The sequence below is a fragment of the Jaculus jaculus genome, chromosome 5 (genome assembly GCF_020740685.1).
Source record: "Jaculus jaculus isolate mJacJac1 chromosome 5, mJacJac1.mat.Y.cur, whole genome shotgun sequence".
NCBI classification, from domain to species: Eukaryota; Metazoa; Chordata; class Mammalia; order Rodentia; family Dipodidae; genus Jaculus; species Jaculus jaculus.
In genome coordinates, this window is record NC_059106.1 from 31,416,962 (window position 1) to 31,489,050 (window position 72,089).

The 72,089-nt window shown below is 40.7% G+C and overlaps 2 protein-coding genes across 7 annotated transcripts; one reads left to right on the forward strand and one right to left on the reverse strand.

Moving 5' to 3' along the window:
• Window positions 1-2,849: 2,849 nt before the first annotated feature.
• Enkur (enkurin, TRPC channel interacting protein) lies at window positions 2,850-32,283 on the reverse strand. Its single transcript, XM_004659671.2, has 5 exons — window positions 32,007-32,283; window positions 22,589-22,734; window positions 18,844-19,067; window positions 17,456-17,602; window positions 2,850-3,489 (listed from the first exon to the last, which is right to left on the reverse strand). Exons 1-5 carry the CDS (start codon window positions 32,081-32,083, stop codon window positions 3,313-3,315), a joined length of 771 nt encoding a protein of 256 aa, XP_004659728.2. The 5' UTR covers window positions 32,084-32,283; the 3' UTR covers window positions 2,850-3,312.
• A 486-nt stretch (window positions 32,284-32,769) lies between these two features.
• Window positions 32,770-44,617, forward strand: Thnsl1 (threonine synthase like 1). Of its 6 annotated transcripts, none has more exons than XM_045151293.1 (5): window positions 32,770-32,814; window positions 35,131-35,210; window positions 38,045-38,092; window positions 39,768-39,925; window positions 41,463-44,617. In XM_045151293.1, the coding sequence occupies exons 4-5, from the start codon at window positions 39,866-39,868 to the stop codon at window positions 43,734-43,736; spliced, it is 2,334 nt and encodes a 777-aa protein (XP_045007228.1). In that variant the 5' UTR covers window positions 32,770-32,814; window positions 35,131-35,210; window positions 38,045-38,092; window positions 39,768-39,865; the 3' UTR covers window positions 43,737-44,617. The 6 variants fall into 6 exon arrangements, with proteins under 6 accessions (XP_045007228.1, XP_045007227.1, XP_045007232.1 ...); XM_045151292.1 differs by having other exon boundaries at window positions 32,779-32,878; XM_045151296.1 differs by lacking the exon at window positions 32,770-32,814 and adding an exon at window positions 32,901-33,307.
• Window positions 44,618-72,089: the final 27,472 nt, after the last annotated feature.

The window sequence follows — 72,089 nt, forward strand, 5'->3', positions numbered from 1 at the left end:
AACTATTTGTTGTGTTATCAACTGGTTTGCTTAGTAGCAAAAATATTCTCTATACCCTATGTCTGCTCTATGTCTTTGGAATAATGCCAATGGATTAGTAAAACACACATTGGCATATTGTTCATGAGTTTATTCAATGAACATACATCAGCTATCTTTAGATTCTAAGGAATGTAGCTGGTTACAAAGAAGGTTCCCTAGAAGATTGAAATTTCATGAGAAATAGGCAAATATACAGGTATGCACAAAGCAGTGCACATACGAACTCAGATTCTAAGGAATCATACTGTGATGTGCATTCACTCTTGAAGACCAAGGATTTGCTGAGTTGACTCACAGGAGGAAAGGGTAGTTTTCTGCACAAAGAAGATCCTTTCTGCAAATCTGAGCAGAATCCTGCCAGTAATAGTGTCAGGGAGTAGGACAGCTTTTAAAAGAACCCAAGCTGAAGCCATATGCAAAGAGTCAGAGACCAGATCAAATCTTTATTCTTCCCCTGAGCATTCTTTGGAGAGCATATCAGTCACAACAATGAAGTTAGTTTTTAATTGTATTTATTTATTTGAGAAAGAGAGAGAGGAAGATGTATGGAGAGAGAGAGAATGGGCATGCCAGGGCCTCTAGCCACTGCAAACAAACTCCAGACACATTTTCCACCTTGTGCATCTATCTTATATGGGTTCTGAGGAATTGAATCTGGGTCCTTAGGCTTTGCAGGCAAGTGCCTTAACCACTAAGCCATCTCTCCAGCCCTGAAGTCAGTTTTAAGGCTCAGGTATCAAACTTCAAGTGACTATAGTTTCTGTGTCTCTTAGTTCATAATCTCAAGAGGGAGAATCTGATCAATCACTGGCCAAGTGACTGATGTTGATGTCTGTCCCTCCTCTGATAGGATGTCCCAGATGTGTGTGTGTGTGTGTGTGTGTGTGGAGAGAGATATATAGAGAGAGATATTTCACTATTCCAAGATGGGCTCCAATGGTAGGGGTCCCTCTCAGGAACTCAGAAACAATGGGTGGGGGAGTTTCTTAAGGAAAGCTGCATAAGACAATGAAACAAAATCCACCTGAGGTAATACTGTGGGTCATGGAGAAAAGCTTGTTTTTTTTTTATTTATTTTTTATTTTTTTTATTTTTTATTGAGCACTCACAGAAAGCAAAAAAAAAAAAAAATCTCCATTTGTTAAAACCACAAAGTTATCATTTTAACATTTAAGACTATTTCCACTCATGACTACAGTATGACATTTGTTAGGCTAAAAGAATGCTTTTGCATTGCTGTTGATTAATTATAGCAACATGAACACTCACATTAAGCAATCCACAAATAAAATACTAACCTAAACATTTTACCCGTAACTCTAGTAGAAAGACTGGTGATAAGAGCAGTGCTGTTTACAAAAGGGGGGACGGTATGGAATAGAATACCCCACCTCCCGCCCCCATTCATATCAGACAGTGATGTACATCATGGGAGAAACCATTTTTTTAAAATCAAACAACTAAGATGTGGAGCTATTTTGTCAGCAACTACAGTTGCTTGCCTCGACAGTGCGAGTGGGAATGAGATGTAACATCTCTAGGCCTGACTGGTACCTGGCCTTTCTCAGCTCTACATAGGACAGAATCTATTCACTCCATAATTCTGACTCCCTGAGTACAACAAAAGGTTCCTGTTATGTGTTTCTAGCACAGTATAACTATAGGATCAAGGACTGAGATTTTTATTTCAGTCATTTGGTAACAGTATTGGATTTGTTGCTACACCTGTTAACTTCACTAGACAACAGACAGCCACATGGGCCAGTGAGAAATTTTCCTATAATACCCTTTGTCCTTATCATATACTAGCCTTTATTTTATAGCTGCCCTTGGCTAGTAAAGGAACAAAGAAGAATATTCACAAATAGATGTCAAGGGGTATTGTATATAAAAATATTTTCTCTAATTAAAGTAAGTTTTTCAATGAACTATCCAATTCTGTGCTGGTAAAAATGCTTGAAAATGATTGCCATATTTTTCCTGTGTTGTTCACAGGTTAAAGATTAAAGTATAAGTCCAAGAAATTATTGTAATTCAGATATTTTGTAGTTTCATATGTTTGGATGAATTTTCTAATTTTAATTTTTTTTTAAGATTTTTATTTATTTATTTGATTATTTGAGAGTGACAGAGAGAGAAAGAGGCAGATAGAGAGTGAGAGAGAGAATGGGTGCGCCAGGGCTTCCAGCCACTGCAAACGAACTCCAGATGCGAGTGCCCCCTTGTGCATCTGGCTAATGTGGGACCTGGGGAACCGAGCCTCGAACCGGGGTCCATAGGCTTCACAGGCAAGCGCTTAACCACTATGCTATCTCTCCAGCCCTCTAATTTTAAAATTTTATGAATTCTTTTCCTTCTTAGATGAGTGTAAACGTTTTTTCTTATTTTGGATTGAAGACATATCAATTCACATAAGTCTATTGCCTACTAGGAATGTAACCTTACAAAATGCAACTTTAAAACTCACAGAACAGTTATATAGAAAGGATCAAAAAGAAAAACCTCAGTTCTTGGTGATATAAGCTCAGAGAATTATGGAATGAAGCAGAGTATCAAAGTTCTTCAAGTCAGTGGACCAGGCCTTTGGGTTTTCTTGCTTGGTTTCTTCTTCACCCTCCCTTTTATGGTGCTGAGACTCAAAGCCAGGCCTTGTGGCATGAAGTGACATCTTCTGCTACTGAGCCTTAAAACTGTTAGGAAACTATCAACCTTGTTGACACCTTTTATACCTTGTTAATTTTCCTTCTTTCAAATAGAAAGCTTTCATCACATAAGATACTATAGATACTGAACTAAGGTGCCTAAGAGTATGTATTTTAAATTTTGGAAATAATCTATAGGAAATACTTCAGGGTAGCAAGAAATCATACCCTTGTATTTAAATACAGAATTATTGATTTTTATTGAGCCATGCTCTTTGTATTATGCATTGCAGTGAAAAAGTAATGAAGTTGTAAATGCTGGATTTATCTTTCAGGGGCCAGAAATTAATGTCTATGTGAAACAATTACCCAATAATAATGATGCACATTAAAGAATATAGACCTGGGACACAGTCTCACACTTCAATGGTTTATATGTGGAAAATGTGACATTGGTTTAGAAAAAAAGGTTTCTCTTGTACAAGTGAGAAATTCAGTTCTTTTAACACTGTGTGTTTTGATGAAAATTAATTTTTATTTTCTTCATAGGATTTTTCCTCTTTGAAAAATTTTATTTTTATATTTTCTACTTTTTTCTAAATTAAATTCATATACTTTTAAAAATCCATTATTTCTTATTGGCAATGTAGATAATTTTGTGCTTTTCTAGGACACTGATGTCATATTCCAGCTGCTTCATTTCTTCTTCCAGCTTCTGCTTGCGAATCTTCTTCGGTATGGAGTCTATGAAGACGGAGAGGGACTGGAACTCCTTGTGCACCTCCTCCCAGTTCTTCTTTAGCCCCTGCAAATGTAAGGAAGCTGGTGAGACCAAGCACCCTTCACAAGTCAGGTGGATGGTAAGGAAACACACTGTTAAATCAGTACAAAGGTAAAGAACACCATTGGAAGCCTTAAAAAGGACAGTATACTTGTCAAGGGTTCGCCACAGCCACAGAAAATATTGTCCAGAAGCCAAATCCTCTCCTCAGTCGTGTGCCCCTTTCCACTGGGACACTGGTTTGCTCCATGCCCAGCATTACCATCAGTACGCATGTGCAGAGTTATGAGCACTATGGAACTAAGCTCTAGGCAAAAGGTTTGGCAAAAATCAGTAACTTGAGAATTGACATCCCCAAGTAAAAAACATTTCTGAATTATTTCTCATAAAATTATTCCTTGTAAAAGGTTGATTTTTTTTTTTTTAGAATTTTCTTTCTCATCCTCATTCTTCAACACAAAAATCACATCAGGATCCTCAATTTGGACTTCCATGGTCATATTTTATTTGTCAAAGTGGGATTATAAAAATGCCAAAATTCAATTTTATAGACCATCATATTTTATAAATCTTTTCAATGTGTTACAAGGAATAAATAAACTATATAGACAAAGGACTTATGCTTCCTATTAATGTATTCTGGAAATCATTGGGAGTGCCATTAAAGGTGGCACACATAATTCAATAATGTAGTTAATGCTTTATGATCTCAGAAATCAACAAATTCAAAATTAAATAGCTCTTATGAACTATAAATGCTATTTCCATCTCTGCTTAGTTACGTTTCTTATCATAATGTGCCAGGGGGCTACCTTGGCAAAACTGTCTTAAATTACTAATTGAGTTCATTTAATAAAATTTCATGTTAGCATTTTTTCTTTGTTTTGGGTCCCCAAGTTATTTTCTCTATGCAAAAGAAAAAATCAAGTAGGAAGTTAAGTTGAAAATATTGCCTGGAAAACATGGCTCTTGAAAAGCAATAACAATGGAGCCAGGCATGGTGGCTCAGGCCTTTAATCCCACCCAGCACTCAGGACGCAGAGGTAGTACAGGTCAGCCTGCACTAGAGTGAGACCCTACCTCAAAAAACAAAACTAAACAAATAAACAGTCAAACAGTCAAGCGAAAAAGCAATAGCAATATCTTTAGGTTTAAAAGTACTATCTGACCCAGCTATATCATTCCTGGGTATGTACCCAAGGAATAAGTCCTCTTATTGCACACCCCATGTTTATCAGTGAGCTATTCACAGTAGCCAAGTTATGGAATCAGCCAAGGTGTCCCTCAACAGATGCATGAATAAATGAATGTGGTATATATGGACAATGAAGTTTAGACATACCCAACACTAATAAATTATATGATTGGCAGGACATTGGATGAAACTGGAGATCATATGATAAATGAAATAATCCAGACTCAGAAATAAAAATATTTATATTTACTCTCATATGCATAATCTATATTTAAGTAGTATATACAAGATATGAAAATAGCTTGAGCTTCTTAGGGAATATGGCAGGCTAGAAACTAGCCCTGTGTAACCAGGTGAAGTAGAGAGTAAGAATAAGAAAATATAAACTATAGTCCAAAGAGAGAAAGAAAAGAAGAGCTTTGGAAACCCAAGAAAGAAATGAAAGGATACCTGAAAAGTGCAGAGAAAAAGACAGGTAGGTGATGTACCTTTAAGAAGTGAGCTAAACACAGCCTCAGCTATATGCTCCCTGACTGGCAGAGAGTAAGAAGATTCCACTTGTGAAAGGTAAGCCAGTACTGAGACAGCTAGTCGTACCTTCAGCAAAAAGCCCACAGACCTCACAGGCCTCAAACCCACTTGTGAATTTTGGTCAGACAGTTTGATTACTCTGGTAGATAGGTCAGTGGTGCAGAGAAATGCCATTGTACCACTATATATGACTTTTGAGGCCAGCAGCCAGGCATCATCTTGGGAGAGAACTTATGATTTAAAACTGAGCTGCTCAGGGGATCTGAGAATAGGGAACCACAGGTCAGGGAACCTCATCTTCCATAGCCCCATGCTGTGCGGAGAACCAGAGGAAGTTGTAGAGAGCTGCTGGGATGGATGCTGACAAGCCGACTTGTGCAGCTGGTAGGACCCTTGCCGTGGGCATTGGGTGCGTATAGAAGCGTGTCCAGAAACATCTCATCAGCTGAGAGGATCCCTTGAGCTTGATAGCTCTTAACCTCAGCTCAGTGACAGATCAACATTTGAAGGCACCTATCAGTCATTTGTTGCCACAGAGCCTGAGAATGCTGAAGTATCACACGTACTTGACACCTACTGCTACATCCCTTCAGCACGGTGATTAGTACTCACAATCCTTGAAAGCTGGAAGTTTCTTTCACCTGTACAGCTATCAGTGCTGCAGTTGCTTCCCACGTACTTTCCACACACTTAGGAGACACACCCCAGCTAAAACAACCACCTAGGGAGATAAACTCCAGGAACTATCCTGAGGGTGAGAGAACCTGCCCAGCCTATAGACAGAAAGCTAAGTCTGGCCAGCAGAGGCCCATGGTCTGCAAAGAAAGGAATGCTACTAAGTCGAAGACAATGAGGGATCCATATCTCTCACTTTGCACAAAATTAGTTCAAAATGGATCAAAGACTTTAATGTAAGACTGTAAACTTCAAAACTGTTAGAAGCAAACAATCAAAACACTTGAAAATATCGACATAGGCAAGGACTTTTTGAAAAAGACTTAATAGCCCAATAAATAATCCCCAAGAGTGACAAATGAAATTAAAAAGCTAAATATAGGTAGGTTTCCAGAACTGGAAGTGCGATGCGCTCTGCACGTGGTCTGGCCACAGATGCCAGTAGGTCTCCAGTGAACCAAAAGCACCCAGTGGCCAGGACCCCGCCTCCCAGTGAGCTCACTCTCAGCACCACCATTTCCCCCATCGAGACAAGGACAGACTTACCAGGAAACCTGGGGGAGCAGGCTCAGTGAGCTTTTGGTCTAGACCTGTGTCTCTTATGAAAGCAGTGCTGATCCCAGCACACTCTGTGCTCTCCTGTGAGGCACTATTGCAACACTCTCAACAAGACAAAAGGATTATCTCCAGATAGGCAAACCGCAATGCAAAAACATGTATTCCAGAGGCAATGCATGTGGGACAGGTGGTAGAGAAAACGGAGGAAAGTCAAGATCCATCAATAAGACAAGAAGATAGCTGACTGCCCACCATGAGACTTGCCACTTTTACCACATCTCCCACAGCCCAGGAGAAATGGCAGAGAAGGAAACAATATGAACACTACTGTTACTGCTAGTCTGAGAGTCAGCTCCAGGATGATGGTGACAGACATGGTAATCAATCAAAACCTATCAAAGCAGAAATCCACAGGCTACAGAGAACTCAACACTAAATCAAATGACCAACAGGCCTGCCTTGACTCAGGGAAGAGGGGGTAGAAAGATTGTAAGAGCCACAGAATAGATAGGAAAATCCTGAGACATGATCCTCCTGCTCTCCTACAGTGACTGACTGAGGCCTTCATGCCCCATAGTGAATATCATAACAACACTAAGGAGGGACCCTAAGTTTATGGGAGCCAAGGCAAGGGTACATAAGAGTATAACCTCTTGTATTACATATAAAATACATTTTAAAAAAATGATTCACAAGAAACCAAGGAAAGATATCCACACCAAGAATGCCTACTCCCATAGTTGAAGCCTCCAATGAGAACTACTTAGAGGAAACTCCAGACACAGAATTCTAAAACATGATCATGATAAATACATACAGCAAACTTAAAGAGGACATAAAAAAAAAAAACCAATGCCTGAATGAAATGAAAGAGAATTGACTAGAATAACTCAACAGACAATAAAATGAATTCAAAGAGGACAGGAATGAACACCTGAATGAATTCTAGGAGAACCAACTAAATAAAATGAGAAAGCCAAAAAAAGAATAATAGAGATACTAAAGAAAAAAAACAAATGTAAATCAAAAATAACTTAAGGGCTGGAGAGATGGTTTAGTGGTTGAGTGCTTGCCTGTGAAGCATAAGGACCCCTGTTCGAGGCTCGATTCCCCAGGACCCATGTTAGCCAGGTGCACAAGGGGGTGCACGCGTCTGGAGTTCATTTGCAGTGGCTGGAGGCCCTGTCACACCCATTTTCTCTCTTTATCTGCCTCTTTCTCTCTATGCCTGTTGCTCTCAAATAAAGAAATGAAAATAAACAAAAAAGATTACAAATAAAACTTAAAGATGTTCCCAGGAAAGCAAGACCAATAGAATAGATTGTGCAGAAGACAAAATACTGGGGCTTGATGAAATAAATAGATTGGGAGGTCAAAATCAATGGCTACTTACTGAAATATCTCTATCACACCTTCCAAGGCTCAGGGCTTCTTGCAGACAAGGTGGCAGAAAGAATGTAAGAGCCAAAGGAAAGGTAGGACTCCATACAATGTGCTCCCCCCAGACACAAAATGACCTGGATATCCATTTCCTCACAGTGCCTGACACTACCTACACAAGACAATCATACTAGGAGAAAAAGATGATGACATCAAAATAAAAGAAAGACTGATTGGGAGGGGAAGGGGATATGATGGAAAGTGGACTTTCCAAGGAGAAAGTGGGGAGAGGAAGGGAATTACCATGGGATATTGTTTATAATTATAGAAATTGTCAATAAAAAATAAAATAAAATAAATTATGTTAAATACAAAAAAGGTAGAAGCAGAACATGAGACAAACGTGGGACCAAATGTCAGGCTACAGAGATGGTTTAGCTATTAAGGTGCTAGCCTGCAAAGCCAAAGGACCTAGGTTCAATTCCTCAGAGCCACATGAGCCAGATACACAAGGTGGCACATGTGTCTGGAGTTCATTTGCAGTGGCTAAAGGCCCTGGCATGCCTATTTTTTTTCTCTCTCTCTTTCTCTGTCTCTCTCATAAAATAAATTTTAAAAATTATAAAAAGAAAGAGACCAAATGTCCAAATCACAGTCATACAAGAAGCATGTTACAGTCAGCTTTATGTTTCTGGCAGAAAACTCCTGACCAGATGCAGCTGGTGGGAGCAAAGGGTTTATTTTGGCTTACAGGCTTGAGAAGAAGCTCCATGAGGGTAGGGAAAAATGATGGCATGAGTAGAGGAAGTCACCTCCTGACCAATACCAGTGGACATCAACAGCAGGACAGTGTGCCAAACACCGGCAAGGGGAAGCTGGCTATAACACCCATAAGCTTCCCCCCAACAATACACTGCCTCCAGGAGGCTCCAATTCCCAAATTGCCACCAGCTGGATACCTAGCATTCAGAACACATATGTTTATGAGGTACACCTCAATCAAACCACTACAAAGGAGCTCACGTCAAGGGCATAAAAAATATTTTCAATAAAATTACAGATACAATAAAAATTTCCAAATCTGGGCTGGAGAGATGGCTTAGTGGTTAAGGTGCTTGCCTGTGAAGCCTAAGCACCCATGTTCAACTCTCCAGATCCCATGTTAGCCAGATGCACAAAGGTAAGGCAAATGCAAGGTAGCACAAGCCCACTAGGTGGTGCAAGCATCTGGAGTTTGATTTCAGTGGCTGAGGCCCTGGAGTGCCAATCCTGTTTCTGTGCATCTGTTTCTCTCTCTCTCTAAAAGAAAAAAAACAAAAAACAAATCTTATGAAAGAGAGGACCATCCAATCCAGGTACCAGAGGCATAATGCCAAATAGATAGGACCAGTAAACAGATTTCTCAGCTGGGTGTAGCGGCACACGCCTTTAATCCCAGCACTTGGCAGGCAGAGGTAGGAGGATCACCATGAGTTCAAGGCCACCCTGAGACTCCATAGTGAATTCCAGGTCAGCCTGGTCTAGAGCAAGACCCTACCTTGTAAAGCCACATAAATAAATAAATAAATAAATAAATAAATAAATAAAAGATAAATTCTCATTTTGCATTATATTTAGAACATTAGACACAGAAAATTAAGAAAGAGGAATAAAGGTTGTAAGAGAGAAGCATCACTTACAAAGGTAAGCATCAGAATATTATCCAATTTTTCAGTGGAAATGCTAGAAGCCATAGATGCCAACCCACATTACTATACTCAGCAAAATTATCCCTAATAACAGGAGAAAGAAAAACTTTCCACCACAAAGTTAGCTAACTGAGTATATGAGCACTAAGTCAGGCCTACAGAGAACACAACACACTGAAAAAACAGTAATATGAAGTAGAAAAGTTGTGAAAGCAAATATAGACAAAAACAAACAGACAAAACAAACCCCAAATCCACCAAACTCTACAAAATTACCAACATGACAGGGATTAACTCACACCTTTAAATGGTATTTCTAAATGTCATTGGATTCAACTCCCCAGCCAAAAGACAGATTAGCATGCTGGATCAGAAAACAGTCTTCAACACAGTATCTGTGAAGGTCAGATTCCATGTTAAAATGAAAGGATAGAAAAAGATATTCTAAGCAAATTAAACTAAGGATAAAGGGGTGTGGTTATGCTAATACCTGAGAAAACAGAGTAACTCACAAATAAAAGAGATAAGGAAGGCTACATCATATTGATTAAAAGAACAATTCACCAAGAAGATATTACAATTCTATCATCCATACTCCAAACACAGGCATACCACTGGTAGACCATCCAAACAAAATAAACGGAGAAACAATGATACTAAATGGCCCCATAGAATAAAGGGACTTAACAAATATTTACAGGACATTATATCTATGCTACAGCATAAACATTCTTCTCAGCAGCTCATGGATCCTTCTCTAAAATAGACCATATGTTACAACACAAGTCTCCCCAAATTCAGGAAAATTGAAATGACCCCTATCTGACCACAATTCATTAAAAATAGAAATTAACAAGAAAAACAAGAGACTGAACAACACACTATTCAACAATGAAGGCAGTTCTGAGAGGAAAGTTTGTTTATAGCTCTAAATGCCTACATTATGAAATAAAGAGATATCAAAGAAATAATTTAAAGATCCATCTGAAGGCTTTGGAAAAATAAAGTCCAAACCTAAATGTTCCAAACATAAAGAAATAATCAAGATTGGGACAGAAAACAATGAATTAGAAATGAATAAAATTTTAAAAATTTATAAAACAGAGTTAGTTCTTTGAAGAGATGAATAAGACAGATAAACTCCTAGCCAAATTAATCAAAAGAAAGAAAAGACTCGAATCAATAAGATTAGAGTTGAAAAAGGAGATATTACAATAGATTGCAAGGAAATTGAGAGAATCATAAGGACATATTTAAAAAATCTATATTCTACCAAACTAAAAAATTTGGAAGAAATGGGCAAATTTCTTGATACATGTGGTCTACCAAAGTTAAACCTAGAAGAGATCATTTAGATAGAGCTATAAAGTAAGGAGATTGAAGCTGTAATTAACAATCTATCCAAAAGAAGTCCAGGCTCATACAGATTTATGGCTCAGTTCTACCAGACCTATCATTGCTTCTTAAGTTACTCTATAAAATTGAAAAAGAGGGAGTGTTCTCTAACTCCTTCTCTAAAGCCAGTTTTACATTAACCAAACCAGACAGTGACACAACAAAAAAGAAAATTATATACTACTATCCCTAATGAACCTAGATATAAAAATTCTCAATGAAAGCCTTACAAATGGAATTAAAGAATACATTGAAGTGCTGGAGAGATTGTTCAGCTATTAAGGCACTTGCCTACAAAGCCCAACAACACAGGCTCAATTCCCCAGTATCTATGTAAAGCCATATGCTCCAAGTAGTGCATGCATGTGGAGTTCATTTGCAGAGGCTGTAGGTCCTGACATGCCCATTGTCTCTGTCTGTCTCTTTTCTCTTTCTCTGCTTGCAAATAAATAAATTAAAAATTAAAGAATACATTGAAAATACCATCAACCTTAATCAAGTGATACAGGGATGGTCCAACATACAGAAATCAATAAACATACTACATCATATAAAGACTTAAGGGCAAGAATAATATGACCATCTCAATAGAGTGCAAAAATGGCCTTTGACAGAATACAACAACCTTTCATGATATAAACTGTGGAGATACTAGGGCTGGAAGGATAATATTTCAATATAATAGAGGCTATGTATTATAAACTTAAAGCTAATATCATACTAAATGGAGGAAAACTTGGAGTATTCTCACTAAAATCTGTTATCAGATAAGGGTGTCCACTCTTCCAATTGTTGTTTAACATGGTACTTGAAGACTTAGCTCAAGCAATAAGACAAGGGAAAGAAAGAAAAGGGATACAGATTGGAAAGGAAGATATCAAACCAGCCTTATTTGCAGATGATATGATTCTGTACTTGAGAACCAAAAGTCTCCAAGAAAAATTACTAGAGATGAAAAATCAGAGGCCTTCTTATATCCAATGATAAACACAGAAGAAGAAGCCAAGAAAACAGTCCAATTTACAATAGCCACAAGAAATTAAATATCTAGGAATACCCCAACAAGGAACTGAAAGACCTATACAATAAAATCATTAAAATACTGAAGAAAGAAATTGAAGAATACATGAGAAGATGGAAAGTTCTTCCATGCTCATGGACTGGAATAATTAATATTGTGAAAATAGTTATCCTATCAAAGACAATATCCAGGTTCAACACAATATCAATCAAAATTCCAGCACCATTCTTCTCAAAAAAATAGAAAAATTAATAAAAATCCATATGGAAACACAAAAGACCTCAGATAAACAAAAATGTCCTCAGCAAAAAGAGTACTGCTGGTGGTATTCCCATACCTGATTTCAAGATAAACTATAAAGCCATAGTAATGAAAACAGCATGGCTTTGGAACAAAAACAGATACATAGGTCAGTCCAACAGAACAGAAGATCCAGGTATCAACTCAAGTAATTCCAGCCACCTGATTTTTGCCAATGAGGCCTAACCCACACCCTGGAGAAAAGAGCATTTTCAACAAGTGATGCTGGGAAACTGGGTGATTACATGTAGAAGAAGGAACCTAGCTTCTCTCTCAGCTGCACAAAAATCAGCTCCAGATGGATTAAAGACCTGAAACTCTGAAACAACCCGAGGAAAAAAGTAGGGACGACACTGCAAGATGCAGGCGTAGGGAAACAATTTCTGAATAAGACCCCAGGATTTCAAGACATAAGACAAGCACTCAACCAATGGGATTTCTTAATACCAAAAAGCTATTGTGCAGCTAAGCAAACCATCAGCTGAGTTAAAAGACAACTACAGAATGGGAAAAATTCTTTGCCAGCTGATAGAGGTTTAATGTCTAAAATACACAAAGGACTCAAAAAACTAAGAAATACTAAAAAACAAAATCAACTATTCTAGTAAAAAAAAAAAAAAAAAATAGGACAGGCACCAAGGCTCAGGGAACATAGTTGAAGAGGGAGGTGGAAAGATTGTAAGAACCGCTCTGGGGATGGGAAGGATGGGAATAGCCTGAGGCACCATATCCTTCTACCCTGCGTCCTTAAGTCTATCCCCCTCACCCCCATGCCTTTCTGAGACTGACTGATACCACGAGGTCCTCACAATGAATACTAATGACCCCACCAAAGAAGACCCTTAGCAGCCTGGGGTGGAGGAGAGGGGATATGATCAACATACTCTATATACACGTATGAAAACTGTCACAACACAACCCATCGTCTTGTATAAGTAGTAAATGCTAATTAAAATTAATGAAATTGAAGAAGTTAAGTAATAATGACTTCCCAATAACCCTCACATTACAAATTCAATCTTGTAGAAATGTTTTGGGAACACAAAAAGTTCAATGCTTTAATTCCATGCTTAGATAAAAGTCCTGACAGGATAGGGTGTGCTGAACAGAACATGCTGGTGTGTGGGGAGAGGGTAGTAGATTTTTGACCCCTTGGTGAGATTAAAGCAAAGATCTAGGAAGTGAAAAGATAGAAGCAAAAAAAAATTTTTTTTTTTTTTATCCAGGTTAAAGTTTTAAAATAGGGAGATGGATCAACACAGTTTTGAATTGCACATGAAATGTATTCCAAAAAGAAGTCCTCAAAAGAACTCAGTCAGACATAGTCTTTCATTAGGAACTGAGAATATATTTCCATGGTGCTTCACAGGGGTGCATACTGCACAGAGGAAATGTATATATTTATACACTTTCAAATATCAAAGGTTTTTCATAGCTAGTTGAGTGATATTTCCATATTACTTGTGGTCACAGCAGTCCACTTTTCCTCTGGGTTTCTTTTTAAAGGACAGTTGGCTTTTATCTTTGAGTATGTACAATAATGCTTGCATCAAAGTCAACAGCTAGGGATGAAAACTAAATGTAATTTCACATTATGTTCAAGTGGCCTCCTTGCTGTTTTTAAGACCCTTTCAGTCACTTTACCTGATGAAAAGGGCTTTTGTCCATTGTAATGTCTAACCTTTATTTTTTTCATTTTTCTCTCTCCTATTTTAATGCTTGTGGTGGTTTGATACAGGTGTCCCCCATAAACTTATGTGTTCTGACTGCTTGCTCCCCAGCTGATGGCAATTTAGGAATTGGAAACTTGTTGGAGGAGGTGTGTTGTTGGGGGTGGGCTTATAGATGTTGTAGTCAGCTTTCCCTTGCCAGTGTTTGGCATACTCTTCCGCTGCTGTTGTTCACCTGGTATTGGCCAGGAGGTGATGTCCACCCTCTGTTCATGCCCTGTTATTGTCCCTGCCATCATGGAGCTTCCCCGTGTGTCTTTAAGCTAAAAATAAACCCTTTCCTCCCACAAGCTGTTGTGTCTGGTGCTTTGTGCCAGAAGGAAGTCAACTGCAACAATATTGAAGTAATATTGTTAATGATGGGAAAATTCAAAGAGGGAAATGGTCACTTAATACAAAATGCTGACTTGCAGCCGTCTTGGCCTCTAAACATTCTCTGTCTTCCTACTCTGCCCAGGGACTAGGATTGGGTGTTAGATCCTGTGGGCTGTCTTCTCATTCTTGTTCCTTCTGTACTTTGCATTCAGCCAATAAATAAATAAATAAACAAACAAACGAATGAATAAACACACCCTGGTGGGAGAGGACAGAGGCTGGGCATTTCTTCCTTCCTTGACACTATGTGTGTGTGATATGTCTTCAGGGCTCTAGCTCTCATGAACCCCTGAAGACACAATTTCTCAGCCTGCCCTTCAAGCGCAGGTGGGCTGCATCCCCTGTCTTTAGTGCCGGGCAGTTGCAGTGGTACTTGCTGGTTCCCTTCACTGAATTTTGCTTCTGTATATAATTTCTTTCCTAATTCTCTCCAGAACCCTAGCTGGGTCAGCCTTCCATTTCCTGCTGGAATAAAACTTGCCTTTGTTACCCTGTATAATTATAATGAAGAAAACACTAGCCCAAGAACTGGGAAATGTGATTTTTAGTTCTTATTGATTTGATAATTTTGTGACCAATGACAAGTATAAACCAAATGTGCAGTTCACGGACAGCAAGGACTGGGTTTGTTTGGCATCTCACACTATGGTCTTTTGGCTGGGCACAGTGCCTGGAACACAGTAGATGTTCCACAAAAGAATGATGTATGGCTATGCTGATGAGCCCACTGAACATATTTGCATTTTATCTCATCTGCAAAATGAGATGTTTGGAATGGTCAGAACAGCTGATCCCTTCCAGAGACAATGTGACAGTTACTCTTATGGAGCATGGACAGAAGATGGCTACCATCAGGGCACTCAACCATATTGTCATAGACATCTATACAGCTGTAAAAAATATTCTCGTTATTTGTTTAAAAGAGCAAGAGCAAGAGAGCATGCATGGGCACACCAGGGCCTCCTGCCACTGCAAACAAACTCCAGCTGCAGATGCCCCTTTGTGCGTCTGGCTTTACGTGGTTACTGAGATTTCAAACCCCAGCCATCAGGCTTTACAAATAAGTGCCTTTAACCAACTATCCACCTCTCCAACCCCATTTATCCATTTTTTTTTTTTTTTGATGTAGGGTCTTGCTTTCTAGCCCAGGCTGACCTAGAATTCACTATGTAGTCTCAGGCTAGCCTTAGACTCACAGCTAACCCCTTCCTCTGCTTCCTCAGTGCTGGCATTGAAGGCATGTACCACCATGCTCAGCTATCTATATAACATTTTTTCTTTTCTTTTTCTTTTTTCTGTTTTGTTTTTCGAAGTAGGGTTTCCACTCTAGTCTATGCTGACCTGAAATTCACTATGTAGTCTCAGGGTAGCTTTGAACTCAGGGTGATCCTCCTACCTCTGCCTCCTGAGTGCTAGGATTAAAGGCATGCATCACCACGCCTGACTGTTTATTTTATTTTATTTTTTATTTATTTATCTTTCTAGGCAGGGTCTCTTTCTGGTTCAGGCTTACCTGGACCTTTTTTTTTTTTTTTAATTAAGAACATATGGATACATCATATGTTGGTACCATCTTTTCCCTCCTCCCTGCTCCCATTTTTTAATGACATGGAAAATTTTGCTCAGGGCTTGTTGGTAGGACAGCAAGGGTCTTTGTCACTATGGCACTGGACACCTGGATAATAAGGCTTCTGAAAGAATTTGTTACTTTGCTGTTGTTGCACAAAAAAGATATTTGGGATTAAGAGAAAGGGGAGCCAAGGGAGAGAAGAGCCTTTTCTTTCCAAGGGGTGATCTCCTATTCCCCCCTTCTTTTAGCATTACATGGGTATAAAAATCTGGCCTTCAAATAGGCATGAACTTCCTGAAAATAGACAAATAAAGAGAGATAACGGCCCCAAGCCTTCACTCTCCCTCAGGGCACTATGACGAAACTTTCCATCTTCATGCCTGCCAGTCTTCCTCTTTCCTTTCTAGCACCCCATTCCTGTACCTTTATTCTTAGTCTGGGTGCTAAGCTAGAAATATGAGATGCAGCTGCCAATAAAGAGACACAGTCTCTGCCTCCAGGTCCCTCTTGCTATCTGGGATACCCTCTGATGTTGTACTTTGGGGATAAGCATAAGATCTATAGCTTTCAAGGGTGACTACCACCTTGGAGCTTGATTAAATTTGAAACCCACATATATGTATTCATATCTGTACATGAACATATATGCATACAACTTCTCATCAATTAAATTATAATATTCTCTATAGCAGAAATTTTATCTTATACCCTTTTTAGTATCTTTGTGGCTTAGCATAATACTGCATGCAAAACAGGTATTTGATAATGCTCTATTGGTAATTGTGACGACACTGATAAAATGTTAAGAATTTGTAACAACATATGCCCTAACAGCATAATAATAGTATAATAAGGAAAAAGTTTACTTATTTTATGAGATCATTAGAAATAGCCTGGTAGATATCTTTCAATTAATAAAAACAGGTAATAAAGAACTATTTCACCTCTTTAAGATATGGCATGATCAGATACACAGAAGCTTAATAAACACACTCTACAAATGATGGATCAGCAACCCTGCTCATGTCTCTCATTGTTTACATGCTTCAGATAGGAATCTCCCATCAAAACTCCAATACAAATACATCTTTATGTCCATTTTATTCACGATAAAGGAAATATATAAAATCTAACACCTGGTTATTTAATAATATGGATAGTTAGTTATATTCTAGGAAATTAAAAAGTGGTTTAGGGACAGCATCAATTGTTCTAGAGCTCCATCTAGTGAAAAATATCTCACTTATGAGTATTTTTTATAAATTCAGACAAGTACATGAAAACAAAATGCTTCCTGACCTTATTTATTCATGTTGCATAGGAGAATCTAGGTTTCTTTACATAGAAACTACTTGAAAACAAAATGTTATTTTATGAATTCCTGTATTACTATTTTTTGCTGTGCTGAAGGCTCAGCTTAATTTATGTAGTTGCAACTATAACCACAAGAGATTGTTCTGACTTTGTGGTGAGTACTGGCTTTGATAGGAACGTTGTGGAAAGAGAGGGCAGGCCTTTCTTCCAGAGATGGTCCAGAGAAGTGCCCACGAGTGTAAATCCCAGAACCCTTACCTGCAGAACCCCCTCCCTTTCTTCATCAGAGAGTCTCTTCATAGCTGCTTTCCGAAGGCTTTCCTGAATGTAATTATTATACTCTTCCTGCGCTTTCTTCACTTCCTCGTTTCGCTTACATATGTATTCAGGTATCACGCCATAATCCTGCAAGGGATTTTTTTTTTTTTTAGGAAAAAAGTAATTGTTATCATGAATTGAGTCTTATATACTTGAACTTAGTGACCAATGACTGGAGAAAAATACTCTTTTACAAACTACAAACTGACAAAAATGGGTGATTCTTTTTCTCCCTGAGAATGAATACTAGTTGATTCTGGTCTTTTCAAAAATGAGATGATATTGTGGCCATTGATTTCTCCTCTTCTAGGAGGCCAGTGCCTTATCCATTAGGCAACTGGGGCTTCTGATTTCCCTCTTCTAAATGCATTTACATAAAGAATTTGAGCATCCACAGATTTGGTATTCACAGGGGTTCTAGAACCAAATCTCTATATCGAGAGACAACTGAATAAATTAACATATATAAATTCTCTGAAGTAAAACAAGCCAAAGAAGGGCATAGAAAATCTACAAGAAAAATACCTAAAGCCAGGAGTGGCGGTGCACACCTTTAATCCCAGCACTTGGGAGGCAGAGGGAGGAGGATCACTATGAGTTCAAGACTACCCTGAGACTCTATAGTGAATTCCAGGTCAGCCTGGACTAGAGTGAAACCCTACCTCAAAAAAAAAAAAAAAAAAGAAAAAAGAAAAAGAAAACTATCTATACCATTAAACCTAAGTTTCCATAATGTTCACAAGTGAAGTTACATGCCTTCCAAATAAATACTTTTTCTCCTAGAAATTAATGACCCTGAGTACATTATCATTGTGCAGTACTTTCAAGGCTTTGCCAAGCCCGAGTGGAATATATATTCACATTGGGATGGAGACATGAACTATTTCCAGTACGCTGAAGCAGTGTTTGTCTGTGTTTCTCACTCTGCCAGCCATGAGTCATATTTGAATGACTGCATCATACCATCTTGAAAGCTCATTTCTTCCAGATTTAATGCAGTGACTATGCCTTTGGTGACATTTCTACCTCACCACAGTCAATATTTTTCTGAGAATATTTGTTATAATTAAACACATTAATATCTGAAATTGAGGAAACCAGTAACTTCCATCCACTAAATTAAATGTCATTCTTTAAAATTTTTCTATAATTTCTTCACTTTAGACTTAAAATAAACACAGATTGCTGAGGAGTATAAATGGGCAATTTTATAACATGATCAGTAAGAACACTGTGTGTATATGTGGAGAGAGAGATTGAGAATTATTATGAAACCTAGGTTTGAGTCATTTGAATCTCAGGTCTCTCACTAATACATTGCAGGCTACCTTTTTATTGATGTACTTTGGAACCAGTCCAGAAGTTTCAAGGTCATGCTTGTCTCCAGTTCTTTTGTCGACATAAATTGGCTTAGGCTTTTTAGCCACGCCCATGATGACATCAGCTGCATTTGTATTTATAAAGTTTTTTCCACTCTGGATCCCCATGACTGGGTGGTCAGTCCTCAAGGGCACAGCAGGCTTCCTGGCATCCCTTCTCTGAAATTTGCCTTCTGTTAAGCATAACATTTTCTTGTTAGTGTTAAAAATGATCATTGTTCCTCAACAATATTTATAATATCCAGACATTTATAAACTACTATTGAGGTTTCATGAATAACATATTCAAATACCTAGGGTAGAAACTTATACATAGTCCCAAACTAATTGGTTAGTGTACATCAAATATTTATAACCTTTTATTTGTCAATCATACCTGAATAAAGTTATATAAAAGGAAAAAAAAGAAAAATGTAAGTTACCAATATGCAAAAAATCAAGTGCCATGCAATCAATTAAAAGTTGAAAAGCAGTATGAAATATGAGTGGGGTTGGAGAGGTGGCTCAGCAGGTAAGAACACATACTGAGCAAGCACAAGGCCCCCAAGCTCAAGTCCCAGAATCTACGTAAAAAGCCAGGCACCGTTGTGCGCATCTGTAACCCCAGGGCTGAGGCAGGTGGAGCCAGGATTGTTGGGGGTCTCTGGTCAACCAGTCTAACCCAAAAAGGGGAGCTTAAGATTCAGCAAGAGACTACCTCAGAGAAATCAAGTGGAAGAGCAGTAGAGGAGGGCACCTCCTCTGGACTCTGTTCACATGCACAGGGCACACACATCTGCACACATACTTGCATTCACTACACACACACACACACACACACACACACACATATCCCAAAATTAAAATTAAGAACATATGATGGAATAAGGGTGCTAAATTAAGGATGGAGAGATGGTTTATCAGTTAAGGCATTTGCCCATGAAGCCTAATGACCCAGGTTCTATTCCCCAGGACCCATGTAAGCCAGATACACATGGTGGCACATGCATCTGGAGTTCATTTGCAGTGGCTGGAAGCCTTGGTGTGCCCATTCTCTCTCTCTCTCTCTCTCTTTCTCTGCCTCCTTACCTCTTTCTTTCTCTGTCAAATAAGTAACTAAATACAATAAAAACTTTAAAAATAAGAATGTTAAGTTATAAGCTAGTGTGCTAATTCACTACACTACACTTTCTTCTGGCTCTTATGAGAATATTTTCTAATAAAGACAACAACAAATGTTCAGCTTTGCGTGTGTGTGTGTGTGTGTGTGTGTGTGTGTGTGTGTGTGTGTGTTTCGAGGTAGGGTCTCACTCTAGCCCAAGCTGACCTGGAATTCACTATGGAGTCTCAAGGTGGCCTCGAACTCACTTTGATCCTCCTACCTCTGCCTCCTGAGTGCTGGGATTAAAGGCATGCACCACCACGCCCGGTTTTTGAGATTTCTTATTCATTCCTTCCTGCTTGTATCCTACCTCCTAAAGTAACTACCGCCCAGAATTTTCCTTATTCCTCTATGCTTATGTTTTTACATGCTCTTCATGAACAGCAGATGAAGTTGTTTATTTTTACATGATCTTTTCAGCTTGACAGTTCCAGAGATCTATCCTGATATGGTCACTTCAGCATGGTGTGCCCACAATACGATGTGGGATAATTATAATTTGTTTCCAAGAAGTAAAGCCAATAACCCTCTTGCCAATCAGACCTTACTCCAGTCTTAACCCCATCAGAATGACTATGGTCTGTGAGTTGTTCACATCTGCAATGGCTAACTTCCCTTATTCAATGAGTTTATATATGAGTTCATGTAAAAAGTATTTTTTGTTAAGTCTCTGTACTGGATTAACCTCTTCTTAGGGCTGACTCATGTCCCTCCAGAAGTCATTTATTGAATCCCCAGTTCCAGTGCCTCAGAATGTAGCTACATTTGGAAATAAGTTCATTCAGATAACTTAGTTTAAGTGAAGTTATTAGAGTGGTGCCTAATTCAACATGACTGGTGTCCTTATAAAGGAAATATGGACAGAGAAATACATAGAGGGAAGACCATGTAAAGACAAGAGAAAGACATTCTTGTCTTTCAAGGAGAGATGCTGTGGAAGAAAACTGCCATGTTGACATCTTGATGTCTGACTTCTAGCTTTCAGGATGTCTGTATCTCTTTGGACATGGCATTTTCCTCCTTTCTTCTCTTTTTCCCTCCCTTCCTCTCCTCTCTTCTCTTCTCCTCCCCTCCCCTCTCCTCTCTTTTTCTCCCTCCCAAGGAGCTAGGACCAGAGTTCACACCACCCTGCCTGGCTTGGATAGGGCTTTTAATGCTCTTCAACATCCATTTTTTAAAATGTTTTTTCAAGGTAGGATTTCACTCTATCCCAGTCTGACCTGAAATTCATTATGTAGTCTCTGGGTGACCTCAAACTCACAGGGATCCTCATACCTCTGCCTCTTGAGTGCTGAGATTAAAGGTGTGTGCTACCACACCCGGCTTGTGTGTGTGTGTGTGTGTTGCGAGGATTGAATCCAGGGCCTTCTCACATGATAGACATGCTCTCGACCTTTGAACTAGCTACGCCCCTGACTTCTCAATTGACCCTAAATTTCTTATTTATTATTAATGTCAAAGAAAGCCTTATTTGCCTTTGCCTTATGATGCTTCTGAAAAGAGAAGTGGGTTTCTTTTCTTGTTCCTTATTTTCTCCATAAGATTTATGTAGTTTGGTAGTTGGGCTATGTAATACGCTTAACCCTACAGAGCATAAGACATAAGACATATAAAGCACAGCAGGATATCACTGATCCCGAGGAAGTGAAAATTTTGAATTCTATCTTAAGATTTTCCAGTGTTGTTGATAGTATTTCTGGTCACAAAATGCCAAGATGCTACCAAAGGAAGGTACAAAAAGACTTGCATACATGAATTAAGCTTGAATTTAGACTTTGTCTTTCTATGTTTTCTGATAATGCTCTACCCTCTGTCATGAGATGTCTATTGTGAGAGAGGATTGTGGGACATAAAATATTGCCACAGAGAAAGGGGATTTCATGTTTGTACTCTTCAAGTTGGGCTCAAGCTGCTTTAGTATGTCTTTGATGCAGCAGACATACAAAAGCCAATATATTAAAGAGATATATTTGGGCCAATGGTGCTATTTCACACCTTAGTCCCGGTGTTCGGGGTAGATCATTTGGAATTAAATTGTCAAGCTGAAAAGATCATGCAAAGATAAATTATTCATTTTCTATTAAATGAAAAATATGTGTATAGAGGAATAAGGAAAATTCTAGACAGTAGTTATCTTAGGAGGTAGGATAGAGTCAGGAGGGCCTAGGCTCAATTCTCAGCCCTGAATTAAAAGAAAATCTTTAACAAATGTTGGTCAATGTGCAGATCACACAGCTAGGGGTAAAGTGGTGAAACACAGAGTGTTGAAGACAGAGCTTTGTTGGATAGTCTATGATATAGTTCAGGATGCATGTCTCATCAAAAGTCTCCATACTGAGGCAATTTATTATTCTTCTCTATGTTTTTCATTTCATTTTCTACTTCTATGCTCTCCTAGTCATCCAAAGGTAAAGTTGCTATCACTCATGCATATTTACTATTCTTTGATAGTAAAATGATTCTACTTAAATTATCTAACAAAAATTTAAAATTTATTAAATAAAAAACCTGTTAACAGTTTTAGTAATAAAAATAAGGTGTGACAAAACCTACTGGGTGGAAGAGATTTTTCCTTTGAATGTTTCTTTAGAAAATCCTTTGGAGAAGGAACATCCACTTTTGCAGGTCCCATTGTTTTCATCGAAGTTTTAAATTTTTTCATGTCATTTTTAACAGCTTCCTTAAACATGGATGAATACCTGAAATTAAAATTTACAAATAGTAGAATTTCTATTTCTAGTACAAATATTCAAAGTTCAAAAGCATACATCTAAGCCGGGCGTGGTGGCGCATGCCTTTAATCCCAGCATTCGGGAGGCAGAGATAGGTAGATCACCATGAGTTCGAGGCCACCCTGAGACTACATAGCGAGTCCCAGGTCAGCCTGGACTAGAGTGAGGCCCTACCTCAAAAAACCAAAAAAAAAAAAAAAAAAAAAAAGCATATGTCTGTATTCATCATGGAGAATAATGGCCTTAGAACAGTATGCCATGACCTATCCATCAGGTTTATGAAATCTACATGGAAGCTCTGGCCTGTGGAAGAGCAGGTAGAGTGAAGGCACTCACTGCATTTCCACAGTAACCCCTGAGTGGATAGCAGTAGCACTGGCTGGATGCCTCCTCTTTCACTGCTGATCTTAGCAATTTACAACTCCATCTCTTCCTCTCCCTGCCAATCAATCTTGCCAGGAGATTAACTCCATTCATCTTCTCAAAGTACATAAATTCCATTTACTTTCTCTAATGACCACTTGTCTTGTGTTTCAATAACTTCTTCACTATCTTTATCATTTCTTGTCCTTTCGATGTAATTTGCCTCCTTCCTTCCTTCCTTCCTTCCTTCTTCCCTCCCTCCCTCCCTCCCTCCCTCCCTCCCTCCCTCCCTCCCTCCCTCCCTCCCTTCCTTCATTCCTTCCTTTCTTTCTTTTTTGGTTTTTCGAGATAGGGTCTCGCTCTAGCCCAGGCCAACCTGGAATTCACTGTGGAGTTTCAGGGCGGCCTTGAACTCACAGCAATCCTCCTACCTCTGCCTCCCAAGTGCTGGGATTAAAGGCGTGCACCACCACGCCCAGCTGTTTTTTTTTTTTTTTTTTTAAGTCTCTTCTTTTTGGCTTTTCTCCCTCCTAAACTCCCTGCTCTGGTAAGACCCCCTCATCTCAACCCTACTGGGCTGAGATGGGGGGTACCCCTACACCCATGTAGGTTCTCTACCCCCTTTTCCATTCCATATAGCATGAGCTTTATGTATTTTTCTTAATAAAGTGTCTATAACTCTTTAAAAAAGTTTCTCCATTTGATTTTAAACCCTTGAGCTTTTCTAAGGGGAGTGCTTAAAGCTATGAAATGCCCTCTAAGGACCGTCTTAGCTTCATCTCAAACATTTTGCTATGAAATGCTTCATTTTCGTGACAACCCAAATACCCTTTATACGGCATTTTATTATCTTCTTCAATTTACAAGTTTGTATGCATATGTCTATTTAGTTTTAATATATTTGGGGTTTTCCATATATCTTTTTAACAGGTTTCTTATTTCCACTGTCATTTGAGAATGTGTTTTGTATGATTTCAATCCTTTAAAAATTGCTTAGTGACACAGTATGGTCTAGCTCAGAATGTTCTGAATATATTGGAAAGATTATTTGGACGTTCTAGCAAGGAAACACAGCTTGGTCCCTGAGTCCATCCCAGAACAGTCCTCTTGTAGCTGGGAAAGGACACCTTTCACCCAGCATGCAGCTTTGTGAAGGACTTGCTTGGAGCAATGAGGGAGGAAGCAGACCCCATCTGGCTTAGTCAAATCAACCCTGGTGATTAATGGAGTGCCAGATGTCACATACACATTGATCTCACATCCTCTTGAAAAGAAATTATTTCTGCTGCAGATTTTGGTAGAGTGTTTTTAAGTTTTCAGCTTTTCCTCTTAAATTTTGAAAACGATGTTGGAACTCTGACTGTTATTTCAACTCAAACACCTTTTACTGTATAAATCTTGAAGCTCTAACACCACTGTTGCCTCTACATCAAAATCTGACCACTTTATCACTATAAAACAGTACTCTTTGATCCTTTTAAAATTCCACTCTGTAAAATTGACTCTTATCTCAGTGTACCCATTCCAACATTTCTTTCATTTGTGGTAATATACCTTTTTCCCTAGTTGTACTCTTGTTTATGTCTTCATTTTTAAAAAGTTTCCTTACAGACAACATAGAAATTTTATCCAACCAATAATCACTTTATTTGGTATGTTTAGACCTTTTACTTACAAAGTGATTTTGGAGTATATTTGTGTTTAAATTTCCATCTTGCTGTTTTCTACATTTTCATTAATTTTTCTTTTTCTTTTCATCCTATGTTGTTTATTGTTTTATGTTGCAGCTTTATAGTGTAGATCTACAGATCATTACCTCGGATGACTTTCAAATTGTCTTATTCCACTTTGTGAGAATTGTATGAGGGCTGAGGTGTAGGCTGGTGGTAGAACTTCTGCCTATCATGCATAAGGCCCTAGATTTTCCCCAGGATTAAATGTAATAAATATTTTCTTTCTTTCTTTTTTTTTTTTTCCAAAGTAGGGTCTCACTCTAGCTCAGGCTGACCTGGAACTTACTATGTAGTCTTAGGGTGGCCTCGAACTCACAGCGATCCTCCTACCTCTGTCTCCCGAGTGCTGGGATTAAAGGTATATGCCACCATGCTCAGTTTAATAAATATTTATGAGTTTTACAGCAGAGTTATTTGCAATTTTTGCTTTTTGCTTTTAGAGGCTTTTCCTTAAGCTTAAGTTGAGTGGCTTAGAATTAATTATGGAATTGAATGAGTTCATTAGACATCTTCAGAAAATAATATTTAAGCCAAACTTGTGCCTTAAAATTCCCACAAAATTGAAGTTGGCAGATATGGTGTCATGATTAATAACATAATTTCCTTTGTAGGGAAATAGGGTGTGTCTATACCTACTTATTTTTAATTTGCAATTTTTTTATTCAGTACTTTTTGCAGGTATGAAAATTGAAAAATCTATTCATCTGTTATATGAAATAAGATATCCTCGCCAGCATGCAGGCAATACCAGCACTTGGAAGTCTGAGGTAGGAGGATCACTGTGAGTTTGAAGCCAGCCTGAGACTACATAGTGAATTCCAAGTCAGCCTGGACTAGAATGCGATGCCACCTTGAAAAGTGAAAAAAGAGATATTCTATTTTATATGAATGTTTTTTATTATTCCCAATTACAAAAATAAAATAAATGAGTAATAATCTAGATTACTTTTATCTTCTCAATTAATTTTTCAGAATAAATTCAATTTCTCTATCTCTATTTCTGTATATGAATTACAATTTGAATTTTAAATATAATATAGTGTGATCTCTTTTCATGCTAGAATATACAAAACTTACTCTTTAAATTAATAAACTGCATTTGGTTCCATTTTCTGAATGCTGTAGTTTTATCATACATATCTAACAGGGGATTATATTAGATTACTTTCTTTATTTCCTATTTAGCAGATATGAACTAGAGATAACTTTTTTGGAACTAAAATTCTTTTCAATAATATCATCACTTTTATTGCCAATAATCATGCTATAGTAATTTATATCACTAAGACCCTAGGAATTCATTTCTAAAAAATGTTTTAAGGTCACATAGAGAAATGATAATGCTCAAAAGTTTAGGATAGTTTGAAAGACTTTGATTGAAATTTTTTTCACTCTTATCAGTGAGACGGGCATCTACCTGAGTAAACTATGTGTGTGTGAGTGTTAGATTTTAGGCTAATGTTAACTTTGGAGTCTACTCTGTGCTTTAAGGTCCTCTAAATTATTCCTACACATACATAAATACTGCATAAGCTCATCTACAGGCATTGAAATGATAGTGTTCCATCCAGTCTTGTAACTATGTTAAGTGATTACACCTAAAAAACAGACACCAATTCTATCCCAACAAGGTTGGCTGTCAAAGCTATGTTTTTTTTTTCAAAGTTATGTTTTGTACTTAATTTACAATGTAGGTATATGTCACTGAGTATAATTAAGATAACAAATTATTGAGAAAGATAATAAAGCACAAGAGGGTGTGTTATTAATGAAGTCATCTAGATTTATATTGTACAATATTTATGAATATTGAGTATTTTAAATGTATCTGGTTCCACATACTAAAATCATGGTATTATCAATATATTGGGATAAATATAATACTTACTATTTTAAACTGTTTTTCTACTTAAAAAATGACTATTAGAATATTTTAAATTAATGATGTGGGTCACATAGCTCTGTGTGTGTTGTGTATGATTGTATGTGTGTATACTCACATATGTGTGAAGCCAGAGGTCAATATCAGGTGTCTTCATCATTTGTTTTCCACCTGTGTTATGAGACAGGGTCTCATCCTGAACTTTGAGCTCACCAATTTCAATAGATAAGCTAGCCAGGAAGCCCTAGGTATCCTCCTGTCTCTACCTCCCCAGTGCTGGGACTACAGGTGCCTCGAATTCACAGCAATCCTCCTACCTCTGCTTCCTGAGTGCTGAAATTACAGGCATGTGCTGCCATGCCCAACTCTAAAATCTTATCTTATCTCATATGCATATAGTAGTTGAAAATTTTCTTGTGACAGAAACCTTGTTTGTCTAGGTCCTTCTTTTCATCCATGCATCTGAAAGTGCATCAGGCAGTTTCTAGGCCTTCAATTTTGTTTGTCAGGTGATTCTTTAATTATAACACATCTTTAATGTTTACCTGGTGACTTTGAATCTTCTATCCAAACTATAAAATCAAAGCATGTGTGAGAAGTAATATAAGATATGAAGAGAAGCAATATTAGGGTTGAAACCTGCAGGGTTGGTGGGGATTGCCTAATGAGGTGAAAAATATGAATGATTCTGATAGTAAGCATAAATTCATTCTGAGACCATATGCTTCAGAAGTAGGAATTTCAGCATAAATGATATCATGCATCAAACACAGATTTTGGAGTTGAGCATAGTAGCTCATGTTTGTAATCCAAGCATTTGGAAGGCTGAGGCAGGAAGTTTGCCACAAGTTCAAGGCCATCTTGGACTACATAATGAAAACCTGTCTCCAAAAAAGGGGTCTGGGGAGATTGCTGAGTTAAAGACATTTGCTTGCAAAGCTTGTTGGCCCAGGTTTAATTCCTTAGTACCCATGTAAAACCAGATGCACAAAGGGGTGCTTGCATCTGGAGTTAGTCTGCAGTGGCAAGATTCCTTGGTGTGCCATTCTCTCTCTCTGCCTGCCAATAAATAATTTTTAAAAATAACCCAAAAAACCCTAAACAAGGACAAAAGAAACTAATGCAAAATTTGCAATTTTCTTGACTTCTCTGACTAGAAGCTCATCAAAACATATACTGCTTCTCTCAGTTGATTTCTTGGCTGTAATCAGTAAAGTAGATAGTACGAAAGAAAATCCTCCAGATAAAAATGACTGTGACATTTGATTCATAATAGTCAGGGAACAAGTTGCTTAAGAACTTCTTATATATAACTAGGCTTCAAACCAAGAAAGTGTCATAAAGCCCTCAGAAAACATGGTGTAGCAGGGTAGACTGTGAAAGGCAGCCTGGAAGAGATAAAAGCTCCAAAAGAAAAATTCTGGTTATAACGAGAAACAGAAAAACATGTAAAGTATGCTAATTGTGTTTAGGGCATTAGATATTTGCATTTTTGAGCCCGGTGTGGTGGCTCACGCCTTTAGTCCCAGCACTCAGGAGGCAGAGGTAGGAGGATCACCATGAGTTCAAGGCCACCCTGAGACTACATAGTAAATTCCAGGTCAGCTTGCACTACAGTGAAGCCCTACCTTGTGAAACTAAAAAATAAAAAAATTGCATTTTTGAAAAATTACATTCCAAAACTGCTTTGGTTGCTCTAGAGGTAAGTTTCTTAGAATGGTTGCACAAAGACTTACTTAGGTTTGTAGAAAGGTAATGATTGCATGAGCCATTTTGGAGGTCACTACTGATGAACATCAATTAATAAAGTTATTAGACTCATAGATTTTGAAGCTATCTTATGAATTATAATTTTCATCTCAATGTTAGCAAATCTTCCTATACATTCTTGCTAATGAGGTAGAGAAATAGTAACTGACCAATGGGTCCACTTGGGTAGCTGAACACCCAGAAAATATTGTCAGCCTTGGGAGAGGATAGTTAGCCTACAGGAAGTATGATACTTGCCCATTTAATGATAGATCGAGATATAAATGAAATACTTATTAGATTTGCAAATGACACAAAGCTGAGAAGGATGGTTAATAGAGTGTATGAATGATTTATAATTCAAAACTATCTCCATAAATTAATTATGAATTTACATTTAAAAAAGAATCAGCAACACAATTAGAATATGAGAGAGGCCAGCATTAGACATAATACATGCAGGGATTGCAATGTAAGCTAACACTTGGGCACAAATGTCAAAATGCTAATGGAAATTTAGGCTGCTTGGATATTGTGCCCAACATTAAGAAAAGGAGATAAGAGTTTCACACGATCTTCAGAAAATATCTGGAATAGAGCCTTAAACAAAAAGGACAAGAAGGATATGATTACAGATATTAACCAGTTATAAACTTAAGTAGGATATGGTAAGAGTCAACTCATGCACCATAAGTAACTCAAAGTTTGACAGTGAGTCATGGCTTTCCATTGAGCCTAATGCTTTCCCACCTTAAATCTCAGTTTGTAGTTTAACTACAAACAACTACTCTTCCCCTAAGTTAAGTCATTTATCTCTGTCTTATAAATCCTTATTTAATATTTGCATTTCTCATTAGGGTTTTAAATAATATTTTACTTCGGGGCTAGTCATAATTTTAATGCTTTTAAACATGCAATTTAGTAGAAACTCTGAGATGTGAGGCATCATCAGTTCATCAGAAGTCAGGGGCTTTGCCAGATCTGAAAGCCATGGTGAGCTTCCTTGGGGCTAGATGATAACTCAGTGATGCAGATAGGACTTGAAGATTTAAATATTTATTGCTTGTGATTAAGTCTTTCTGTCAGTGGAGAGACTAAGGATAAGTTATTCTATCATGGTTCCAGCAGAATTTTTTTTATCATTCTTTTTTTACAAATTAGGTTACATGCATGCCATCTAGCCACAAAAGTTCACATCACTGTTGTTAGCAGGGAACTGCCTTCGCCTGACAGAATTATTTGGGCACTTTATTCAGTTATTAGCAGGAAGGAGGGAGAGAAAAAGAAAGAGGGAGAGAGAGAGTATAAGGGGTGCACCAGGACATCTTGCTACTGCAAATGAACTCCAGACACATGGGCCACTTTGGGCATTTGGCTTTATGTAACTACAAGGGACTCAAATGCCTTTAAATTTTGAGACATTTCCCCAGCCCACACTTCATACTTTTATTCTTTCTCCTCCTAGGTCTTTTTGTACTTGTTTCTTCAAAGCAAAACCAAGGAATTTATGTTGTCATTCCAACATTATCTAGAATACTAGGACAATGTTACATACATAGTAGGGACTAAGTTAATGCTTGCCAAATAAACACCATTACTATAAATTGAAAAATTTTCCAGGTTTAGTAAAGCTCCTTAATTTACCAATGAATTGAATGGCTACCTAATAGTATTAATTCAGTATTTTGTAGAGGATAACATTGTTTTGTGCATTCTAGAAAGGAAAAGTTTTACCTTGTATAAGAATTTTGGACCAAAGGTTGGTTCAGCAGTAATAATCTAAACAAGTGTAAACTCTGCATTTATATAATGGTTTACATTCCTCTCTCTGACCTCCACTAGATTCTGACAAGCTAAATGAAATACAAAATAGTTATTGCTTTGGTTAAAACCAAATACTCACTTGGGCATAAAGTTGAAGGAGTTGCACATTTGTCATTGTTATCACTCTAAGTAATCATTAATAAAAATAATTGACTATTAGATTTGGAAGGGGCATAAAAATTGTCTGATCTACTCAATTTAGTTTACAAATCAGGAAACAAGTGAAAATTTATTCCAGAACAATGATATATCTGATTTGGAGCTGAATTTTAGTCCAGTGCATTTGTGGTATTGGTTTTTGTTTGTTTGTTTTTGAGACAGTGTCCTTCCTCCCAGGCTGTCCTCAAACATCCTTCCTACTGGAGGATGACCTGGAGCTTCTGATCCTCCTGCTTCATCTCTTCAGTAGTTCTGGGATCACAGGTATGTGCCACCACATCTGGAATCACCGTATGGTTTTTTTTTTTTTTTTTTTTTTTTGAGACAGAGTCTTCTGCACAGCTTAGGCTAGATTCAAACATGGATTTTCCTGTCTATGCCTCCTGAGTGCTGAGATCACAGGCATCTGACCAGTGCTCTTTGTAAAGTGGCTTTGACTTGCCTGAGGAAAAGGCAACAGGTAAATAATAGGAAGCATCTGCAGTCCTAGGAGGAAAGAGGTGATGTCTACTGGTAACTTTCTTTTCTCTCCACAGATTTAAATAAATTCTAAGTAGGTACACAGGAGAATAATAGAAGCTTTTACTTGTGGTTACCGCTCTGAGTTTTGGGACATATTTTGGGTCCTAACTATTTAAAAATATTAGCTTAATTCTATATTTGTGGGTTCCTATCTACCAACCGTTCTTCCTTTCATTCACCCATAAAGGTCCGAAAAAGACCTTAGCATCCGGTATCTGGTCCATCTTATTTGTTTTACCCAAGAAAACATTGAGGCTTAGACACAAATGAGAATTTGTTTTTTACAATAATTTGGTGGGGGGAGGGGGTAAGCACTATAGAGCAGGAGAAATAGTACGATTAAATACAACGTCTAGTTCCTGAAACTAAATACCAAATATTTTACCCACTGATAAAATTGTGTTTTTTCTCTTAGCAACATGAAAATATCCCATTACATTGTACAGTGAGGTAAATGACAAAATAACTACGTAATATTCAGGGGAGACTATGAATAACAATTAAATAACCATCTCACAGCATTGGACTACCTGCTCTGTGAATTGTGGCATGCTAAGCAACCAGATTTTTCACCTCTTTATTTAATTAGCAACTTCCGTACTTATAGACAATAAATAAACCATGGTAATTCCCTCCCCTCCCCCACTTTCCCTTCACAAGTCCCCTTCCTCTCCCGGTTAGTCTTTTGTTTTGAAGTCATTATCTTTTTCTCCTATGTGAGGGTCTTGTGAAGGTAGTACTAGGCATTGTGAGGTCATGGATATTGAGGCCCAGTTTCTGTTTGGACAATTGCATTATAAGCAGTCTTACCCTTCCTTTAGCCACCTCTTTTTTTTTTTTTAAAGAATTTGTCCAGGACTACTTCAATAAGACCAAAATGCGTTTTAATTCTAAAAGTTCTATGATATGTATGCAAGAATATATAGATATGTGTGTGCTGTATAAGTTAGTCCTTAAATGAAATAATTTTTCCCTTCTCAAGTGGTCATCTTTGCTTACCAACATACCTAGGAGGCTGGGGCGGCTCCTTCAAGTCACTGGGTATGAGATTATAAATACTCTCGGAAAAGCACGCTGACTCCATGGTTAGCAAAGGACTCCTTAAAAATTAGTGTCCTCCCTAGACTTTTCTCTCCCTAGACCAGTATCTCTGTTCTTTTCTTCACTGCTTCTCCTTCCTTTTCTTGCTCCTTTATCAAGGAACTCAGGTTTCTCTTTCACATAATCCTCTTTTGACCCTTTCTTAGAAGCCCTCTCTCCAGGGAAAGAAAGGAAAATACTCTTTCTAGCCCTCCCGGGATGGCTTAGCGTTGTTGAAGGTGGTTGCTATGGAAACGGTTACTAGGAGACCCGTAAGTGGAAGGCAGACTAGCAAACCAGATGTCTCCTCTTATTGTTACTATTTTTGCACTGCCTTCTCTTGCCTCAGAAGTTCATATAGAAGGCCTTGTGCCTCTGGGGAAGATGAGATGAAATCAATGTCCCTGAAAATATTCTGCTTTGTTCTTTGTGTATTTGTAGAGAGAGAGAGAGATTGAGAGAGAAAAAGATCGACAATGACAAGTACAGTAGCTGCGCAGGCGTCCCACAGTAAGACTAATGCGCAGGCTCCGACTTGGAAAGGGGGCGGAGCAAGCAGCCAGGGCCAAGCTGATGCGGAGAGGGAGGGGCCGAAGCGCTCGGGGGGCGGGGCAAGGGGGTCACGTGGCCGGCTCGCGGCTGGGCGCTGGGCGCGCAGGCGCAGGGGCCGCGGCGCGGGGGCGGGGCGGGTGAGAATGGGGGTGTGGGGCTCCGTGTGCCGACGCTGCCCCTGCGGTTTGTGGACGCTTTCTTCCCTTTTCCCTCCTTCCCCCCCAGTCTTCTGTGTGTGGTGTTCGTGGTGAGTGGATGGAGGAGGTAGAAAGCCGAGCTAGCGGCCTGCTGGGGTCCTCGCATGCCTGTGCGTCCTCCCTCTTGCTCCTCCCGGTCATCCCAGCTGCTTGCGGCCTGGCTTGACACCTGTCGCGCCGGTCCTCCCGCCGGCGTGCGGGCAGCCCCGCTAGGAGCAGCCTTCTAGTGTTTGCCCCCGTTTCCGTGTCCTTTTGAGTTTCTTTCCTTCTGCAAAGCGGTTTTTAAGCCCTTCTGAGCCCTTTGCTCTTTTGATCTGTTTATGCACTTGTGGCTGTTTGAAGGCAAACTCATGTCGAAGCCTCCACCCGAGCCTTTAAAGACACTTTGGCAATACGATTTGGGAGAGAATGCCGTTGCCTCTGGACCAACCTGACAGAGATGTCTCTGCCTAGGGAAGCGGAGCTGCCATTAGATGGTGGTATCATCAAATTTTGGGGTTCTGGTACCTGGTAGAGGGATTAAACGGTATTAAGGTTTGGGGGGCTTTTGTTCTAATTTACAGGGCTGTGCTAATGCATAGATTTTTTTTGTGAGATGCTTACTAAATTTCACTGGAAAGTAATAAATTTAGTTTTCTGTTACCCAGTTTATTATAATTTTGGGGGGCATCAACTTTTCACATGAATGAATGACTTCTTTGGAGGACAATTCTCTTGTTTCTTCACAACAGACTGTCTACCAAAATAGTTTAGGATAGATTATACATTCATATCACTCCTTTTCCTTTTGGGTATTTTGGCTTGCATTGTTTCATTTTGCTTAGCATGTATAGAGAAAAATCGTTTGAGTGATCTGTTCTGCTACACGCTAAGATCTGAATCAAGAATTCATAGAATGATACACTATTAGCCTAGGCATATATGTTTACCCTCCCCTACCCGAGATTGAACCCAGTGGTTCAAACATACTGGGTAAGTGCCCTGAGCCACATCCCAGCTCCAATACTTATCAACTTTCTAATTGGAAGGAACCCTTGGGGACTATGTATGCCAATCAGTCCCCGAAAGAGACAGTCCATGCAGAATAACCCTATGAGTGAGGGTCACTTTCCTTAGACATTTAAGAAGAGATTTATTAATGCAGGATGATGGCATAGATTTTTGTTGTTGTTAAGAAATTCACTGAACTATATTTTTTAGGTAGCACCAACTGGCCTTAGGTAGCCTAAATTCCGTGATGGTTCTGAAAGAAAATCACAAATAGTCAGTAGTGTCCCAAATTTACAGTTGTTATGAGGCTTTTAAATCTTTTGGAAAGGAACTTAAGTCTATAATTCTGTTCGGTACTGGAAAGTGTTTAAACAGAACATTCTTCTGGTTTTTACAGTTCTCTAAAAATTACAGTTCTAGAAAATGTCTGTGTCAAATATCATGCCCATAAGGAATTAGCATTGGTATATCCCTTCAGGGATCAAACTTTTTATGCAAAAATACAAGGAATCTGTATTTTTGACTTTTGCAAGCCAGGAGACAGGTCTCTGGCAACTATGCAGTTCTGCCAAAATAGTCAGAGCAGCCAGAAATCATGTCTAAGAGCTGATGGGTCAGATGTGCCCTTTGGCTTGTTCATTATTTGAAAAGTCCCTGGTATAAAGGGTATGTGCTGTTATACGTGAGCAAATGTTGATTTTTTTTTTTGATAAAGATGATTTTAGCCTACAATAAATAAAATGGGATGGGAAAGTAAATACGATGATTGGAAGGAAAAGTAAGCCCTTAATAAAGATACATGTGGGTGTGTGTGTACGTGTGTGTGTGTGTGTGTGTGATATTTTCACTATGCTGTCCAGGCTGGCCCTGAACTTGCAGTTCTCCTACCTCAGCCTCCTAAGTAGCTAAGATTACTAGCAATTCTCTTCAAAATAAATGTTTTAATTTACAAAGTTGAGAAGGGTGCTTAAATTCTGTCTTTTTAATACAATATTTGGAACCATTTGGATGTCTAATATCTGGCCACTAACAGGTCCAGCCTAGTCAGTTTTCTTAGGACAAAGATAGTGATGAGCTTGGGAGATCATGCTTTGAGACCCAGTGAGTGCCTCCTGGCTGTGGAGCACGTGGAGCCTTCACTTCTTAACTGTTTCCTGGGAAGTAGGCAGCTGAACAGTTTTGTGGTTGAGGCAGCAGGCACCACTGCCCCCCTTGTCTCGTTCATATCCTGATGTGTTTGCAGTTTTTCTAACTATTGAAAAGCAATAATTATTGAAAAGTATAGTAATTTAAGTTTCTTTTTAAACCTCAGAATAGCTTTATGGACTAGATCTTCTGTACAGTTACTTGTCCTGAATATTTAAGAAGAGATCATATTACTAGAGCTGGATGGTGAGTTCAATGAACTATATTTCTTACTAAACATTTTTATATTTTTTGTTGTGCTTTCTTATAGTCTCAGGTTTTTCAAGCTAGGGTTTCACTCTAGCCCAGGCTGACTATGTATTCTCAGGATGGCCTCGAGCTCATTGGTATCCTCCTACCTTTACCTCCTGAGTGCTGGGATTAAAGGCATGCACCACACACCTTTCACTGTCTTGTATTTTATTTTGGAAAGACATTACAGCAAACATTTTATTTTATTTTTTAAAGAAATGTAGAAGAGGCAGAGCAGGTAAGAGAAGGACACAGGTTTTAATTAATTAATTTGTGTGAGACACAGGGAGAGAGAGAGACAGAGTAAGACTAGACACACCAGGGCCTCTAGCCACTGCAAATGAACTCCAGATATATGTGCCACCATGTGTATGTGCTTATGTGGGACCTGGAGAATCAAACCTGGGTCCTTAGGCTTCACAAGCATGCACCTTAACCACTAAGCCATCTCTCCAGCCCAACAAATATATTTTAAATAGGTGGCATATGCTAACTCATTTTGACTAGGGTTTTAAGAATTTTTCAGATTTGAAAAGTAGGTAGTTTTTGTAGTATAAATGTGATAGTTTAAATGTCTGCTCTGATAGACTCAGGTTTTTCTTTAAACTTGAACTTGCAATGTGAGCCCCTAGCAGGCAGAGCCCTGCTACAGGGAGGAGGGCATGTCACTGGGGTGGATCTCGGAGTCCAGCCCTAAGGTGTGTTTGGGGCTGGATCTGAAGTCCAGCCCAGAGGTGTAAAAGCAGCTTGAGTTCTGGATGTTCATAGTTTTTTTCTGTGGTGCTACCTGTTGGTAGTGTCTCTGCTTGGATCTGTGAAAGGGTGCTGGCTGCTTCTGCACTGATGGAGTTTCCCCTGGATTTTGTAAGTCTGAAATAAAGCCCCTTCCTCCCATAAGCCATGTCTAATTGTATGTTTGTCACAGCAAATGAAGAGCTGACTGCAACAATAATTTTCTAATAATTTGGAAAAGATGTTATGAATCTTTTTGGAAGTAAAAAATGTTATGTGTTACAGTGTAATTTTGGTTGAGTCTCACCTAACTGTGAACTTCAGAGAACATCATTGTTAATAGGTTGGTAAAAATTAGTATGTACTTATTTAAGAATCACACATTAAAGGAAACTTACAACATGCCCTCCAAGACTCAGGGAACATTGTGGAAAAGGGGACATAAAGAATGTAAGAAACAAGGGTGGGAAGGTACACTCTGAATCATTGTCACCCCACTATAAAGAATTTTGGTGTGCCCATGACCTCATGGTGAGTTTTGACAACCCCACTGAGGATGGACCTCATTTGAATGGGGGATGGACAGAGGGATTATATTAATATAATATAATATAACCAGTGGGAATGTGACCAATTTGTTTATATATTAAGGTTATCAATAATAATAATAAAATAGCATGCTTAAACAGTTAAAAAAGAATGTAAACAATAGCATTTCAGGAAAAAAATACTTGAGATTATTATGCATTTTTAAAAATCACTTAACTAGTTTGTTTTGATCAACTTGTGATAGAATAATTGTGAAATCTTATTCCTGAGGTCATGTGTTTCTGGAATATGTACACAGTATGTTTTGTGTCAAGCTCCACTGTGATACCTGTTTCAAAGGCAGCTATCTTTAATTCATTCATTCATTCATTCATTTATTTGAGAGAGAAAGAGGCAGACAGAGAGAGAGAGAGAGAGAGAGAGAGAGAGAGAATGGGCATGTCAGGGCCTCCACCCACTGCAAACAAACCTCAGACGCATGTGCCACCTTGTGCATCTGGCTTACATGGGTCCTGGGGAGTCGAACCGGGATCCTTTGGCTTTGCAGGCAAATGCCTCAACCACTAAGCCATCTTTCCAGCCGTGATGGCAGCTATCTTTTATGTCTAAAAAGTAGAGTCCTTTGGCTATAATGGATAAGAAGGCTTCACTACCAGAAATGATCAGAAGAGGAACTTATTTAAACATTATTAACTTGAAGGATGTAGTTTAGAAGTAAAATGCTTGCCCAGCATGCTGAAGGCTGTAGGTTCAATCCTAAAGCACTTCAAAAATCACTAAATTATTAATGAGCAATGAAACTGGGTAGTCTTCCTTCTACTATGGAGTTAATGTGTATCCAAAATATCTTTTTTGTGAAGCACATGATTTACTAAAACTATAATGAACACAATGAAACTTGATTACTTTGTGGTTAAGATATCACTCTTAAATATTCTCTGTGTTTTGATATTTATGTGATTGACTATATAAGTATTTTCTTTAAACAGATATGTATGTAGAACAAGGTTACATATTCATCTGTATGCAAAAACCTTGTGACCAAAGGCTCATAGGAACCTAACTGTATATTAGTCCTAGGAATAATGGTCAGGGTTCCCTAATCCAGTGATGGTAGGAACGTGATAGGGCACAACTACCATGAATAACTAGCGTCACCTGTAGTACTTCTTAGGAGAAAGCTCAATTGACGGGTAAATGTTACATGCCTGGGAACTTTACCATTGTTTTTATTTTATTTTATTTTATTTATTTACGTATTTTTTAATCTCTCAGGTTGTTTAACACATACTTGGGCAAAGGGGCCTGAAAGTTATTTTGTTAATACAATTTAATGCAGCTTAAAATATGTTTATCATTAGAAAGCATAATAGTGTTATATGTTGTAGCATCTAACTACTTTCTGCTAAAGAGAGCTATTGTTGTGAAGTAATATTGTTAGATAATTCATAAATTAAACTTTTACAATTTTCTCCCTTTATTTAACAATTGGTTTTCCTCTCTCAAAGTCTTGACAAAAGAAAGAAGATAACATTTGGAAATGAGAGGTGGTAGAGGTAAGACAAAGGAAGATTCGTAAAGATCAGATCAGATTTACATGAAAGTTTGCCTTACTGTCTTCTACTCTTAGTTGCTGTTAAGCATTGTAGCAACTAACAGAAAGTGGAATTAAACATAAATGAACAGTGTCCATAAAAAACAAACCAGCTACTCAAATCAAATTGCAGAGCTAGGTATATAGGGCTGGAGAGAGAGCTTAGTGGTTAAGTGCTTGCAGGACCCTGGTCGAGGCTCGATTCCCCAGGTCCCACATAATCCAGATGCACAAGGGGGAACATACATCTGGAGTTCGTTTGCAGTGGCTGGAAGCCCTGGAGTGCCCATTCTCTATCTATCTGCCTCTTTCTCTTTCTCTGTCTCTCTATGTTGCTCCCAAATGAATAAATAAAAATAAACAAAAAATTTAAAAAATATAGTTATATAGTGCAAACTCAAAAATTTCTAATGTTATAAGCAAGAATCTCCTGAATAGCATATGATTTATGCTATTTAGTTAATTTATTTGAGAGAGAGAAAGAGAATGAATGTAGAGCCTCTAGCCACTGCAAATGAACTCCAGATGCATGTACTACCTTGTGCATCTGGCTTTATGTGGGAACTGGGGAATTGAACCCCCGGTCCTTTGGCTTTGCAGACGAGCACCTTAGCCACTGAGTTACCTCTCCAACCCAAGTTATGCTATTTTATGTGATGCTTGTAAAGGCAGATAATGCTTGTGTGAAAATATACTTTAATAATTAAAATGCTGATATGGTTTAAGTTACAGTTTTCTCTGGACTTTGGTTTACTCTAGGAAAAGTTTCAGGCTGCATAGCAAATTAATTCTTAGTTTGGGATAAGTGACACTACTTTCTTCTAAAGATTTATGAAGTAACCGGACTTAAGAGAGATACCTCCTGTGTCTGGGTAATGTAGTTCTGTGTATATGTGTTAGTCACTTATCCTGAATGGTGATGAATATACTTATTACTAGACACTATCACATGTACTTTGAAGTTATTATAGACCTTTCATAGTAGATGCTATTACAGACAAATCACACAGTGATTGGGATGGAGAAGAAACCTGAAAGAGCAATTCAGCACTTATTTCATGGTTTTAATCCATTGAATGCTTCCCTTCTGTCTGATTGTTAAATAGGCAGTTAAATTCATGTAGTGTCATTGTGAAAGATTTTATATTTGTTATTATTTGGTTATATTATCTTCATTGCTTAATGGTAGAAATAACTTTATTACTGTTTAATAAAATTCTATGATAAGTATTGAAAGAGGATAATATCTTAATCTTTGAATAATAAATTTGGGAAACCAATGGTCAGTTTTTCTGTCTTCTTAAAATTTCTGATGGATTTAATTTTTTTTTGTTATCTTTATGTATTTATTTGAGAGAGAGAGAGAGAGAGAGAGAGAGAGAGAGGGCAAGGAAGGAAGAGAATAGGCAATTCAGGGCGTCCAGTCACTGCAAACAAACTCCAGACACATGCACCAACTTATGCATCTGGCTTATATGGGTCCTGGAGAATCGAATCTGGGTCCTTTGGCTTTGCAGGCAAGTGCTGTAACCACAAAGCCATCTCTCCAGCCCTCAGATGGATTTTTAAATAATTATGTTATGTGCAAAATTATACTGTATGCAGTCATGTTTAACTGGAAAATCTTTCCCTTGTAGATCTTACTTTTTGCAAATATCAACTTGGCCTCATAATCAAGAAACTTTTCATCTAAGATTGGTTCCTGTTACCCTGTAAAATTTACAAGTTAGTGGAGATGAACAGCACATGCAAGCTGAAAATGAATTCATTCTCCTGCCAATTCTTAGTTTTACTTGTAAGTAAAATTCAGAGGTAGTGTTTAAAAAGTGGCTTAAATATTTAATTACAAAACAGAGCTTAGTATAGATAACTAGTAGTAAGTACATCATTGAATTTTTCAAAACTAAATATAGTGTTTAATATTTCATATGTCTTAGTTGCATATTAGTTCTATCAGGAACATGTGAAGAGCCTGTAGCTGAATAGTTCTGTCAGCTTATATGAATATTGCAGTAGTTATTAAATTACATTTTATACAAAAATATTTCACCTGTCTGGTATTTGCTTTGTTTTAGTGGTGAGTCTGGTTTAAAGGCAGGGAGTTGGTCAGCATGGAAAATTGTAGATCTTCTCTAGATGCCAGAAAAGATTTTCTTCTGTTCATGGGAATCTTCCTCTGTTTTTTGGCTATTTCTTTGAAATCTAGAATTTAAGTCTTACCACTGATGACATTTATAAGGATAGAAACAGAAGTGATGGGAGTATGCATTTAAGATTATAGGCATACAGCCTTGTGATTAGTTGTTGGCATACTATACATTTCACTTTGGCTGTTTTAGGGGATCAAGTATGAATATATATAAACATAATTCTTAGCAATATGCATGTTAAAGACACATAGGAAAGAAAATTGCATACCTTTGACTTGTAGTTTATAAAATTATTTAAGCAATTTATAAACAAATATGTCCTTTTTCTCTAGTTTTATTTTTGAATTCTATACCTAGTTAATAATTAATGATAGTCTGTCAACTCTAAATAGTGAAAAGCCAATGGATCAAAATTTGTTATAATATTTATTATAATATTTATTATAGTATTTCATAAAAGGAAAATAGATACTGGAATTACTAAGTGTTTTTTAAATTTTTTTTTGTTGTTTTTTGAAGTAGGGTCTCACTCTAGCCCAGGCTGACCTGGAATTAACTATGTAGTCTCAGGGTGGCCTCTAACTCACAGCAATGCTCCTACCTCTGCCTCCTGAGTGCTGGGATTAAAGCCATGTGCCACCATGTCCAGCTACTATGTGTTTTAAAAAGCATCTATGATGTGGCATATTGTAATGTTTTCACTGTTCATGGATTTTTTTTTGTAGTGCTAGAATCATAAGGTTTTTTTAAAGGTTGCTCATCAGAGTCTTGAGATTGATAAGATATTAACAAATACTGTATATTTTCTTTCATACTGGGAAACAAGCAAACAAACAAGACCTGACATTGTAGGGAAAGCAAGTTGATCAGGGAGAGGAGGGGATGGAACTGGCAGAAAGAAGGATGGGTATAATGAAAGCTTAATGAATGCATGTATGGAAAGGGAATAGTGAAGCCCATTGATTTGTGTAACTAATATATGATAATTATAATTAAAAAAACTGTTCAGTAGGCAATTTGTGAGAATTTGCATTATAACATTTTAAAAGTGTTCCGTGAATTTGGAAGGTTTCTTTTTAACCGTTCATGTGTTGAGTACATGACCATATTCACTCCTTTCAGGATTTTAACACTGTGGAAATTGGTAACTACATGTCTTTTTTACGTTTGTGTCTTGCAAAGGGCTGCAGGCGGTTCTCAGGCCGCCTTGGGCAGAGCGGTGAGGAGAGGATGCTGGGCTTGAGCGGGTGTCGGCGCCTTTGGCACATCGCACAGAGGGGCTTTGCAAGCGCTCGCCTTAGCACCGGGACACACACACGGCAGTTCCTCCCAAGAGCCTTTGCATGTTCAGAATGGAGGAAGGCATGGCATTCAGCCCACTCTCTCGTGGGAGACAAAAATATTATCCTGATGGGACCTCCTGGGGCTGGGAAAACAACAGTGGGCCGAATAGTGGGTCAGAGGCTGGGGTGCTGTGTGATAGATGTGGATGATGATATCCTGACCAAAACCTGGAACATGAGCGTGTCTGAGAAGTTGCGGGATGTTGGTAACGAGCGGTTTTTAGAGGAGGAAGGCAAGGCCGTGCTGAACCTGTCTGCGTCGGGAAGTGTGATCTCCCTGACCGGTTCCAACCCCATGCATGAGGCCTGCATGCGGCACCTCAAGAGGCACGGAATCGTCGTGTTCCTGGACGTGCCGCTCGGAGACATCCTCGGCCGGCTCAGGTCCATGAAACTGGACCGGATCGTGGGCCAGAGCTCAGGGACACCCATGAAGGACCTGCTTCAGCTGAGAAGGCAGTATTACAAGAAGTGGTATGACGCTCGGGTTTTCTGCGAAAGCGGGGCCTCCCCCGAGGAGGTGGCCGACAAGGTGCTGGGCGCCGTGCGGCGGTTCCAGGACACGGGCGCCGAGACCTTCGTCTCCACGCGGCAGCGGCAGGCCCCGGCCAAGTTCTTCAGCGAAGCCGTGGTTGAGGGGCTGGCCCCTGACGGTGGGCTCTTCGTCCCAGAGAAGGAGCTGCCGAAGTTGAGCGCTGGAGAGTGGAGCAGCCTGGTGGGCGCCACCTACGTGGAAAGGGCGCAGGTCCTGCTGGAGCGGTGCATCCACCCTGCGGATGTCCCCGCCGCCCGCCTCGGGCAGATGATCGAATCGGCCTACGGGGATGGCTTCGCCTGCGCCAAGGTGGCCCCGGTCAGGCACCTCTCGGGAAACCAGTTCATCCTGGAGCTGTTCCACGGGCCGACGGGATCCTTCAAAGACCTGGCTTTACAGCTCATGCCCCGCATCTTCGCGCACTGCAGCCCGCCAGGTTGCAACTACCTGATCCTCGTGGCCACGTCGGGGGACACGGGCAGTGCCGTCTTGCACGGCTTCAGCCGCCTCGCGGGGAGTGACAAGCGGAGAATAGCCGTGGCCACGTTTTTCCCAGACCACGGAGTCAGTGATTTTCAAAAGGCACAAATAGTTGGCAGTCAGGGAGAAAATGGGTGGGCCATAGGGGTCGACTCAGACTTCGATTTTTGCCAGGCAGCCATTAAAAGGATTTTTAAAGACTCTGACTTCACCGGCTTTCTGACTGTGGAATATGGGACGGTCTTAAGCTCAGCTAATTCCATCAACTGGGGCCGACTGCTTCCCCAGGTAGTTTATCATGCTTCCGCATACCTCGACCTCGTCGGCCAAGGGTTTGTTTCCTTTGGAAGCCCGGTAGATGTCTGTATTCCCACAGGAAACTTTGGTAACATTTTAGCAGCCGTGTATGCCAAAATGATGGGGATTCCTTTTCGAAAGTTTATCTGCGCTTCGAATCAGAACCATGTTTTGACTGACTTTATAAAAACGGGACATTACGATCTACGGGACAGGAAGTTAGCACAAACCTTTTCACCATCAATAGATATTCTCAAATCTTCCAACCTGGAACGCCATCTATACTGGATGGCCAATAAAGATGGACAACTAATGGAAACACTGTATAATCAGTTAGAAAGTCAGCGTCACTTCCAGATAGAAAAGATCCTGGTTGAGAAGCTGCAGCGAGACTTCCTCGCGGACTGGTGCTCTGAGGAAGACTGTCTGGCTACCATCAATGCCACCTACAACACCTCGGGGTATATTTTGGATCCACACACTGCGGTTGCAAAAGTGGTTGCAGACAGAATGCAAGACAAGACCTGCCCAGTGATCATCTCCTCCACTGCCCATTACTCCAAGTTTGCACCTGCCATCATGCGGGCTCTAAGGATTCAAGAAATCAACCAAACTTTGTCCAGCCAGCTTTACTTGCTGGGCTCCTACAATGCCTTGCCTCCACCACATGAGGCTTTGTTAGAGAGAACAAAGCAGCAAGAGAAGATGGACTACCGGGTTTGTGCTGCTGATGTGGATGTCCTGAAGAGTGAGGTAGAGAAAATAATCCAGAGTCAATTCATACGCAAGTCTTTGGAGTAGGATAGTTTTTCTGGTGATGAGCATGTAATAATAAATCTCAAAAACTAATTTGGAGTACAAAAGCACTTTGATTTTTTTGTGTAGATGTCTTTATATGTTAATGCTGGGAATTCGGTGTTCTGATCTTGAACACTGATCATTATACCTGCATTGCTCCTTCCTAGGTCCTCCAGAAGTGACAGGGTGATGTGGCACAGGGACCCTTGTGCATTCATGCTTCACGTTGTGTCCATGAGGGATATATCAGTTCCAACTTCTTCTGAACAGACGAAAATGTCTGATGTTCAGTTTAGCATTTAGAAATATTTAGGCACAGTTGTTAAATACTGCATCTAAAGCCATTTACTACGTAATGACCAAACACTGAATTTACTGCTCAAAATAACTAGCTTGTATAGAAGAAGTACGCTTATCTATAAAGAACAGGGCCAGCATTTAAACCCGTTTCCAGCACCATTTTGGGCTAGAATTATGTGTATCCCAATTTAAGAGCTGGTTGGTCATTACTCCTCTTAGAATGTTTACAGCTGGGTTGATTAAGTTTGGTATTTAATTTCAAGAATGTAGCAGTCAACAAACTACTTAGTTGTGGACACAGAAATAAAATTATCTATTACAAGTGAAAGGTTTTCCAAAATTAGTACTAGTTCATCTAATAAGAAGTGTATGTGTGGTTACAGACAGCCTTGTTCAACCTATGATTTGAAGTTCATTCTTATTGTCTTCCTTTTCAGCAAACCTTCTATTGGACAGTTAAACACCTGCACATTCATGCACATGTTTAATTTGTATTCCTGTGTACTGACACTAGATGTTAACTATGACTGACACTTGTGAATTGATTAGATGTTCTGTTTCTAAATTAAAGATTATCACTGAAAGGTCCTGTTAGTGTAATGGGCTACATTCCACCACAAGATGGCATTCCTAACATAATCTGTTTTTGCTGATAACACTGCTTCACTTTCTGGGAGACCTATCTTATGAAGAAATAATATTAAAATGTAATGATGCCAACTTTTAATAGTTTAATAAGCAAGAAGCATTTGTTTTAAACTTTTTAGATTAAACTAATTATATGTTAATATCATATTTGTAACTTAACTCTCAAATGTAAGTTCCAAAGCCAAAACTGGGGGTTTGGGATACTGGTAGAGTGCTTGCCTAGCACTGCATAAAACCTGGCACATGCCTATCAGCTGAGCACTCAGAAGACAAAGGCAGGAGGTTCAGAAGTTCAATGTCATCATTGGCTACAGAGTGAGTTTGAGGCCAGCAGGGAATACATGAGCCCTTGTGTCCAAAATTTTGTTTTGTTGCAGTAGATGTGTTTAGAGAATGCATCTAAATGTTCATTGTGTGACAAAGCAGATTTTCTGAAAATGAATGTTAAGAAGGCATGATTTCTGCACTCATAAACTAATGAGAGAACACATGAAAACAAAGTCATGCTGGACACAAAATAGTTACTGCAAAATTGTATGTGGAGGGCTGGAGAGATGGCATAGCAGTTAAGCACTTGCCTGTGAAGCCTAAGGACCCCGGTTCAAGGCTCGATTCCCCAGGACCCACGTTAGCCAGATGCACAAGGGGCGCATGCGTCTGGAGTTTGTTTGCAGTGGCTGGAGGCCCTGGTGCGCCCATTCTCTCTCTCCCTGTCTGCATCCTTCTTTCTCTCTCTCTCTCTCTTCTCTCTGTCATTCTCAAATAAATAAAAATGAACAACAACAAAAATTTTTTTTTAAAAAATTGTATGTGGAGAAATGAAAAGAAAGTGATATGGTCAGGAGCTATAAATTTTAAGCCAGGTGTGGTGGTGCACACCTTTTTTTTTTTTTAAAATTTTTATTTATTTATTTGAGAGCGACAGACACAGAGAGAAAGACAGATAGAGGGAGAGAGAGAGAATGGGCGCGCCAGGGCTTCCAACATCTGCAAACGAACTCCAGATGTGTGTGCCCCCTTGTGCATCTGGCTAACGTGGGACCTGGGGAACCGAGCCTCGAACCGGCGTCCTTAGGCTTCACAGGCAAGCACTTAACCACTATGCCATCTCTCCAGCCCATGGAGCTATAAATTTTAGAAGGGAGCCAAGTGTGATGGTGCACACCTGGAATCCCAGCACTTGGGAGACTGAGGCAGGAGGGTTGGAAGGTTGAGGCCAGAGTTACACCCTATCAAGAAAGAATGAAAAGGGAGATTGAATGATGATACAATAATCAAAAGGTGCCACAGGGGATGTGGGACCTGAGGTGAGGATTGACAAAGGGAGGATTTTTGAGAGGAAGGAAGGAGAGGGAGTGTTGGGTAGAGATGGAGTCAGCCAGGAAGCAGAATGCTTGAGTCCCCTGCATTTATTTTTGGCCAGTTTGTTTTCACTAATGCTTATTTCATGTTTTCAAATTTCCTGAAAACTTCCTCTGGTCCTTTGCTTTGAGAGGAATGTCACCACTGCACCCCTTCGCTTCCTCTCCAAGCACGTACGTGTGCTGCATGCAAGCTTTTCTCCTGCCTGTGGGTTAGGTACAGTCCTCCACTGAAGGCTCATGTGTTCAAATGTGCCTGCATCCTGTTCCCTTCAACCAACACATGTAACTTGCTTCACTGTCAGCTCCTCTCCTGCTTCTTCACCTTCTGTCCTTTGGTGAAGCTTGTTTTCTGGTGACATTTAAATGCTCTTTTCAGGTCTTAGAAAGCATAAATAGAAAACCCTCTGCAAACATCCAGTTTTGTCCCATCTATTTTTCTTTAATGCTCCAACCAAAATTTAGTACTTCAAAAAATCGTTCTAGTGTATAATCTCACTTTCTTTCATTCCTTCCAATGTGTTTTTAAAAAACAAGCATGGTTGAATGATGAGTAATAAATATGTGGGTGCTCACCACCTCTGGAGTGATGAGCAATAGAACATCACACGCCATGCACACACTTTGTTCATATGTGGCTTTTCTATATATTCACTTCCTACCCATGAGTGGTAGCCACTATCCTGTTGAATCATTTCCTTGTTTACAGTTTTGTTTAGTTTTGATACTTTTTCTATATTGTTGTATGATTCCATAACCTATTTCCTTTGCTTGAATGCTTTAAAAATTCTTCAGCCAGGTGAATTAAGCCATGGTTTATTATTTTTTTTTATTAGTTATGTACACAGTGCATATACAGCCATGTTGGTACCACCATTAACCTCCTCTCTGTTCTCCTCCCTCCACAGGGACCCTCCTCGTTGGGGATTGGGGGTCTTGCATTGTGGGGTTATCCATCAGTTATGGGTAAGAGGCAGTGTCTCTGTGCTAATCTCCCAACATATGGCTCTAACAATCTTTTCACCCCCTTTTCCACAAGTTTCCCTGAGCCACGTTGGGTTCATTTTATGTTTACTTCAGTGATAGTGATGAGGTCTTGGGAGCCTCTGTGTGTCTGGATATCTGGTTTGGTAGGAGTTGAGTGTTCTCTGTGTCTATTTCCATCACCCTTGTGCTGGCACCAGGTTCACCAAGGAAGCAGCACTTTTGCTCATTTCCCCAATTACTCTATGGTTTCAACTGGGGCCCCGTTGAGGTGCAATGGGCTGATTCTCTCCTCAGGTTTTTGCATCCATCTGAAAAAGAGAAGCAAGTTCTCCAATGGAGTGTGAAGTCAGCACCAGATAAATTGGATAACCATTATTATTTTAGAGAGAATTTAATAGGTGTAGGCCCTCTTGTAGCCTAAAACTGTTGGGAGCTTGATAATGGAGAGTGGGCTCCTTTTGTGAATATGGTTCTGACTTTTTTCCCAGATCCAGCTAATGGGTTCTGTTCCACTGAGTGGGATGGTTTATTAAAACTTTTAAAAAAAATATTTATTAGAGAGAGAGAGAGAGAGAATGGGCATGCCAGGGCCTGTGGCCACTGCAAACAACTCCAGACACATGAACCACCTTGTGCAACTGGATTTACATGTGAATTGGGGAATGAAACCTGGGTCCTTTGGCTTTGCAGGCAAGTGCTTAACTGCTAAGCCATTTCTCCAGCCCAAATTTTTTCAATTACTAGATAATCTCTTATGTGATTCATTTACCAGTAAGTGGAAATTTTGTATAATTCTATCTGCTCCTTTTTCAAAATTATTTTATTGATTTTCAAATACATACAGATAGACAGATAGACAGATAGATAGATAGAAAGATAGAAAGAAAGAAAGAAAGATGACAGATAGATAGATAGATAGATAGATGGAGAGAATTGCCATGCCAGGGCCTGTAGCCACTGCAAACCAACTCCAGATGCATATGCCACCTTGTGCATCTGGCTTATATGGGTACTGGGGAATCAAACCCAGGGTGTTAGGCTTTGTAAGAAAGCACTTTAACTGCTGAGCCATCTCTCCAGTCTCTCTATCTGTTCTTGAATCTTATGAGTACATCTTATATCCAGTGTGTATATCATTTTGTAAAATTTGTGTTGAATGTTAGTGAATATAAACACAATTAGAATGTAAAATCTGTTGACATTATTACAACGAGAAATTGTCACATTTTAGGTTGTCATTACAATTTTTTCATTTGCATGTATATGTGTGTACACATGTGTGTGGATGCATGCAGAGGTCAGAGGTCACCATTGTATGTCTTCTATTATTTATCTGCCTTAATTTTTGAGACAGTGTCTCTCAATGAACCCATAACTCACTGATTCAGCTAGGCAAGTGGGACAAGCTAGCCAGCAAGCTATTACTGGATGTCAGCATTATGATAAACCCAGGAGCATATGAGACCACAGAAGACATGATCTGTTGTATCTCATTCTTGTCACTCAGCTTCTTATGATTCTTTATTATTGTGGGCAGTGAGGCATCATTAATTACACAAATGTCTGCACCTTATTTATCTTTCTTCTCAACATGCTGAATGGTGAGTACCTTCCCACCCTGACTCTCTTCCCTCTGTTCTTTCAAAGAAGTGTGAACAACTGACACTTTCCAAAATCCTCCACTTCCTCTGCCATACGAAGCAGCACCAAAATGAAAGGGAAAGCAAGGTGCTTTGTAATAATCCCCTTAAAATAGACTCGCTTGTTCTAGAACTTTCTGGTTATAAAAAAGGAAGGCAGATCTTAGACTTGAGGTTTGGTTTCTGGCTTTTCCTTGATCCCTTTTAAACAGTCTTAAAGTCTATTTTTCTCCCTTTTTTCCCATGATAGGCTTTTTGGCATCTGAAAAGTAACAATGAAACAAACATGTAACAGATGGTCTAAGCAGTTCCCCTCACAAATATACTTAGCACAAAAAGAAAGCTTATATAATGGAGTTAGCCAGACCTTATTTTAATTCATTTTATATGCCCCTGGATATTCTGACCACAACTTGTGTTGTCATTTCTGCCTTTTGTCTCTGTGGTCCTTTATATTACAGTTCCTGAGACCTTCATCAAGGTCAAGACCTTGTACCTCTACCTCTACACCACAGAGAAAATCATGCCCCACTGGTAACAGCAGTGGTGTCCCCACAGCACCCTTGAAGAACTTCTGTGGAACAATTCAGAAAGTCCCACAGTTGTGTCTGGTTCACTCAAGGCTACATGTCATGGTGCAAAAGTGAGCACAGGAATATTAATAGGAAAAGGCAGGAATGGAGAGACATGCTGAGAACTTTGAATTAATAGGTGGTAAAACAGGAACACTGTGGTAAAATGTCAGACTCAGTTTAGAGAGGAATGCTAGAGGACTAGAACTGGGGTCCATCTGCATATAGCCTTAGACAGTATCTGAGTTCAAGGCCAGGATGTTCATGAGCATGAGCAGAACAGCCATGAGTTGAGCTCTGAGTGTGAGCTTCAAGAGGAGAAGGGACAAGCAGAGGGTCAGCAGGTCTAGGTTCACACAAGGAAGAAGAATCAAGCAGAAAGCAAAGTCCAAACTCTAGTCAGGAGAATTGTACCAAGCAAAAGATGCTAATAAGAAACAGAGCCCTGTACAGGCAATGGCCCAAACCAACAGCCAAAATGAATTAGATTCAATTCATGAGCCAGGGTCTCAGAGAGCTGTTCTCAGCTCTTGTTTCATGACTCTTCCAGGGGTGTGATCGGCTAAGGTTTTGCAGCATGCTGGGAATCAAGGAGAAGCCAGGAGTTCTAACCATTTCCTAGATGTTAGATTCACTTGGGTGAAAATATTTTTGTGTGGCCTTGCCCCAGTGATTTGAGATACAATAGAAACAGGTTGACTCTGAAATATCTAGTGTTTAGTAGGAAAAGAGGAGACAGAATTGGAAATGAGAAGGAAGGCAGAATGAGCAGGCATTTGATGTATCTACAAGGTTGTCAATATGCAACCAAGGTTAAGAATCCTGGCTTTGAAGTCAAGGTGCCTTTATTCAAATGCTATTTTTACTATTTTCTAGCTGAGTATAATGCTTAATTTTTGTTTTCAGGTAAACAATTTAGAATCTTCTAGGAGACTAGTGAGGCACACTACTGGTTGTATTTGTAAAGGCCTTTCTAGGCAGGATTAACTAGAGTGGAAAGCTCATGCTGGATGTGTGTGGCCCCATCCCATGGGCAATGTACCTGGATAGAAAAAAGAGGGATAAAGGAGAAAGCCAGCTGAGACTTCTTTTTCCTGACTTGCCATGGTGTGAACTGCTCTGCTTTGCCACACTCTCTCCACCATGATGGATTGAACCCTCCGAAACTGTGAGTCAATAAGCTGTCCCTTTAGTTTTTATCCCTCCCCCTACCACTTTAGCTATTTGTTTACAGCAGTAAGAAAAGTGAAAGAATACACTGAGTATCCAGGGGAAGTGATCAAATCCTTTTATATCTCGTCTATAAAATGAAGAGAAAACACCCCAAATTTGTTGGAGGGCTCACAGTCAATTGTTGCTAGAAGAGTACTTAGTACACAAAGTAGGAAATGTGTCTGTTCTACCTGAGCTGTTAGTTGGTGTGCTGGGGTGTATTCTTGTAGTAGCTATCATTGACCCACTACATACTAGGCACTTGGTTAGGTGACCTGGAAATCATGGTAAACAAAGTAACATAATACCATGGGACAGAATTTGGGAATGTAGAAAAGGGTTTTTATTTATTTATTTTAAGGATTTTACTTTTATTTATTAGAGACAGAGAGAGGAAGAGAAAGAAAGAAAGAGAGAATGGGCATGCCAGGGCCTCTAGCTATTGCAAACACACTTCAAAGGCAAGGGAAGACATGTCATTGTGAGAACCACATTACAAGAAGATAAGGGGAAAGTACTGATTGGATTGTACAAAGAAGACAATGAGACCCAGACAAGATACTTGGGTTTATGAAGAATGTCTTACAGTGATGTAATGATGTCAGAAAGAACACAGGGATTTCTATGAAACCAACACTCTCTCTGACAGCTGGATCAAGTATTAAAAATCTGTTTTATTGGATAGCTACCATGATAGTGTGGATTTACTGGGCCAAAATCCAAGAGAAGGAGCCCTAGAGAAGTCATTGTTGTCATATTTGCCCATCAAGGCTGATTGTGGAAGCCATAGCTGAGAGACTGAGAAAAGCTTTTGTTAGGTTCACAGAATAGGGAAAGAAAAATCAAGGGAACAAACTCATGGAGTGAAGTTCAGGGTCCCAATCAAGAGAGCTTCAGCACAGAGACCCAGTACCCCAAACACACAATTGGAACCCTCAATGTAGGGTTCATTAATCATATGCCTTACTTCTTCTGTAGAAACTTCCAAAACAGTGAGCCAAACTCTGGCAAATGACAGATGCTGTGAAGCCATGAATGCAATGGCCAAGTCATGTCTGCAAGGCAGTGTTCCATAGCATTCCTCCCCATCCTCTGGCTCTTATATTCTACTTCCTCTTCTGCAGTGTTCCCTGAGCCTTGGTGGTGGTAGTCATTTATTCTCAGAACTCTGACCAGTTTTGAGTCTCCTTCATAGTTAGTGTCTATTGGAAGCCCCTAATATTAGCTTAGTGTAGCACTGAGGTCATACAAGTCACAGGGAGGTAAATGTATATTCAGGGCAATATTATATGCTCTACTTATCAAAGTTATGGCTCATTATTTCCTATGTGAGCTGACCAAATGGTTTGAATGCGTAACAATCAAACACACACAGAAAAGGCACTGCTTTGGGAGCCAGTGTTGGAAGCTCCTCCTCCTCCTCCCCTTTTGACACAGGACAGGGTCTTCACACCTTTTTAAATTACCCTGTCCCCATAGAATCCTGGAAAAGGTACACTCAAGCTCGTCTTTCTGATCACTGGACATCTTACAATTCAGACTCTACCTCCTGGCATTCATATGTACATGTATATATGCATGCATATATTATATGTACACATGGGGCTTGAGATGTAGCTCAGTGGTAGGGTGTCTTCAGGAGACCCTGGGTTTTATTTGCAGCACTAGAAAATAAAAACACACATAGTTTCCAGGTATGGTGGAGCACGCCTTTAATCCCAGCATTTCGAGGCAGAGGTAGGAGGATCACTGTGAGTTCAAGGCCACCCTGAGACTACATGGTGAATTCCAGGTCAGCTTGGGTTAGAGTGAAACTCTACCTCAAAAAACCAACACAAACAAACAAACAAAAACCCCACACACCATCAGAGAATGTCTGTCTCCTTTGCTGTGTTGAGAGTATCAGTCTTTTTCCCATTATCTTACCAAACACAGACTGGAGGCAAGAGTGCTGGGAAGGAAGGAGGCTTCTCATGCACGCTGCTCTAGGTTGAAGCCAGTCACACCTAAACCAACTGGTTGTCTGGTAACTTTCTGGTTTGAGAAGGCCTTCTGGTTATGGCCTTTCTCCCCTCATCTCTTTGTAAGTTGTAGGACCAGCACTTCTGATTTAAGCCCAGGGTCAATTTGAAGTTAGTGATGTGATTGATGACACAGCTGGCACAGTAATTGCCAAGAAGCCTGTGTTGCATGGTGTTACACCTTAGTGGGGATGGGAAGATGTACTAGCTAGTGCTGACACAGGGAAAGACTGAAACCACAATACTGCATGAATTGGACTCATCACATGTCAATATACTTTGCCTAAGGCAACCTTGTATGAGTTTTGTAGAGCAGGAAGTGATCAAACCCTGTTACCAATACCTGGTTGTCCAAGTGAGTGGGTATCTAACACAGGCAACGCTTTGATCTGCCCTGGCTTCTCTGCTTACTGAGGGTGCCACACCTGAGAAGTCTGAAACACAAGACCTGTCTGTGCAAGGAGGTCGAGGTAGCAGGATGCTGTGGAGTTTAATCCAAAGTGATACCAGAAGAAAACCCAAGGGTGACTCAGAGTCTAACAATGTGTTGTGCAAACAGACCAGGTGCCAGCTCCTGACTACGTGGCTGGGTGGGAATGGGCTCCAGGTGAGAAATGCTGCTCTCTCTGCTTGTAACACGGGCTCCCACAAGGAACCAAATACCTCAATCAGCAATGGGTCCAAACTGCTCACATTTCTCAAGTAGATCATGGGCAGACACTTCTCATCTCACCAAGGAAAATCCTGGGAGAGCAAAGTGACCCATGGAAGTTTCTGACTTACTAGTGAGCTGAAAATGTTCCTTAGCTACCTCCTCACAGACACCCCCACCAATGTAGACTCACTGGGCCAGAAACACAGAATTACTCCAAAGAGGCAACTGTTCAGAGTAACTGGTGCAGAGTAATCAGAGGACCATCACAAGTTGTGCTGCCATGCCTGGAACCTCAACCTGTGGAGGCTGAGACAAGAGGATCTCAAATTTGAGGCCAGCTTGTGAGACCCTGCCTCAAAATAATAATGGTAATAGTAATGATAACAACAATAACATGACTGCTACATTACTAGTACTTAACTGTAGCTTACAACTCATTTCCCACAGCCCAAGAACAGTGCCTGAATTTCTAACAGCATGGTGTCCTTATGTTTGATGCTTTTTGTAAATTATTATTTGAGAATGACAGAGCGAGAAAGAGAGAGAAAGAGAAACAAAGAAAGAGGGAGAGAGAATGGGCACACCAGGGCCTCTAGCCACTGCAAATGAACTCCAGATGCATGTGCCACCTTGTGCATCTGGCTTACCAGGGTCCTGGGTGATCAAACCAGGGTCCTTAGGCTTCACAGGCAAGCACTTAACTGCCAAGCCATCTCTCTAGCCTTTGATGTGGTTTTATGTAGCAATCTCCCTGAAAACCCCACAAATGATACCATTTTGAAAACCTCCTTCCTTGCTTACAAATAAAACAATTCTGAATAGATAAGCACTATTTAAATTTTTATTTTATTTAGTTATTTATTTTTAGGCAGGGAGAGAGAGAAAGAGAGAGAGAGAGAGAGAGACAGGGAAAGAATGGGTGCACCAGGGCCTCTACCTGTGCTGCAAACAACTCCAGATGCATGTGCCCCCATCTGGCTTGCATGGGTCCTGGGAAATTGAACCTGGGTCCTTTGGCTTTGCAAGCAAGCACCTTAACCACTAAGCCATTTCTCCAGCCCAAGCACTTGTTTTTTTTTTTTTTTTTTTTTTTTGGTTTTCTGAGGTACTGTCTCACTCTAGCCCAGGCTGACCTGAGACTCACTCTGTACTCCCAGGCTGGCCTCAAACTCACAGTGATCCTCCTACCTCTGCCACCCGAGTGCTGGGATTAAAGGTGTGCACCACCACGCCCGGCTATCCAAGCACTATTCTTTTAAAAATCATTTATTTATTTGAGAGAGGGGCAGGAGAGAGAGAGAGAGAGAGAGAGAGAGAGAGAGAGAGAAAGGAAGAGAGAGAATGACATTGGGCACGCCAGGGCCTCCAGCCACTGCAAATGAACTCCAGACGTATGTGCCCCCTTGTGCATCTGGCTTTACATGGGTCCTGGGAATCAAACCTGGGTCCTTAAGCACAAAACCATCTCTCCAGCCCAGATTAACTTTTTTTCTTTTCTTTTTGTTTTTGGAGGTAGGGTCTTACTCCAGCCCAGGCTGACGTGGAATTCACTATGGAGTCTCAGGGTGGCCTCGAACTCACGGCAATCCTCCTACCTCTGCCTCCAGAGTGCTGGGATTAAAGGCGTGCGCCACCACACCCGGCTCCAGATAAACACTCTTAAGTAAACAGACCTTCTTTGCTCTTTCCTCGCATTTTCACTGAAGCTTCTTTATTAAGAGACAAATAAACCGTGCTTGCTTTGAAACCCGTACTTATGTAAACGCATGTCTGTGCCCATAGAGCAAGGGAGGGGCAGCCCCTCCCCATCCCCGTCTTGCCTCGGCCGCTTGGACCTTGCCCTTTCCGCTTGGCCTCTGCGCGGCCGCCCAGCCGGGCGTCGCTTCCTGAGGCAGGGCGCTGTCTGCCAGCATGGTGGGAAGGAAGCTCTGGCCACGCTCTCTTGGGTGAGCGCTCTTTGGAAGCCGGTGACACAGCGGGTCTGGCCTCATGAATCACTACTTGCTGACGTTGCGTAGGGAGGGACGTGATGGTGACAGCATGCACCCGGCCAGCCCGCACCCAGGCCTGGGCACCCAAGACAGTGACTCACACGTCAGGAGAGAGCCTAGTCACCGGGGCTGCCCGAAGATGACACAAAGCAGAGCCAAAAGTGGAAGCGACCCTCGTCCGCAGCCATCCTCTTACCTCGCACGCCCTATGCGTCCTCCAGCTGCCTCCAGGCCCCTCTCCCCGACGTCCCTTCTGCGGCTGCCGCCTCGCTCCCTGTGCCCCAGCCGTAGCTTCTTCCTTCTCCCTCTGAGCTTTGACATGCCACCACCTATGTGTACGCTGTTCCCTTTGGTCTAGAGCCATGCTTCAAAGCCCAATTCCACCATGTTCTCCTCTTTGAAACTTTCCTGTGCTGCGGGACAAGCCCAGACACTCAGAGGACAATTGTATATTTTGAGACAGTGACTCTCACGTCCAGTATGTTTGGAATGTTTGAGGGCAGGAATGGTCCCACGTGCATCTTCATATCTCCATTGCCTACTGAGGGACTGGCATGTCACCAACCCTGGCAAATGGTGTCAGCTGACTGTGGAAGAAGTGGGTACAATGTGCCAGGGACAAAGGACACTGGTTCAACAGAGCAGACACCTGCAGATGACTGGGATGGAAGTGTGGGATTCTGGAGCGTTTTTCATGTTTAAGCCCCTCACAGTCTCGAAGGCTCCTTGCTGTGTGTGTGAGGTAGCGGGCGATGGGCCTTTTACTGGCTTCCAGGCACGGGGACTGCTGTTTGGAGGGAACCTGCCATTGGGAGAGTGGCTGACCTCCCCAGCTGCCCGCAGTGCTTGGGGCGTGTCTCTGAGAATTTTCACGGATCTTTCAATGAAAAGTTCAGATTAGAAACAGCTTGACTGATAAAACCTAGTGCTTGCCATTAAGACCACCTTGCCTTGTATGTTGGGGCGGATAAATGTTGGAAACTGGTTTTGGCCCTGTGGGAAGCATGAAGGGAGGGCAGAGAATGCCCAACAGAGATCACCAGAAGCTAAAGGAGGCTGGAGGCTGCCAATGTGAGAGAAATGGGAGCCAAAACGGCTCACCCCAAACTCCACTAAGGACTCTGATAATTATCAAAGGAGGAGGGAAAGGATAATGCCACAAAAGTATGATGTGCTTAGATTTTGCCCACTGTAACTCCTCATGGTAAAATTCAATTTCTTTTCTCTCTTTCTCTCTCTCTCTCTTTTTCCTTCCTTCCTTCCTTCCTTCCTTCCTTCCTTCCTTCCTTCCTTCCTTCCTTCCTTCCTTCCTTCCTTCCTTCCTTCCTTCCTTCTTTCTTCCTTTTTTTCTTTCTTTTTTTTTGGTTTGTTGAGGTAGGGTCTTACTCTAGCCCAGGCTGATCTGGAATTCACTATGGAATCTCAGGGTGGCGGCGAACTCACTGCAATCCTCCTACCTCTTCCTCCCGAGTGCTGGGATTAAAAGGCGTGTGCCACCACGCCCGACATCAATTTCTTTTTTTTTTTTTTTTATTAACAACATATTTTGTATGGATATATCATGTGTTGATACCATCTTTTCCCTAAATATTTTATTTTTATTTATTTATTTATTAGAGAGAGAAAGGGAGAGAAAGAGCGAGCGAGCGAGCAGGCCAGGGTATCCAGCCATTGCAAACAGACTCCAGACACATGCGTCACCAAGTACATCTGGCTTACGTGGATACTGGGGAATTGAACCTGGGTTCTTAGGCTTCACAGGCAAGTGCCTTAACCACGAAGCCATCTCTCTAGCTCCCAATTTCTTGAATGAAAAGTTTCATGGATGTGTTACTTGTGTTTTACGTAATTGGTGATGACATCACACCATCCAAACACAAACTGAACCTCTATGTCTCAGAATCAATCTAGCCTTGAGTTATCCCTACAGGTCTGCGTCTACAAACAACTGCTTGTATTTCCAAATAATAATTTGTATTCAGAGGCTGGAGAGATGGCTTGGCAATTAAAGACACTTGCTTTGCAAAGCCCAACAGCCTGGGTTCTATTCCCCAGTGTCCATGTAAAGCCAGATGCACAAGTGATGCATGTGTCCAGAGTTTGTGGGCAGTGAAAGGAGGCCCTGGCATGCCCATTCTCATTCTCTCTCCCTCTCTTCCCTTGCAAACAAATAAAAATATTAAAAAATAAGTGAAAAATAATTTGTATTCAGCAATATTGATAGCACTTTTATCCCCCTGGTGATCATATATGGATAAGACATGAATAATGCATACAAAAAAGTAAACCAAAGTAATAACCCTTCCCTCTGATCCCTCTTTGCCTAGGGCTAACAATATCTCTCCTCAACCTGAGGTGCTAAATGGTGAGACCTGAAGGAAATTGGATCGATAGGCTCATTTTTCAACCTTCCTGATATTAGGTCCTGTGAAAGTTTGGACACATGTTGAGGGCTGAGCCCAGCCAGCAGCACTGTTGAAGAGTGGGTAGCAGGACCTTTAGCAGACGGGGCCCAGTAGAAGAAAGTTAGGTCATTGGCAGCATGCCCTTGACAGGGATACTGGGAACCTGAACAGCTACTGCTCGTCTGTGTGCTTCCCAGGGATCGCGAGGTAAGCAGCTTTCCCCATCATTTAGTCACGCAATGACATCATTCTTCACCACAGGCCCCAAGGCAATCAGCTAGCTGACTGGACCAACCTGCTGACACTGTGAGCCAAAAACCCTTTCCCTGTTTAAGTTTATCATCTCAGGCGTTTTGTTCCTGTAATGGAAAGTTTGCTACTATAGTTATATCCTACATCCCTACCTCTTAATTTACAGGAATCTTAGCTCCATGTTAGAACTGATCCTATGGGGCTGGAGAGATGGCTTAGCAGTTAAGGTGCTTGCCTGCGAAGCCTAAGGACCCATGTTCAACTTACCAGATTCCATGTAAGCCAGATGCACAAGGGTGAGGCAAGTGCAAGGTCATACAAGCCCACTAGATGGTGCAAGTTTCTGGAGTTCGATTTGCAATGGCTGAGGCCCTGTGGCACCAATTCTCTCCCTCTCTCTCTCTAAAATAAATAAATAAATAATAAAAGAACTGATCTTATGTAGAGACTTGCACTTCAAAGAACATTTCTTACCTATGGGGAGGTGAATTCATATTTTCCTTGACTCCTGAAGAGTCTTCAACACTCTCCTTTCATGAAGTCATAAAGGTGACTTACATTGGAAGCTTACACTCTCTTGCAAGTTGCAATGCCCATGAATAAGGCATCTTGTCTAACCAACCATCCAGGACAGGAATCCCCTCCTAATCTCCTTGCTAGGTATTGCTATGGAATAAAGAAATCAGGATTGGTTATACCACTCATTGTTGGACATGCTTAAGACCAGAAATTTCTTTATTTTAAACTAAATTCTAGTTTGAAATGAGGTGACATTATGAAGAATGTTCACTCTTTAACCACATGTTGATTCTTAAAGATAATTCTATCTTAGACCACACTGATAAATATGTCCATGTGTATAGATAGAGATATAAAGATAAAAACATAGAGGTGGTTGACAGAGATAGATGATAGAGAGCAAATGTTTTGGGGTCTCATGATCTTCCTGAAATTGCATTCACAGTCATGTATGTGTGTACGTGTGCTTTCTCTTTATTTCTGGTAATTGGGACTGGGGCTTACATGGGATTCTCGAAGCATTCCAGAGCTGGTCCTGTGACATCCCTGAGGAGGGATGTTGAGTTGAAGGCATCAGACAGGCTGGGGCTTGCTCAGAAGGAGGTGTGCTCATATCCCTGCCTGGTCAGCTTGACAGGGTGCCAGGGCTTTCTCTTTTTGTCCACAATAAGTCCTTGTTCGCAAGCACAGTGAATGTGCAAGTCACACAGACACAGGTCACCAGGGCCTTTGTTTCAGTGGCTCTTTCCTTTCTCGGGCATGTCAGCCTGTCTGTGTCTCAACTTCTCTATGTCATCCCCTGCTCCCTCTGTGGCAAGAGACATAGGACATGAAGGTTCTCTTTGTAGAGCCTAAGCATGTCACTCAGTTTGCAGGCAAAGGGACACAGAGCTCATGCGTGACTAAAACACCATCAGCACTGCCCACTTAGGAAGAGGAAATAACAGGCCTCATCACTCATAGGGTGTCTTCTCTTTCTTGCAGTGACGGCTTCAAAACACACTCACAAAGGAACACTTCCCTTTTGTGTTGAGTAGTAAGTCCAGGTAGGGTGACATCACGTCTGTGGATTTGCTTGACGATACCTCAGTAGAATCTACACCCTAGGAGTGAGGAAGCATTGGAAGTACCCTAATCAGGCATTCCACGTTCCATAAGTGGTTAGTTAGCATTTGAAATGCCCTAATTAGAATCAACACTCTGGAGAGGGTTGCTTAGCACTTCAAATATTATTACTGAAATGCATGCCACAAAGGGTGTGCTCATTAGCACAAGAGATGCTACAAGTGAAGCTTTTATTATTGGAATGCGTGGTTTCAGGGGATGTAGTGAACTGGAAGGATTCGTTTTCCCCCATCCTGGATGGGACAAAGTGTAAGATTACAGCATGTCAAGGATAATGCCTTTACAGAAAGACCAGCTAGCTCCAGAGCCTCATGCTCCTGAAACCCCTGAACTCCCCACCCGCCCCTCAGCTAGGACTCTGATATCATGCTTTAGATTAGGGCGACATTTTACCTTGTGTGAATTTCTAGTGCAAAGTGCTTATCCTTATCGGGTGTCCTGGGACAAAGCACGACTAACACCTAACAAGTAAGACGACAGCTTCTGGGCCTGTCACCCAGGCTTGCTCAACCAGCTCCACCTCACAAGGTGGTGAGGGAAGAGGGGGAGGATGGGCCCCCCTCCCCACCCCCAATATTACACTCACTTACCCCTTCAATGGAATGATCAAATTGGCAGCATCAAGCCTTAAACAAAGGATTGGGCTTAAGAGATGGCTCAGTGATTAAAGGTGCTTGCTTGCAAAGCTGACAGCTTGGGTTAGATTCCCCAATTCCTACATAAAGCCAAAGGCACAAAGTAGCATATGTGTCTAGAGTTTGTTTGCAGTGATAGAAGACCCCGGCATGCCTATAGTCTTTCTGTCTGTCTCTCTCTCTCTCTTTAAACATATAACATATACATATAAAAAAGGGATAGCCTGGGATTTCTGTGTATAAACATATTTGAGTTTCTCCTGTCTTGTTTAGGAGTATTCAGGAATTTTCACAGCTATAGAGTGACAGATGTGACGTGAAGTCATCCAAGCCCAGCGGCAGTCATCACTTCTCTCAAATGCCTTGCTTCCCTATACTACAGATGCCTGTGTGGCCCACACAAGTCATGTTTATATCTCTCCTTCAGACTTTTACATATGCTGTTTTTCTTGGCCAAAAGCATTTTCTCAAGTAATGTTCTAGTACTTGAAACTGTATGGACATGCTAAGGCATTTCAAATCTTCTTTTTTTTTTTTACCTGTTTTTTTTAGGTAAGGTCTCATTCTAGCTCAGGCTGACCTGGAATTCACTATGTGGTCTCAGGGTGGCCTCAAATCCATGGCGATCCTCCCACCTCTACCTCCTGAGCACTGGGATTAAAGGTGTGTGCCACTACGCCGAGCTGAAATCTTCCATTTTTAAAAATCATTTAAAGATGGGAGAAATTAATGAATGAATGGATCTCTAGTAGATTAGATTCTTTTGTTTGTTCTGGCAGGGTTTCATGTATTTCACATTGGCTTTGAACTCAATATGTAACTGAGGATAACCTTCCTCCTGCCTCTACCTGCCAAGTGCTGGGATTACAGGTGTGTATCACCATGTACAGTTTTATGAGGGCTGTGGATCAAACCCAGGCCTTTGTATGTGCTGGACAAGCACTCTACCAAGTGAGCTCCAGCTCCAGCCCTGGGGTTCTGTGTGGGCTTTCTATAATGGGTTCAGTGCCTGCACATGGAAATGCCATGTTTTATGATTTGCCATCTAGTGAGTTACAGCTTGACCATGAAAACTTATCTTATGAACTTTCGTTTCACCACTTTACCCCCAAACGAAGCTGAATACTCCATCCTTGTTCTATGCTCCCATAACTTCTACAGAAGCACCATGCTCCAGTTTAAATTCCTTTCTATGTGTTAATCTTTACCTGAAATGTCAGCTCTTTGTGGGCAGGAATTATACTTTGTCTAATGTTCCCCAGGATCAGAATATGATAGACATTCAGAACTTATATACTGAGTGAATTAACAAGTACCTGAGCTAGTTAGGGATACATGGCACCACGGAGTGACACCTAGGAAGGGATTTTGAGAGCTGCCATCCAATGGTAGCAAGAGGGAAGAGGAGTAAACCAGCGTGATTTGGCAATTAAAGAGAATTTGGCTCAATAACAGGAAGCACTTCTGTGACTACACAGGAGAGCGGTGGGCTGCCTCTGCAGTGCTTCTTTTACTGAAGATAGTTCCACATAAATCGGTACTATAGCAAATTGTAACACCCTCTGGAGGAAAGATTGTTGCATGAAATTACCCATCTCTAACATTTCTGGACGATTTCAAGTGAGAAAAAAAGTTTGATGAAACACAGTCTCAAATGAACATTCAAACTTTGTTTCACATTTTATTATCCTCATATTTTCTTCTTCAGTTTTTTGTTTGTGCATGTGTATGTGCATGCATGTTGCAGGTGTGTGAGTATACGTGCGCATGTGTTTATGTGCATATGGAAGCCAGGCGTTGACACTGAGTGTCTTTCTTAATCACACTCTTATATTTGGAGATAAGGTCTCTCACTGAACTCAAAACACACTGATCAAACTCCACCCCCAGGGCTCCTCCTGCCTGGCTTTTTTTACAACAGTGCTGGCGATTCAAATTCAGGCCTTCATATTTGCACATAAAGCATTTACCAATTGAGACATATCCCAGGTCCCCACATGTTAGTTTTCTTAATGATTTGTTCCCTTTCACCAATTCCAGTATGTATGTATGAAATTGTCTTCAGTGTAGCTGCTATCTAACTTAGTGGGTCTATCTAACTTGGGTCTGTCTACCTCAGTGGATCTATCTAACATAGTCTGTCTATCTAATGTGGGTCTATCTAACTTAGTGGGTCTGTCTACCTCAGTGGGTCTGTCTAACTTAGTCGGTCTATCTACCTCAGTGGGTCTATCTACCTCAGTGGGTCTATCTACCTCAGTGGGTCTATCTAATTTAGTCTGTCTATCTAATGTGGGTCTATCTAACTTAGTGGGTCTGTCCACCTCAGTGGGTCTATCTAACTTAGTGGGTCTATTTAACGTGGGCCCATCTAACTTAGTGGGTCTATCTAATTTGGTGGGTCTAGCTAACTTGGGTCTGTCTAACTTAGTGGGTCTATCTACCTCAGTGGGTCTATCTGACTTAGTCGGTCTATCTAACTTGGGTCTATCTAACTTAGTGGGTCTATCTAACTTAGTCGGTCTATCTAACGTGGGTCTATCTAACTTAGTGGGTCTATCTAACTAGTGGGTCTATCTAACTAGTGGGTCTATCTAACTAGTGGGTTTATCTAATTTGGTGGGTCTAGCTAACTTGGGTCTGTCTAACTTAGTGGGTCTAGCTAACTAGTGGGTCCAGCTAACTTAGTGTTTTGTTTTTTTTTTGAGGCAGGGTTTCATTCTAGCCCAGGCTGAACTGGAATTCACTATGTAGTCTCATGCTGGGCTCAAACTTACAGTGATCCTCCTACCTCTGCCTCTTGAGTGCTGGGATTAAAGGTATGCACTATTATGCCAGGGAGAGAGAGAGAGAGAGACAAGAGGATGGCAGAGAGAGAATGAATGGGTATGTCAGAGCCTCTAGCTGCTGCAAATGAACTCCAGACACATGCACTACTTTGCACTTTGTGCATCTGGCTTTACATGGGTACTGGGTAATCAAACTCAGATCATTAGGCTTTGCAGGCAAGTACCATAACCGTTTAGCCATCTCTCCAGCCCAAACTTAGTTATTTTTTTATTGATAAATTGATATATTCTGTGGTAGTTCTGCTTGGTTATTGGGAAATGCAGATAGAATGGTTGTAAATTATTTATATCAAATTGTTGTATTTTTGTGTACTTGCTGAAAACACATGGATGGCTGGAGGAACTATTATTTTTTAAAATCGGTGGATTTAAGTCCATAATGGCTTTAAGGCTCAAAAATAGGTAAATGTTTAACTGAATTAACTTCTCTGTATTAAGTGCTGAAAAGGTTAAAAATCCTCAAGAGAGTAGATAACTTAAAATAAATCTGTAGCCCAAAGTACTTTTTTTTTTCCTATTTGCAATGGTCAATTAAACAGAAGAAGGGCACTGGTCTCAAGGTATAACTGTGTATAGACAATGGGATAGGCAGCAAATTAGCCATGTTGCCTTTGGGGCTGGGGTCCACAGGAGAGGACTTCACGCTAAGCAGACAGCTTTTGGCTGTGTGAATATGAGTAAATTTAATCTGCTCATCAAAAATGATGTTCCTGTGTATCTTCAAGTCAGATAACAGCAGCATGGGATTAAGGGATTAAGCACTTGGCAACTCCCCCCAGCCCTCACGCTTCTTTGGATGAAGATTCTTAACTATCCCAGGAAAGAACTTGATCATCTAAATATTTATATCTTACAAATAGGTTTCTCTTTCTGATTTTTCTCTGTTTCAACTGAGCACATATCTAAAACAAAAAAAAAAAAAATGAAAAAAATTCTTTAAGACTATGGATGTCTCTTTTCCACATAGGTAAGACAGGAGATGAAAATAACTTGCTGAAACCTGATACCTAAGGAAAATAGACTTGAGAGTTACCCAGTTTGCCTCCTGTCTTGGCTATTTGAACAGAAAATTGGCTCCACTTCAAGTCATGGAGACCAAGTCTCCACATTCAATCCTCAGAATTTCTTTGGCTTTAGCAAGCGATAAGTAGCTGTGGTTTTTCATGACAAATACTCACACCTTGCACATCACATTAAGAAAGACAAAATTTCCTGGCAAAAGTCTGTGGATAACTAAGAAGTTTCACAGCCTTGGCACAAGTAAGAGATTATACGGTTTCTGCAGGCATTTTATTATTTGAAATGAACACCATACGGTGCTTAGGACAGGCTCACAATAAATTCCATCAGGTTTTTTAAAGATTTCATCTTGTATAAAGTTGATAGGATAATAACGTGCTCAGTCTCATCATACTGAGATTCCATTTTTCTTTCCTACTATGCCATGGCAGCAGTGGAGAGGAAACGTAACATAGAGCATCTCCACAGCTGGGGGGTGAAATGAGTCTGAAGAGTATGCTTCACTCCTGGCTGTACATCATTACGACTGTTTAATGGGAAAACTCTAAAGGATCATAAGGTGGTATCAGAAGGACAGTAGTCTGAACCACAGGAACACTTTGGACTTTAAAAAACAAACTGTGGTATTGATTTTTTTTCCTTTTAAGCATTGGGTAGGTTTAGAATTTCTTTCCTTTTAAAAAGATCCCTTATTTATAGGAAATGAGGAGGATAAAGAGGGAAAGAAAGAGAACTTATTTGTCAAAGTCTGGTTAAAACTTTGCCTTAGGGGGCTGGAGAGATGGATAAGCAGGTGTGAGCACTTGTCCTGCAATCATGAGGGTTTGAGAGGGCCTGGGTTCAACCCACAGCACGTGCACGCAAAGGCTACACGAGCCTGTAGCTCAGTCGTGTGGGAGCAGAGACTAGAGGAGCGCCGGGCCTTACTGGTCTGCAGTGTGACCTAAACGCAGCAGTCTCGTGTCACAGAGAGACTCCACCTCAAGGTGAAAAAGTGGACGAACAATAGAAGACACTCAGGGTACATGTTTCTGCACATGTGTGTGCACAGTGCATGCACACACACACCACACATGCCAAATAATAATAACAAAAATAAACTTATTTTTGATTTTTCTTAAGAGTCTATAATTCTTTTTTTTTTTTTAAATTATTTATTTATTTATTTGAGAGCGACAGACACAGAGAGAAAGACAGATAGAGGGAGAGAGAGAGAATGGGTGCGCCAGGGCTTCCAGCCTCTGCAAACGAACTCCAGACGCGTGCGCCCCCTTGTGCATCTGGCTAACGTGGGACCTGGGGAACCGAGCCTCGAACTGGGGTCCTTAGGCTTCACAGGCAAGCGCTTAACCGCTAAGCCATCTCTCCAGCCCAAGAGTCTATAATTCTTTTTAAATGATGTCATATCTTTGAATTTATAACAAGTTCCTCAGAAATAATGTGCCAGATGTTGGGATTTTTCTTAGATTATGTAATCCTGAGACTAGAAAATACTGAAATACTGGGATATCTGAATTAACTTATTCTAATTATTGAGGTGAAAATTTCCTTGAGTTTGAAGTGCATGCTACCCATATTTAAGCATTTAAGGAAGGAGCATATCAGTGCATCTTATGCAGAGCTGTACAACCAAATGAGCCAGCTGTCAGGGCTGCTCTACAGGGCATGGGTTCTTCCTTCGCTCGTTGAGAGAAGTTGGTGTAGTGACCACACCTGCCACCCTGGGCCTCCCAGTTTATGTGCTGGTCCTCTAAGAGGACTTAATGTTGACGACCACATAATGTGGCAGCCGCCCTACCACTGAGGAGCACTTTCTGTGGTCGTTCTCTGGGGCTCTAGTAGAACTCTCTTTGCTTAACATTTTTCTTAAATATGTTTTTCTATGTTGATGTTTCAAGTAGATACCTAATCACTTCTTCCCATGGAAGAATTTCACTCCTAAAACCAGTGACATTTGTCAAGCTAAAAAAAGTACACAGTCAAAATACCTCTCTGTAATTATCGAAACCATAATGGCTTCCTAAGTACTTATGCGGTTCTGTGTTTAAACGAGGCGGGAGGGCTGGGAAAGAGGAGGGTGGAATGTGTAAAACTGTGTTTGACAATGGCATGGAGATTTCTTCCAGACACAGAACTTGGATGAAGTTACCTACAGAGCAGCAATATTTGATGTATTCTCATATATTTTTTGTCCTTAGATATCCGGGTTGTCTTTTAAGTAAGAGAATTACTAGTAAGAAAGCAGAACAGCCGGGTGTGGTGGTGCACGTCTCTAACCCCAGCACTCAGGAGGCAGAGGTAGGAGGATTGCCATGAGTTTGAGGCCACTCTGAGAATACAGAGTGAATTCCAGGTCGGTCTGTGCTAGAGTGAGACCCAACCTTGAAAAATCGAAAAAACAAACAAATAACAAACAACAACCACAACAAAACCCCAGAAGAATGAGCGAAATCACATACAAAAATATGATAAACTGCCACCAAATGGTGATTGTGGGGTGGCTCAAGGAAGACAGCAGACTGTTTCAGTGTCATCTCAATGGTTCTCACTACATTCACACATCCAAGAGAATACAGGACAGGTGTGGTGAAGCACTTTTAATCCCAGCACTTGAGAGGCAGAGGCAGGAGGATCACTGTGAGTTTGAGGTCATCTTGAGACGGTAGAGTGAATTCCAGGTCAGCCTGGGTTAGAGTGAGACATTATCTTGAAAAACAAACAAATAAATAAAATGAACAAAAGGCAAGAAAGAAGTATGTGTGAACTCCAAATGTATGGCCCTTGTTGGCTGAAGACAGGCAATTCGATGACGAGTCCTTAACAATAGCAAGAGCCAACCTTGTCCTGGGTGGACTGAGGCCCTCCAGTGCGGAGGAGGCCGAGACAGGCACTCTGCAGGTGGGAGGACAAGTTGGCTACTTAGACTAGCCACGTTGATCAGATCTGGGTTCAAGTGAGGGGCGCTGCCTCAGTCCATAAAGTGGAGAGCGATTGAGGAAGACACCTGACTTCAACCTCTAGCCTTCACATGCACACACACATACACATAGGGACACACACACACACACACACACACACACCTTTTACTCTATTTTACTAATATGATGGGAATGTTTCTAGTCTTAGCTCACTCTACCTTCATAATTTTGTGAAATAAGTACAAAGATAGCCCCTTTCATGGGCAGAGAGGTGTTAGCTACTGTCACAGCATAAACAATTAGTAAATTGAAGACTTGGGAACAAACCCAGGTCTGTCTCGCCACTTGTCCAGTTTAAACCATCATGCCCTGAGCAGAGTGGGGCTGAATGTGTCCTAGCTGGCTGCAGTCCATGGCTAAATGTATGTAAGGTTTAGCAATGAACTCATCTTTTTTAGTCCATGGGCTAAGTGTGGGGAAGGGTGAACTTTACTCCATTGGTGTAGCAGACAGGTTCACGGAGATGACTTCCAGAGCAGGCACAGTTAAGGAGGAAGGGATAATTATTAAAGTTTACAGATCCAGGGAAAGGTTCATGATGGCAGAAGAGGCTGACCTGCTCTTAAAGGACCAAGCAGAGAGAGAGAGAGAGAGAGAGAGAGAGAGAGAGAGAGAGAGAGAGAGAGAGAGAGGAGAGAAGCCTCAAGGCAAAACCCAAAAGCCACAACCATACAGCGCACCCCAGGAACTCCAGCTAGGCCCACTTTGCATATCTTTAGGTTGGAATTCCAAACCCGCCACCACGCCTTAAAATGAGCCACGTCCTCTCCTCCAGCCTGGTGGTTGCAGATACAAACCACAAACTAATGAAACACTGAAGAGACTGGGGGTCATCTACTCAGAGTACCACAATTAGTAACAGGTCAAACCCCCCCCCCCACTTCTGGAAATCCACTGTTCAACTGGTCTTCCTAGTGCTATACAGATTCCTAACTTCCGGCATGGGTAAAAATAGTAATTCTTCCAATGTGCAATTTGGATGTTACTTACCTGCCTGTTCTTTGAGAAGCTGACAAACTTGTCCCCTGGGAGTCAATGACAGTTTGTGATATCTGTAAGACACCTCCAGCCTTTGGCTTTTATAATGTACTTTCCAAGTTGGAATCCTTTCCTCAGTTGTAATATGTAAAAACATTTGTTTTTCCTTCCTTTCCTTTCTTTCTTTCTTCTTTTTCTTTCTTTCTTTTCCTTTCTTTTTGCCTTTTTTTTTCATTTGAACAGACAAGGTATTACTAGGAGAGCCTCAAATACATGATCCCCCTATTTCAGCTTCCTGAATAATATAATTCTGATAATTTCTGGTTTTATTAAAAACATTGCCTTCCAATTTATAATTCACACCCAGTTACCAAGCTTTTACTAAGTGCCAGAAACTGGGCTATGCTCATTCCAGTACAAGTTCTCCTCTTCTTCTTCATTTCCCTTTCCTTCCTCCCCCTTCTCCTTCTCCTCTTCCTCCTTCTTTGGGGGGGGTGTGTGTGTGCGCACGCGCATGTCTGTGTGTGAATAAGGGTGTTGCGTAGGCCACAGCACATGTGTGGCGGTCAGGGACAACTTCTGGTGTTGGTCCTCAGCTTCCACTTCATTTAAGGCTGACTCTCGTTATTCACCACTGTGTTTTCCAGGCTGGCTAGCCTGCGAGTTTCTGGGCAATTCTCCTGTCTCTATTTCTTCTCACCAAAGGCATGCTGGGATTGCTACAGCATCCCCCTTACACGTGTTCTGGGAATCTAAACTCAGATACACTTGCTTCCATGACAGACACTTTATCCACTGGAACCCTCTTCCCAGCACACAAGTTCTTCTTTGATGCCCTATTTCTAAGGTAATTTTAGTATCTTTAATAATAAAATTATGTATTATTTTTTAAATGATAAAATTGAGATTTAAAAAAAGTGAGTAGAGTTTTCTCTACCTATAGGTTCTATATCTATGGAGCAAACCAACATTAAATCAGAAGTATCTTTTAGGGGCTGGAGGGATTTCTCAGTGGTTAAGGCACTTGTCTCCAAAGCCTAATGACCTGGGTTTGATTCCCCAGTACCCACGTAAAGCCAGATGCACAAAGTGGCGCATGCATTTGGAATTCGTTTGCAGTAGCTAGAAGCCCTAGTGTGCCCATTCTCTCTGTTTGTCTCTCTCCTCTCTCTCTCTGCTTACAAGTAAATAAATTAAAAGTATTTAAAGACATTTTTAAAGTGGTGACTATGTATGTATTTCTTATTCTTGCCATTATTCCCCAGAAAATACAGTATAACAACTACTTACTTAGCATGTATATTGTGGTGAGCATTAAAATTAATCAGGGGAGGATTAAAGTGTATGGGAGGAGGGTGTCACAAACACACACACACACACACACACACACACACACACTCACACTCACACTCACATTCATTTTATGCAGGGAACTTCAGACTCTGCACTTCACATCTGTTGGGAGCGCAGATGAAATTCAACCTGTGGATGCTGAGGGATGCCTGTCGTCTGTCCTATGTCAGGAAGCTTGAAGGGTTGCACAGGCATCAACCTGACTCCCAACTCCTGAGAATCCTCTCAGCTTTAACTTCATCTTCTGCACTTACATTCATTTTGTTGGGATAGGATGGATTTTAGCTAACGTCCACATTTGATTCCTTGCATTTATAACTGCTTCTATGCCTCACCATGATCTATCTGTGGGCATCAGGCATAGCCTGACACTTTCTTATGTGATACCCACTTAGCACCTCATCAAGTAGCTGTGTACCCATCTTGTGCTGGCTACTTATTCCCAGTTGCCCCCTTGAGGAGCATCCAGCCTCCACCTCACCAGCCATTCCCAGATCCTTCAGCAGCCTACACCCCATACCCACACACTCTATCTGACCTTGCCTGAAGGCAAATGGACTTCAGACTCAAGGTGGGATTTAGCCCTGGCTTGGTTTATGGACACCCAGGGTTCCCAGTGGGAGCTAGCCTGAAGCTAGTCTCCAGATCCAGCATTCTTTTTTTTAAATTTTTTTTGTTTTTTTATGTTTATTTATTTATTTGAAGGTGACAGAAAGAGGCAGAGAGAGAGGAGGGAGGAAGGGAGGGAGGGGGAGAGAGAGAGAGAGAGAGAGAGAGAGAGAGAGAGAGAGAGAGAGAGAGAATGGGCACACCAGGGCCTCCAGCCACTGCAAACGAACTCCAGACACGTGTGCCCCCTTGTGCATCTGGCTAACGTGGGTCCTGGGGAATTGAGCCTCAAACCAGGGTCCTTAGGCTTCACAGGCAAGTGCTTAACTGCTAAGCCATCTCTCCAGCCCCAGATCCAGCATTCTTGCTTAGTTCCTTCCAGCTCCATATCTACCCTTTCCCATCTACCCTTTCCTCCTCTTCCCATTCTGAAAAATAAGTCAGTATATTACTTGACCAAATATTCCTACTTTTAGCTCTGTACCTAGGAAACTTGAGCTAAAACAGTTGGGTACTGTTGAGAGCTTTCCTATGCAGCATTACTGAACTCTATGTATTAGTTACTTCTGCATTACTGTGACCAAAATATCTGACAGAAACAACTTAAGGGAGGAAAGTTTTATTTTTACTTCAGAATGATTTCAGTCCATCATGTCAGGAAAAGGCACAGGGGCAGGAACTGCTCTAGTTGTGGTGGTGACGGGAACTGCTCACAGGGTGGCAGGTCAGTAAGCAGAGAATGTAGGTCAGAACCAGGATGAGTGTGACCTTAAAAAGCTGACCTGCTCCTAGTGACCTACTTTCACTAGTTGGGCCCTGCAGCTTTCCAGTGTCACAAGCTGGGGAACAAGCCTTCAAAAACATGAGTCAGTGAGGGACATTCCCGATTCAAATGATAACACTCTGATTCAAAGAATTCCATGCTTTTAAAAGCTTGATCTGAATATATTTTCTCCCAGAGTTTACTTATGCTATCATTATTATTTTGTTTGGGACTGACTTTTTTCCTTTTCATTAGAGTGAATTATGATATTAAACCCTTGTAGCAGAGTGGCTTCTAGAAGGTTGTTCTTGGTGTCTAATTACTGACATAATAAATAGATTAATGCCATCTCTTTGGGTCCCTGCTTCTTTGATACACTTACAAATACAGAGGGTCCTCTCAGAGAACCCGCCATGTAGTTACCACATGGTATATACTGTGACCATGGCTTGTCAAGGTCTATGAAGGGGGGATGTGTCTTTTCCCTCTCGCACTCTCTGTAATGTCCTCTTTTTTTCTTCTCCAAGGGACCGACAGAATCATCTTGTGGTTTTCTCTTTAGTTTGGCCACACACTGCTTGCTAAGTTAGGGCCCAGGGGAGACTGATAGCTGTGCAGAAGTCCTCTGACTACGCAAAGCCATTCTATTTTATTACCTTGAAACAGTAACATGGCAATCCTTTAAACTAAAGAACTAAGTAACATAGAAATGCCTTCTCCAAAGGGATCAGTCTTACAATTTGCAAAAACAGTTTCTCCAAAGCACCAGCACGCAAATTGCTGTTCAGGGAAAGTATCTGAGGTCAAAGGGGTTAGAAAATTCGTTTCAGTAGTTAATCATTTACAGTGTTCAGTCTAGCTAGGTAAACAAGAATCACCTCAGAAAGATAAGAAAGTTGGAGGGTCACAGAGGAACATTCACGGGTTCACAGCCTCGAGGTTAGCCCTCTGCCAGTGCGGTCTTTTTCATGGTTTCCAATCCCTCCCACTATGGGCTGAGGTTCAGGGCAAAGAGAGGCCAGCAAGAGAACGGTTTCAAGATTTCGTCAAGGGACTGAGATTTCACTAAGTGTTGCCAAGCTTCCTGACAGTTATTGACAATAGAAATCTTTTTCTTGGGGCTAGGAGGATGGGTAACAGTGATTGTGGCTCAAGCATGAGGAGCTGAGACCAATTCCCAGGCCCAATGGGCAGGGGGAACCTGGCTGGGCATGGCCTCCCTGTAACTCCAGCACTGAGGAGGTGCAGATAGCAAGATGGCTGGGGTTCCCTGGTCAGCTTAACTGAAAAATCAGGGAGCTCCAAGTTCAGTTAAAGACCGTTTTAGGGAAATAAGAAGTGATAGAGGAGGACACCCAGTGTCTTCCTCTGGCCTCCACCTACATGCACACAGGGTGCATATATCTGCACACACATCACACACCTCTCTCCCTCTCTCTCTCTCTCTCTCTCTCTCTCTCTCGCACACACACACACACCAAAA

What these genes read in the sequence shown, in the direction of transcription:
- Enkur (XM_004659671.2), bottom strand. Translation starts at nt 32,083, where the DNA reads ATGGAGTCAGCGTGCTTTTCCGAGAGTATTTATAATCTCATACCCAGT. An exon ending in GGAAAAATCTCTTCCACCCA is followed by an intron (nt 19,068 to 22,588) that starts GTAGGTTTTGTC and finishes TATGCTTAACAG; the next exon opens with AAGGCAAATTTCAGAGAAGG. An exon ending in AAAGGGAGGGGGTTCTGCAG is followed by an intron (nt 3,490 to 17,455) that starts GTAAGGGTTCTG and finishes TTACATTTGCAG; the next exon opens with GGGCTAAAGAAGAACTGGGA.
- Thnsl1 (XM_045151293.1), top strand. Translation starts at nt 39,866, where the DNA reads ATGAACAGCACATGCAAGCTGAAAATGAATTCATTCTCCTGCCAATTC. An exon ending in GCCAATTCTTAGTTTTACTT is followed by an intron (nt 39,926 to 41,462) that starts GTAAGTAAAATT and finishes TGTCTTGCAAAG; the next exon opens with GGCTGCAGGCGGTTCTCAGG.